This window comes from Musa acuminata, chromosome BXJ3-6 (assembly GCF_036884655.1).
Source record: "Musa acuminata AAA Group cultivar baxijiao chromosome BXJ3-6, Cavendish_Baxijiao_AAA, whole genome shotgun sequence".
In the NCBI taxonomy this organism is placed as follows: domain Eukaryota; kingdom Viridiplantae; phylum Streptophyta; class Magnoliopsida; order Zingiberales; family Musaceae; genus Musa; species Musa acuminata.
In genome coordinates this window covers 27,182,739-27,254,827 of record NC_088354.1, presented here as the reverse complement: position 1 = coordinate 27,254,827, position 72,089 = coordinate 27,182,739, and the positions used below count along the sequence as shown (strand labels likewise).

The following is a 72,089-nucleotide window of genomic DNA, read 5'->3' as shown; positions in this document are numbered from 1 at the left end:
AGAACCCCTAATTTATGATTATGGTATCTAAAATATGAAAACTTTGAATTAATTACTTATGCTGATGCAGATTTGTTGGTGTTAGGACTCTAGCTAGGAGAGTCCTAATTGAGAGGGGCATTCATGTAAAACCTACCTAAGCCGATCCCTATTAAAGAGGTGAAGAGACCGGCTAGGGTTTGGAGGTTATTTCTTAGAGAAGAATTAGGAGTTGTAAAGGAATAGGAGTCTTGAGTAGGAGTCCTATTATGAGTCTTGAGTAGGAGTCTTAATTGAGTAGGAGTCTTGAGTAGGAGTCCTATTATGAGTCTTGAGTAGGAGTCTTGAGTAGGAGTCCTATTAGGAGTTAGGGTTTAGAAACCCTATAAATAGTCATGTATTCATCCTCTTTTGATAAGCAATAGATGAATTTTTTCTGCAGCGTTTGAGCAGCAACTTGGAGGGAGGAACCCCAATAGAGTTTCAAGGAGGCCGATCCCCTAAAGAGATCAACCCAAAGTTTAGAATCTGCAAAGGTTCTAACACCTGATATCAAAGCAGCGTTCTTGGCATCTCACTGCCCTTCCATAGCCATCCATCAGTCCTCCACAGCCGCCTAAAGCAATTCCCACAATTGCTTAAAAGATCATCGCCAAATTCTGCCGTCATCTCCACCACCACGGATCATCCTTTGATCTCCTCGTAAATTATAATAGGTTCTAGTTTCCTACCTTACTGCTACTGCAATTTAGTTATCCTTATTTGAAAATAATAAAAAATTATTCCTATATTGCTGCATAAATTGTTCGTCACAAAGTTTCCATCTCTACGACAAAAGATACATTGCAGAATTTCAGCCACATAGCACAGTCTATTTGATCTTGCTACTGTATTTTTTCCATCCAAATTTCTATGAAATTTTTATGACAGTTTTAACACTTCCTAACAGCAGATTTCCCTTTGGTTTTGTTAAAATATTCTCAATATAAACCATTGATCTTTTACGTCTAATCTGTTATACTTGAAAATCTGCATTGTAAAATTTCAGCCGCATAGCACTATTTATTTGATCTTGATACTATGTTTTTTCTATCCAAATCTCTACAAAAGTTTTATGATAGCTTTGACACTTCCTAATAGTGGATTTCCCTTTAATTTCGTTGAAAAATTCTTAATATAAACTACTAATCTTTTACGTCCAATCTGCTACACTTGAAAATCTGTGCTATAGAAAATTTCAGCCGCATATTGTTGCCTTAACCCATCTATTTGTAATCTTTTTTGAATGAAATTTCTTATACACTTCATAGATCATCTTGGCTTCCATCTAAGATTGATCTATTAAGGAATTCGTATCTAAAAACGATTTTGTGTTGTTGCAAATTTTTGTCGTAAACCGCTAAAATTTTTCAATGAGAATTCTGCTATCACAACTTGCACCAATTTTCTTGCTATTACTGCCGAAATTTTCTTGATTAAATTAGAAATCCTTGCTGTCATATAAACTGAGATATTGCTATCAATTCCCTTCTCAAATCTCTCAAGTTTTTGATGAAAATTTCATCGAGAAATCGTTGTTTCTTTGACGACAATTCTGCTCTTACAAGACAACACAATTCTGCAGCAAACTTCCACTGATTTCTATCAAACCTTTGCTACCATCTACCATAGATCTAAAATTTTCATCCACATTCCTTAAACTTTACTAAACCACACCCTCAAACTACACCTAAAATAGCCACAAAACAAGCCTAAACCGTAGCCTACATCCACCAATCCACCAACCCATTCGACAATTAATTCTCTCAACCTATACATGCCTTTAACCCGACAACAAAAGAGAGATCTTAATATCATAGATTTGGAGGCATATACTATAGCATCTAAGGAGGCAATCAATGCTAAATTTGAAGCATTCAAGGCATGAATGTAAGATAAGATTTGGACTCTCTTTATCGAACTCAGTTTGGGTCGACCACCAAGCCTGAAGAAATCACATCAAGGGGAGAGCTCTAACCAATTGCACTAAGCCTGAAGAGATGACTTCCAAAAGAGAAGAGGTTTTATGATCGATCCCAACTATCCTCACATGAGGGTGGACTTCCCCAGATGGGAAGAAGGAGACCCGATTGGTTGGATCTCGCGCGCGGAGCAATATTTTCGGTACCACAAAACCGCGGACGCATCTATGGTGAAAATTATTGAATCTCGGATTTTGATGATGAAGTCAATTGTCATTTGTCATCTAATCCATATATTGAGATAAGTGTGTAGGATTAACTATGATGGAAGTAAGACATGTAGCAGGAGTTGTGCTAGAGTCAAGACCATGATCACGTTGGGGGTTCAAGAGTTCGGCGGAAGTCCGAACGGTCGTTGGAGGTTCTGTGAGAAAAAATCCGAGAAGTCCAAGAGCTTGACAAAGAAGCTCATCGGAACTCGCCAAGTGGATCGTTGCAAGTCCAGGAGTTTGATGGAAGTCCACCGAAGCATCACCGAGGGTTCGTCGGATGTTCGCCGAAAGCTCGCCGGAAGAAGCGATTGACGCACCAGAGCAAGTTGCAGTATTAATATATTAAATATTGTAGTTAGTATGTAGAGTAAGTTAGGAATAGGATGTGATCCCATTAACTTAATTTGGGGGCAATTGGGCCCTTGATAGACCCAAATTGGGCCGAATGGATTAGCCCATTCGGACCCAGAATTCCTGGCTGGCGATGGCACCGCTTGGGCCGGTGGTGGCACCGCCTAGGAGCTCAGTCTCCCAGGAATGTTGGGTGGTGGTACCGCCCCTGTCTGGCGGTGGTACCACCTGAGCCCGGTCTCCGAGCAATGCTAGGCGGTAGTACAACCTAGTTATGGCGGTAGTACCACTAGGACTCCGGAAATCCGAGAGATGACATTTTTGAGCTCCAAATTCAAACCAATTGGGGCCTATATAAACCCCACCCTTTTCTACATGAAAGGGCACTGAAATCTTGATCTTATTTTGAAAATTTGAGAGCTCAAAAGTGTTGTAAAAGGCCAAAAGTTCTTCTCCCTCTTTTCATCTAAGTTTTGATCATTCAAGAGAGGAGTGAAAATCTGTAAGGGTTGTCTCCTAAGCCCGACAAAAGGAGTAAAGCTATAAAAGGGTGGTTGGCTTTCACCTATTGAAGGAAGGCCTCTAGTGGACATTGGTGATCTCATCGGAGTAGGAAACCAAAAGTGGATGTAGGTCAAGATTGACCGAACCACTCTAAATCTCAGTTTGCATTTACATTATGCTCTCTATCTTAACTGCAAACTACCTCCATTGCTTTAAATCATCTATACTTCCATTTGCTCTTAAGTTTAAGAACTTTTTGAAATGGTTTGTCATCGAAATTGTTTTTATCGTACGAACGTCGTTTTAAATCGTTAAAAGTTTTCCGCTGCACTAATTCACCCCCCCCTCTTAGTGCTCTTGATCCTAACAAAAATTGCGGCTATATATATTGAAGGGGATGCCATACAGTGGTTTGACTGGTTTGAGCACACTCATGGAATCCTCTCATAGTGACAATTCAAAGAAGGACTGCTGATACGCTTCAGACCAACCGATTACGAGAACATTGACAGACAACTAGCAAAGATCCAACAAACCTCCACCATTCAGGAGTACCAAACTAGGTTTGAAAGGTTGTCTAATCAAACTCGTGATTGGTCTCAAAAATAGCTATTGGGGACCTTCATTGAGGCCTTGAAGTCGGAGATCCGGGGAGAAGTTAAAGCGCGACAACCGTACACGCTTATGGCAGCCATCTCTTTCGCATGATTTCAAAAGGAGCAATTAAACCATGAAGCCTGGAGGACTAGGGTCGCTCCCTGACCAGCAATACTATTTCGCCCTTAGCCCCCCCACTATCAACCAAGTCCCTGCACCAAAAAGGTTGACAAGAGAAGAGCTTTGGGAGCGATCTGTGAAGGGGTTATATTGACATTGCGACGAGCCACGAGCATCACTGTAGAAAAGGGAGACTTCTTATGATTGAAACAGTAGAAAAAGAGGTCATTGAACATTTAGAAGAGAGCCTTGAACATAAAAAAGAAGATATGGAAGAAGAGCCACAACCGACTAACGTTACAGTACACGCACTAACGTTACAATACACGTACAACCGACTAACGTTACAGTACACGCACTAACCGGCTACTCAAACCTGCAAATGATGAAAGTTGGAGGCCTTTTTAAATAATAACCGATCACTGTTCTCATTGACACGGGCAGCACTAATAACTTCATAAATAGTAAGATTGCTATCTGGATGGCCTTACCTATCTAGAATTGCAGTAGGTTTGACATTAAGGACCTACGGACATATTTTGAAGTGTGATCGTAGGTGCCCGCAGGTGAAACTATTGCTGTAGGACCAAGAGATAATTACATATTTCTTCCTCCTCCCTCTTGATGATAATGAGGCCATGCTCAGAATTAAATGGTTGATGACATTAGGTGATGTTTCTTAAAATTTTATGAAACTAATTATGAAATTTTACAGTAAGGAGAAATAGGTGATATTGCACGGGAAACGTTGGGGCGACGTAATGACAATTTGCACACAACAAATAGAGAAGGTTATGCATAAAGCATACAATAGCTTTTTAGTACAACTTGAGCAGCAAACTAAGGAAGAGCCAATAGAATTTGAAGATCTAAATCTACTTCCCTTGCTTGCTAAATTTTCAGATATATTTGACGAACCACGCAACCTACCTCTTACCCGTCGGCATGATCATTGTATAATGATTCTTCCAAGAAAATCTTTAGCAAATACTTGGTCATATTAGTATCCACGTCTCCAGAAGGATGAAATAGAAAGGATTGTAAAAGAGATGCTTGAAACAGGAGTTATTTGGCCAAGTTGCAGCCCCTACTCTTCACCGGTGCTCCTCGTATGAAAGAAGGACGAAACATGACGATTGTGTGTTGATTACCGAGCTCTCGATGGCATAACCATCAAAGACAAATACTCTATTCCAATAGTAGATGAATTGCTAGATGAAAGGGAGCACAAATCTTCATAAAGCTGGACCTTTGATCTGGGTATCATCAAATACGAGTGTGCGAAGAAGATATACCGAAACCCACCTTTTGAACACACAACGACCACTATAAATTTTTACTTTCTTCAACAGAAGGTGAAATATTTTAAGCATATCATATTAGAGGAAGGTATGGTAGTGGACCCCTCTAAATTTGGAGCAATGCAAAACTGGCCGACCTCGAGGACATAAAATTGCTACGTGGCTTTCTTGGTTTAATAGGCTACTACCGCAAGTTTGTAAAAAATTATGGAAAGATCAGTGCACCACTTACTTCCTTACTGAAAAAAGATGCTTTCTAATGGTTGGACAAAGCCACCACCACCTTCGACAAACTTATGGCCACAATGATGATAACGCCCGTACTAGCGCTATCCGACTTCGACAAGACTTTTGTTATTGAAGTTGATGCCTCCGGAGTCAGAATTGGTATTGTACTAATGCAAGATGGCTGCCCCCTCGCTTATATTAGTAAAGTGTTATCTCCTTCCCATCTCAAGATGCTTGTTTACGACAAGGAGATGGTCGCGATTATGTATGCGGTGGCCAAGTGGAGACTGTACTTGATCTAGCGACGCTTTCAAATCAAGGCCAACAATAAAAGCCTAAAATATTTCTTGGAGCAGAAGATATCTTCCCTCGAGCAGCAAAAATAGATAACAAAGCTTCTTGGATATGATTATGAAAGAACTTACAAAAAGGCGAAAGAGAATGTTACTACAGATAAGCTTTCGCGGCTACCCGAGCAAGCTGAATTTTCGATCATTTCACTTCCGACCAGCGACGTCATTAAGAATATTAAGATGGAATGACTGCTAGTCATAGGTGCCCAACAAGCCAATCACATGAGTGATGACACGTATGACTTGATACAGAATCTCTTTGCTTATTATATTTTGGCATATATCACTTTATAACTATTGTATATATGCATATATATATATTGTGATGTCTTTGGATTTGTGCAATGGGAATCGGATCGTGATGAGATCACGGTAATGAGATCGATTAACCTTTAAACACATATCCTAAATAATCCCGGTCATAGGTTACTCGAGAGGGACATCGTGATAACCGGACAGATTGGTGTGCTATATACCCGTCCATATGATGGATGCAGCTGGTCTCATAGCTACTCGTGTAGGGACACTAGGGATACAGTACAGGTGCTCATTGGAGAATGAGTTCACTGATTGATCTGCTTATGGAATGTTGGATGGTTGATGATGCCTTATTGTCATACAGCGATTCCGTAGTCCTAGTGGTATATCTGGTCCTTAGACTTGAGACACCAAGGATGTCCTATATGCGTGCTCCACTCTTTGATACCAGACTTGTAGGTTTGGCTGTCCCAGATCTAGTACAGCTAGTCATTGGGAGTGGTAGTCGACCTTACGAGGGCTATTGAGTATCGATAGAGGATCATCCACTCTCGGCGTCATGAGAGGAATATCCCATGTGTTCTTGCTCAAAAAAATCCCTAGCCAGGGTCATTCGGGTTGAGAGAGAAAAGAGTTCTCCGGGAGAATCCGATTAGAGCGAGACTCGAGTAGAAACCGTATGGGTCTGACAGCACCATGCTCGATATACAGTCTCCGAGATATTAGATGGATGAGGGACTATAGGTACACGATAACTGAGGACAAACAAGTCCAATGGATTGGATTCCCTTGTATCATCTGGGGACTACGGCGTAGTGGCCTAGCACGTCCATAGTCAATGAGTCAAGTGAATTATTACAAAGATACTAATTCACTGAGTTAGAAGAAGTTCTAACAGGTATGACTCACGGCCAGCTCGATATTGGGCCTAGAGGGTCACACACATATGGTAGGCATTGCGATGAGTAGAGGTTCGGATATGAGATATCCGACGAAGCCCTTGTCTTATTGGATGCAGATCCAATACCCACTAGGGGAGGACCCATTAGGGTTTGATAGGGGACCCATCAGAGCCTCATAGGCCAAAGCCTTTGCTTGCCTCTCATATTCTCCTCCCGCTCTCCACCTCAGAGCAGGCCTGGAGTTTTGAGGAGTGTCGTTGTAGCCCTGCTGTGTGGATCACCGCTAGAGAGGAGGATGCTTGACCTCCTTCACCATCTTCTAAAGATCTGCAAGGAAACAAGGATATACGATCTCCCTAGGTAACACAATCTACTCTATACGCAGTTTTAAGTTTCGCGGATTTTGCGCACCAATCTTTGCACGACGATGAACATCTCTTTGGGAATCGGGGATTTTGTTTTCTTGTTCTTCCGCTGTGCATGTGATGTTGCCCCCAAGATTTCCCAACAGTGGTATAAGAGCCAGATTGTTCGTGCGAATGATTGGTTTTGAACTGCGTGTGTTGTGTTTAGGAAGAATTTTGACGTCAAAATCGTTGACACAAAAACAAGGAAGAGCAGCAATAGTTGCTGCCCTCGATCTACGTGCGTGCAAAGCAGCCGAAGGCAGGCAGCACAGGGGCTGCACCTACAGCAGTTGGCCGACAGCCTATTTGCAGTAGGCTTGCGGTCGATAGGGCTGGTAGCTCGTGAGTGCCCCACCCGCGGTCGTTGCCGCACGGCACCGGCAAGTAGGGCTACAGGCAAGGCGACCACCTACGTGCGGGCACTGTGCCCGCGCGCAAGGGCGACGCCTACGGGTGCTGGACCCGCGGGTAGAGGCACCGCGGGGCGAGGCACCTACGACCGCAGCGCCCGCGGGCTAAGGCGCCACAAGGCAATGACGCTTGCGACCGCTGCTCCTGAGGGCAAACCCCCCCGCAGGGGTGGCCGCCTGGCGGGGCACTGCACTCGCGGGCACAACGCTCGCAGGGGCGCCAACCCACGGTGGTGCCCACCTACAGGGGCGGCGCCCCCGCCCCGCCGCACAGGCCGCCGCCAGCAGGGTGGCAGCGGCGGCAGCAAAGGGGAGTAGGGCATTAGGGTTTTCTAGGCAAAAGACAATTTTACCCCTCGAAATTTGAGAAATTCCAGTTTCTGTATTTTGTCCAAATTTTGAAAATACCCCTATGAATTCAAAAATTCCCTATATGTCCCTGATTTCATAAAATACTAATTAATTAAAAGGTTTAGTTGATTATTATTTTTTATCATTATCTAGTAGTCCTACATGATGATTATTTATACATGTGATGTATGATGATTGGACGGATGATCATGGACCGTGTGATGTGTGTACTTGTGATTATTATTATTGAGGTATGTGAGCCTCTATTATATTTCTCGTTTATTGTCGGGCCTGCATGCCTATGTTTAAGTTGTAATCACATGAGGAGGCGCAGTGGGAGCATGGATACGATAGGGGGACCCACGAGACGGACGATCGCGATGCATGAAGATGCATCAAGATGTCGACAGAACAAATGAGGATGAGATGGATGATCACAGGGCATGGAGATGCACCGTTGCACACATAGATCTTGATGTGAGTGATTAGACCTACTGGCTCGGGCCTAATCACATTAGGTTGTGGTCCATGATCATCTGGTGTAATTGCTTATACACATACTAGATATGTATATATATTTGCATGCGATGTAGATATATATTAAATATGTATATATGTGACATGTCATATTAGGAGACCAAATCATAAAAACATCTCTCTCGATAATATTAAGTCGGTAAATGTGAGGCAATTAGATTGACCCACGTGGCCTTCCATCGTTATAAGTAGGAACCGATTCCCGGTGTAGGTTGAGTTGGTCGAGTCCCTCGAGACTCACCTATATCGCGATTCGCTATCTTGCTTATGACATAGAGATGTCACCGGTGACCTGAGGACATGGTAAGCTTGGTCGAGTCCCTCGAGGGTATATCATCAAATCAGACTCATCTTGTAACGAAGGTGTTGACTTAACCGAGCATCATGGTTGGTCGAGTCCCTCGAGGCCATGGTGATTCGGAGGCTGAACAGGACGGGAATCACAAGGAGTTGTGATCGGCAAGAGTTGCCTACCTTTTAGGCTTAGTGTAATTGGTTGAATCCCTCGAGGTTACACTAAGACACTGATTGGATCCTGATCCCCACTAGAAGTCTGCCGGAGACTTCCGTTTCATGTGCTAAGGGTGTCGCGTGACTCGTTAGTAAAATAGTGGGAGCATATTAAGATAGAAGTCCATATCTTGATAGTTTATTTCTTGCAAAATCTGCATGTTATTCATTTCTACTGCATCTTTATTTTTTGGAAAATGTCGCTTACAAATCCCTTACTTGGCATACTTGATGTCACCCGCCTCACTAGTCCAAATTATACGGATTGGCTCCGTAACTTGAGAATTGTTCTCACGGCGGAGAAAATCGTGTATGTCCTTGATACAGTGATGCCTACGCCCGAAGAAGGGGCAAGCGAGGATGAGATCGCTCGCTACGTGAAGTACATTGATGACTCCACTCTTGCTTAGTGCTATATGTTGGGCTCTATGACTCCTGAGTTACAGAGACAACATGAAAAGATGGATGCTAGATCCATTCTCCTACATGTCCGTAAATTGTTTGAGGAACAGGGAAGGACTCAGCAATATGAGATATCCAAGAGCCTCTTCCGTGCTAGGATGACTGAGGGGACACTGGTTCAGAACCATGTCCTAAAGATGATTGAGTGGATAGAGAAACTCACAGGTCTAGGAATGGTCCTAGAGGATAACTTGTGTGTGGACATTGTGCTTCAGTCCCTATCAGATTCCTTTTCATAGTTCATAATGAATTTTAATATGAACAAACTTGAGGTGACTCTCCCAGAGCTCCTCAATATGTTGAGGGAGGCAGAGAGTACTATTAAGAAAGAGAAGCCAGTTCTCTACACTGGTGAGACCAGAAAGAAAAGGAAAGCAAAAAGGTCCCTTAAGAAGGGAAAGGGCAAGGGCAGACCAGGTAAAGCAAAGGTTGCTAAGAAAGACCCAGCGAAGGACAAAGGCTAGTGCTTCCACTGTGGCAAAGATGGGCACTGGAAGAGGAACTGCAAAGAGTACCTTGCAGAGAGGGCAAAATAGAAGCTTGGAGAAGCTTCAGGTACATTCATGATCAATCTCCAATTGTCAGATTTTTATGATAGTGCATTAGTATTGGATACCATTATTGCTTATCACATCTACAATTTATTATAAATTCTAGCAAAGCCAAGGGGAGATTGGCGAAAGAATATTGTATAAAGGTTTGTTTATGCTAGACACTACTCCACATATCATGATTGTAAATGTGTCCAATAGGAAACGAGATGAGATGAACAGTGCATACCTGTGGTATTATAGGCTAGGTCACATCCATGAAATAAGGATTCAAAAGTTGCTAAATGATGGATATTTAGATCCATTCGACTATGTGTCATATGCAACTTGCGAGCCTTGCCTTCGTGGAAAACTAACCAGCTCTCTATTTAGTGGAACTGGAGAGAGAGCCACTAAGCTGTTGGAACTCATATATAGTGATGTATGTGGACCCATGTCAACTCATGCCATTGGTGGTTACTCCTACTTCATTACCTTTACTGATGATTTCTCAAGGTATGGATATGTGTACTTAATGAAGTATAAGTCCGAGGCTTTTGAGAAATTTAAAGAGTATAAGAATGAGGTGGAGAACCAGACTGGAAAGAGTATCAAAACTCTTCGATCAGATCGAGGAGGTGAGTACTTAAGTACATAATTTACTCAGTTCCTTAAGGACCATGGGATATTATCCCAATGGACACATCCTTATACAACTCAGCTCAATGGTGTCTCTGGAAGGACGAATCGTACGCTATTAGATATAGTATGGTCCATGATGAGTTTCACTGACCTACCCATCTTATTCTAGGGATATGCCCTAGAGACCGCAGCTTACCTTCTAAACATAGTTCCAACTAAGTCGGTAGTGTCTTGTTAGAACCCTTTTTCTGAGCTTTTGAATAATGTTTATTGAGTCTGTTTAGTCCAGTTGTTTATTGAGTCGGTTTGGTTCAGTTAGAGTCAAGTAGAGGTTTATTTAATATTTATTTATTATTATTATTTAATATGGACTCTGTGTGGAACTCTATAAATAGGGATGTAACTGCTTCTTTTCAGTAATCTATGAAAAATACTATTTTGTCTTTTGACAAACCCTAGGAGGTGGAGGACCGATCCCCTCGAAGCGATCAAGGAGGGCCGATCCCCTCGAAGCGATCAAGGAGGGCCGATCCCCTCGAAGAGATCAAGGAGGGCCGATCCCCTCGAAGCGATCAAGGAGGGCCGATCCCCTCGAAGAGATCAAGGAGGGCCGATCCCCTCGAAGCGATCAAGGAGGCCGATCCCCTCAAAGCGATCATTATCATCCTCATTTCTCCCATTTCTTCCACGATAAGATTTTAGGGTCTTATCATTTGGTATCAGAGCGGCGATCCTCGGCGTTCTCGCTGTAGTTTGTCATTAAAAAAAAAAAAAAAAATTGTGAGTGCGAAGTCAGCAGCCACGCACGCTGTTCCTCTCAACCAAGAGGGCTTCCCGGCGCCGACCTCCCCTGCTTCCCTTCTCCTCCACCGCCGCCGCTGCTCCCCGGTCAGCGCCCACCGCTGTCGCTGTGCCCCGGCCAGCAACCTTCTCACCTCGCCTCCTCGCTGCCCGCATCTCGCTCGAGCGAGAACGGCCGCGGCCGCCGATTCCCAGCCAGCGGACCACCCATCGCCGCTTATACCGTCGGCGACGCTGCCCTAGCCGCACCGCCATCGCTGGCTTCCCTTGGTTGCAGCTTCGGCCGTGCGATCTGTCGGTGTCGCTGTTTCTGTGGTGCGATAGAAACAGAGCAGCCGCCGGTCCCTCTGCTGCCGCAGGCGTCGGTCGCCTCTACAGCCGCCGACTCCTCCTTCTCCACCGCTGCTGCTGCTTCTCGGCCGCACGATCACCGCCGCACCGCCGTTGCCAGCATCGCCAGCGGCTCCGGCTGTGGTGCGATAGAAACAGAGCACCATGTTTCCCATCTCCAGCATCGCAACTTCCCGGCCAGCGACGACGCTCGCTGCCTTTTTCTCCACCGCCGCCGCTGCTTCTCGATCGCTCTATCGCCACCGTCCGCCTCCCAGCCGCAACCCTCGCCGTGCCCCCCCTTGGGTCGCAGCCGCAGCTTCCGGTTGCCGCAGCCCTCGTTGCAACAGTTGCAGAAACAGAGCTTCCTCTGTTGCTGCAGCCCCCGTCGATCCCGGCAGCGACCCTCGCTGCCTCCTTCTCCACCGCCAACGCTGCGCTCCGGCCAGCAACCACCGCTGCTGCCGGTCACCACAGCCTTCTCCTCTACTGCTCGTGATCCTTCCGGCCAACTCCTTCGGAGGTGCGACAAAAACAGAGTACGCAGCAACAAAAATAGTGGCACTCTCTACTGTTGCAGTCGCCGATTGTAACCACCGTCGTCGCTCCCGGCCACGACCAACCCCTCGTTCTGCAGCAGCCGCCCTCCAACAGTGAACGCAGCAACCGCAGCAAGTACGCTTTGCTCGGTGATCGCCCCTTGGGTCGCAACAACTGCAACCACATCAACGTAATCGTCTTCCAACCTCGGCACTCTCACCTCACGTAGCGATAGAAACAGGGCAGCTCCTCTTCCTCCAACGCAGCGATCGCAGCACTGCCCTTGGCGTCCACCTCCTTGGCAACTCCGCATCGACAGTATTGATGCCCTTGACCGACACCAAAAACAGGAGATTTGTAGTCTTACACAATGACCACTGATAACTCGGTGAAAGCACAAATGGAAGCATTGGAAATCAGAATTGAGAACCAACTGCAAGAAACACTAAATGATTTCAAAAAGAGCCTACTGGAGAGCCTCAGCAAATTTCAACAAAATGGGGACTCAAGTTCTACGTTGCAAAGATCTGAAAATACAGGAAAAGGACCCCAAGATTGTGACACAAATTACTCACACATGAAGATGGAATTTCCGAGATGGAAAGATGGAGATCCGACCAATTTGTCACGCCCCTCAAAATATCCATGATTTTTAAAACAATCATCACAAACCAATCCAGGATCCAAACTAACGTTTGAGGACACTGAAAAACATTCTATTCATATTCACATCCATACCACCTGTGCATTTTAAAATCATATATCACATCACTCGATAATTCACATTTATGGCAACCCAAGCCAACTTGACAAACATGAACAACATTTATAAATCCACAAGCTAAATAAATTATACAATCAGAACTCCAACTATTCACCACCAGTTCATATCGTCATAAATTAGACTTAACATTCCGAAATTCCAAATAAGAGAGATCTTCTAACACTTGGATACAGTATATCCATTTCGGTTCATCGACAACATTTCATTATATACAAGACATACTTATACAACAATATCGTAATAACCAACCAGACTTGCCCATTATTCTGAATAGCTATCCACTGCCTCAGCCCAAATCAAACATCTCGAAGAGTGACAAGCTGACCTGAAAGATATATAACAACGGAGTGAGCCAAAAACGGCTCAGCAAGTGACAAAGCATATTCAGAACAAAAAGAACGATTTCAAACATATTTGATCCATACCGAATGGAACGTAGAGTAATTGGAACATATCAATGGCAGATAGGACATTTCAGAACATATCAGTTCATAGCAAATGGAGCACAGAGTAATTGGAGCATATCAGTAACAAAGGAAACATATCGGAGCTTATCAATGGCAGATAGGACATTTTAGAACATATCAGTTCATAGCAAATAGAGCACAGAGTAATTGGAGCATATCAGTAACAAAGGAAACATATCGGAGCTTATCAATGGCAGATAGGACATTTTAGAACATATCAGTTCATAGCAAATGGAGCACAGAGTAATTGGAGCATATCAGTAACAAAGGAAACATATCGGAGCTTATCAATGGCAGATAGGACATTTTAGAACATATCAGTTCATAGCAAATGGAGCACAGAGTAATTGGAGCATATCAATGGCATATGAAATGTTCCGGAGCATATCAACGGCATATGGAACATTACGAAGCAAACTCAACAGTGAAGGAAGCATTTCAGAGCATATCAAACTCATATGTCGTACAGAAGCTCAAACGTCGTCTTTGACGTTGCAAACATATCAATCTTATCCAAAGCATGTACAGAAACACATAACCAAAGCTCTGGATATCATATCAAACATACAGAAGGTGTAGTGGGATCTCAGTCAGAATGTGATTCATCCATTTCTGAATGACCACCTGACAAAAGTCTCCCACGTCTGGGAGCTCCATCCACCCACGTCTAGGTGAAGTCAGAGGGGGCCGGCAGAGCATCGCAGGCTCTATGCATAACTCCCTTTACCATTTCTGGCAAAGGTTCACAACTCCCTTTACCATTTCTGGCAAAGGTTCACAACTCCCTTTACCATTTCTGGCAAAGGTTCACAACTCCCTTTACCATTTCTGGCAAAGGTTCACAATATCCCACACACCAGAGTACAAGAAGGCAGTTTCAACAATAAGCAGCATATAACGGAAGCACACGCGGAACAACCAAACGTACATGTGCCTTTTCAAAACAATGATGCAAGGAACAAATCTCTCACAAAAGTATTCATTTTAGGAAAGAATTGAAAGCAAGAGTGTACAGGGATTCCAAGCAATCATAATCAGCTCAATTCCAATAAGAAGGTTAGACAAATTCAGATATCCAAAGGAATGGAACTGGAATAGGCACATATCAAAAGCAAATGCGGAACAATAGGATATACATGTGCCTATATGAGTCAATACGATATAGCATAAACGTTACACAACAGTTTTCAAGAATGCAATAATTTTAAGGACAAGAGCATACAAGAATTCAAAGCAGTAATATAAAGCTCAATTGAATGAGAAAGCTAAAGGATATCAATTTCCAAAGGAATGAAACCAGAGTATGAGAAATCGACCAAAGCTCGATTTCTGGCAGAATACAGAAGGCACATTGAACAAATGATTTCAAACTATCAATCGTGCTCCAATTTACTCAGAAATAATCATTGGATAATACTTTCAGATAAGATAGGCTTCATATGAATTGAACTGTCCAACAGAGAGAGTTACAAATAATTTGGTAAGCAAGTGTCGTATAACAAAATCTCTGTTGGCAGAATTCATAATGTCAGATTCAACAGATAACTGGACAGGTGTTTGGATTCCAAATCTTTCAATCCATATATCAAGGAAAGGTCTACGAGTCTAGTTTCCAATGAAATCAGTTTTGAACAAATCAGAGTTTCCACAAAGACTTATAGGCAGCTCGGTATCAAAAGGTCAGAATCTCAGAAGTTGCACAGATTCGAATCGTTACGTCTAAACAGGAGATATAACAAATGCAAGGCTAGAATGATTCAAAGTTCCTCATATTCAAAGCAAATGTAGAGATAAAAATGGCAGTGAGGAACAAATCAGGATACTTGCAAGAGAAAAGATTAGAAAGCTTGCAATAGAAAAGGTTAGAACACTTGCAATAAGACATATCAGAGTAATTATAGGAGAAACGATCAGGGAACTTGCAATAGAAAGGATCGAAACAAGCGGGAAACTTGCCTTTCAAATATTTTGATCTGAATATCCAAGGAAGGTGCCAATCCAATCTTTCTACTTTTCCTCCGTGTCCTCTCTCTGTTTCGTTTTGTGCTCCCGTTTTCTTCCTTTCTTCGCAACTACACCACGTGTCGAACATCGAGGCACAGTCACCTGCTCTCTCTTACTCTCATTCCTTCTTTTTCTTTCCCAAACACAGCTGCCACAGCCGCCGTCGCTGCCGCTGCCACAATCGCAGCCACGACCGCAACTGCGGTCACAACCGCAGCCCCCTTCCACTGCACTATTTCCTTCTTCCCTTCTCTCGTTCCTACTCTTTCTCTTTCCCAAAAGCAGCTACTGCAGCTACTGCAGCCACCACCGCTGCCGCAGCTACCGCAGCCAACGTCGCAGCCGCCGCCGGAGTCGCAGCCACGGCCGCAGCCACCACACTCGCAGCCTCTTCTTCCTCCCCTGCTCATCTTCCTCTCCTTCTTCTCTTCCAACTGCAGCTGCCATCGCCGCAGCCGTAGCCCCTTCTCTTCTTCCTCTCCTTCCCTTCTTCCTTTCTCTTCTTCTTCCTTTCCTTCTCTTCTTTCCCAGCTGCATGCTGCAGTCGCAGCCTCAGCCACGGCCACAGCCCTTTCTTCCTCCCCTGCTCATCTTCCTCTCCTTCTTCTCTTCCAACTGCAGCTGCCATCGCCGCAGCCGTAGCCCCTTCTCTTCTTCCTCTCCTTCCCTTCTTCCTTTCTCTTCTTCTTTCCCTGCCACAGCTGCAGCTGCCACAACCGCAGCCGCAGCTACTTTCTTCCCTTCTCCTCTTCCTTTTCCTTCCTTTCTTCTTCTTCTCTTCTTCTCCTTCCTCCCCTTCTTCTCCCCGACGTCACCCACACCCTCTCCTCTGTTTCGTCTGCAGGAAACAGAGGTGTCACAACCTCTTCCCCTGCTTCCTCTTCCTCTTCTCTTCCTCTTCTTCTTCTTCTCCTCTTCGAACGCCCCACACCTCTCCTCTGTTTCCACCTGCAGGAAACAGAGGTGCTGCAGCCCTAGCTGCTGCCACCTCTCGCTCCTCTCCCTCTTCCCTCTCTTTTCCCTCTTCTTCTCCTCTTCCCTTTTCCTCCCCAACCCCACACACCTCCTCGCTGCAGCCTTGCCGCAGCTATCCTCTTCTCTTCTTCTTCTTCTTCTTCTTCTCTTCTCCCTCTTCTTCCTCTCTTCTTCTCCCCACGCCCCACAGCTTCTCGCTGCAGCCCTCGCTGCAGCCACCTCCTCTTCTTCTACCACTCTCCTTCTTGTCCTCACGCCCCACCGCTCTCTCTGTTTCTGGAAGAAACAGAGTGCGTGGGAGGCGGTGGGATAATACCGAATTTTCGGTTTTCCCTTTTTTTTTCTTTTTTTGCAACTTAGCAGTTTAGTCCTTGTAATTTCTATATTTACATATAGGTCCTCCAATTTACATATAAATCTTTATTAATAATTTTTAAAAGCGAGGGATATTACACTCTCCCCCCCTTAAAAGAAAATTTAGTCCTCTAAATTGATCATAGCTCAATCGATGAAAAGATGAGGATTATGATATCTCTATTTCCTCCTCCTACTCTCAAATAATTTCATCAATACAATACAATTACATAGTTATCCACGAGTGACCGAAATATTCTCCTCCTTGATCCTCAATAGACGGTAACCCGACCTTCAATAAGTTTCTAAAAATACTTGCGCACCCTACAGTTAATCAAGCAAGTCGTTACTTCAGGAAATACACATTTTTTTATGGTCACCTAATTCAATTGTCTATAATCATTACAAAGCCTCAATGTTCCATACATCTTTTTAACTAACACCGGAGCACCCCATGATGAAATATTAAGCCAAATAAAATCCTCATTTAATAATCCTTGTAGTTGCTTTTCCAATTCCACTTACTCAAATGATATCTTTCTGTAGAGAGGCTTAGATATTAGGATTGTCCAAAGGACCAAATCAAAAGCAAGATCACATTTGGAGATAATCCAAGCAAGTCATCCTGGGATACATTAGGCAAAGAGATAAATCATGTCCCAATACTCTCAAAATAAAAGATCGGCTGATCAAATATACAAAAAGTGATCATTGGTTATATACCAATCCATACTGGTATGATAAGAAGATAGCCAATCCATACCAAGTATAATATCATAACTCCAAATCTCTAGGAGAACTAAATCAGCAAAAGTTCAAGTTCTCCAATAAAAATCAGACAAGAGGACCAGATTCAAGTTCGTTATCAAAGAATCTCTAATGATTGTACTTACATATACCACATAATACAGTGGTCTAGGTTGAATACCCAAGTGATAAGCAAAATATTACGAATCAAATCGTAGATTGGACCCATGGTCGAACAAATATTTGCATTCTTTCATAAACATGCATAATACCTTCGACCACTAATTCAGAAGTCTTAGAATCATATTCAGTGATAGTATACACTCTGACATGGGCTGATGATTTATGAGGCAGTGACTCTTTCTTATTGTTCAAAGGGCAGTCTTTTATTTTATGATCCAACTTTCTACAAGCAAAATAGACTCCAATCACCCGAAACACAAATTTGTTTCATAATTTAACTTATAATTCACACGTGATTGAGTCTTTTGTGATGACTTCCCATTTCAAATCCAAATATCTTGACCCTCTTGTTATCACTTTCTGATTCATTTCCAATCATATTTTTATTGCTAAACTTATCCTTATCATTCTTGCCACATATCTCCAAAAATTCTTTTCATTGTTGCCAATAATAATCAGCCTCTACTTCCAATATAAGGTAGCAAAAGAAATCTTTTGATCATCAGAACAATTTTGTACATAGAATATCTTCTCTATTTGCATCATCCATTTTTCTACCACCAATGAAATTAGGTTCATCATGCTTCTGCTGCGCCACTCTGATTCAATATCCCCAATCAATCCTTTCATTCCTCTTAATTAATCAGAAACAAATGAAATAGGAGGACCAAATGTCCTCGTCATCCCAGATTCCTAAAATGCATCAAAGAAAATTTCCACCGATCACTATAGTTCATTAGACCTCAATATATTTTGCACGTCAACATATCAAATATTTCAGTAATCCTCAAACAATGCTCTGATACCACCTCTGTCACGCCCCTCAAAATATCCATGATTTTTAAAACAATCATCACAAACCAATCCAGGATCCAAACTAACGTTTGAGGACACTGAAAAACATTCTATTCATATTCACATCCATACCACCTGTGCATTTTAAAATCATATATCACATCACTCGATAATTCACATTTATGGCAACCCAAGCCAACTTGACAAACATGAACAACATTTATAAATCCACAAGCTAAATAAATTATACAATCAGAACTCCAACTATTCACCACCAGTTCATATCGTCATAAATTAGACTTAACATTCCGAAATTCCAAATAAGAGAGATCTTCTAACACTTGGATACAGTATATCCATTTCGGTTCATCGACAACATTTCATTATATACAAGACATACTTATACAACAATATCGTAATAACCAACCAGACTTGCCCATTATTCTGAATAGCTATCCACTGCCTCAGCCCAAATCAAACATCTCGAAGAGTGACAAGCTGACCTGAAAGATATATAACAACGGAGTGAGCCAAAAACGGCTCAGCAAGTGACAAAGCATATTCAGAACAAAAAGAACGATTTCAAACATATTTGATCCATACCGAATGGAACGTAGAGTAATTGGAACATATCAATGGCAGATAGGACATTTCAGAACATATCAGTTCATAGCAAATGGAGCACAGAGTAATTGGAGCATATCAGTAACAAAGGAAACATATCGGAGCTTATCAATGGCAGATAGGACATTTTAGAACATATCAGTTCATAGCAAATAGAGCACAGAGTAATTGGAGCATATCAGTAACAAAGGAAACATATCGGAGCTTATCAATGGCAGATAGGACATTTTAGAACATATCAGTTCATAGCAAATGGAGCACAGAGTAATTGGAGCATATCAGTAACAAAGGAAACATATCGGAGCTTATCAATGGCAGATAGGACATTTTAGAACATATCAGTTCATAGCAAATGGAGCACAGAGTAATTGGAGCATATCAATGGCATATGAAATGTTCCGGAGCATATCAACGGCATATGGAACATTACGAAGCAAACTCAACAGTGAAGGAAGCATTTCAGAGCATATCAAACTCATATGTCGTACAGAAGCTCAAACGTCGTCTTTGACGTTGCAAACATATCAATCTTATCCAAAGCATGTACAGAAACACATAACCAAAGCTCTGGATATCATATCAAACATACAGAAGGTGTAGTGGGATCTCAGTCAGAATGTGATTCATCCATTTCTGAATGACCACCTGACAAAAGTCTCCCACGTCTGGGAGCTCCATCCACCCACGTCTAGGTGAAGTCAGAGGGGGCCGGCAGAGCATCGCAGGCTCTATGCATAACTCCCTTTACCATTTCTGGCAAAGGTTCACAACTCCCTTTACCATTTCTGGCAAAGGTTCACAACTCCCTTTACCATTTCTGGCAAAGGTTCACAACTCCCTTTACCATTTCTGGCAAAGGTTCACAATATCCCACACACCAGAGTACAAGAAGGCAGTTTCAACAATAAGCAGCATATAACGGAAGCACACGCGGAACAACCAAACGTACATGTGCCTTTTCAAAACAATGATGCAAGGAACAAATCTCTCACAAAAGTATTCATTTTAGGAAAGAATTGAAAGCAAGAGTGTACAGGGATTCCAAGCAATCATAATCAGCTCAATTCCAATAAGAAGGTTAGACAAATTCAGATATCCAAAGGAATGGAACTGGAATAGGCACATATCAAAAGCAAATGCGGAACAATAGGATATACATGTGCCTATATGAGTCAATACGATATAGCATAAACGTTACACAACAGTTTTCAAGAATGCAATAATTTTAAGGACAAGAGCATACAAGAATTCAAAGCAGTAATATAAAGCTCAATTGAATGAGAAAGCTAAAGGATATCAATTTCCAAAGGAATGAAACCAGAGTATGAGAAATCGACCAAAGCTCGATTTCTGGCAGAATACAGAAGGCACATTGAACAAATGATTTCAAACTATCAATCGTGCTCCAATTTACTCAGAAATAATCATTGGATAATACTTTCAGATAAGATAGGCTTCATATGAATTGAACTGTCCAACAGAGAGAGTTACAAATAATTTGGTAAGCAAGTGTCGTATAACAAAATCTCTGTTGGCAGAATTCATAATGTCAGATTCAACAGATAACTGGACAGGTGTTTGGATTCCAAATCTTTCAATCCATATATCAAGGAAAGGTCTACGAGTCTAGTTTCCAATGAAATCAGTTTTGAACAAATCAGAGTTTCCACAAAGACTTATAGGCAGCTCGGTATCAAAAGGTCAGAATCTCAGAAGTTGCACAGATTCGAATCGTTACGTCTAAACAGGAGATATAACAAATGCAAGGCTAGAATGATTCAAAGTTCCTCATATTCAAAGCAAATGTAGAGATAAAAATGGCAGTGAGTAACAAATCAGGATACTTGCAAGAGAAAAGATTAGAAAGCTTGCAATAGAAAAGGTTAGAACACTTGCAATAAGACATATCAGAGTAATTATAGGAGAAACGATCAGGGAACTTGCAATAGAAAGGATCGAAACAAGCGGGAAACTTGCCTTTCAAATATTTTGATCTGAATATCCAAGGAAGGTGCCAATCCAATCTTTCTACTTTTCCTCCGTGTCCTCTCTCTGTTTCGTTTTGTGCTCCCGTTTTCTTCCTTTCTTCGCAACTACACCACGTGTCGAACATCGAGGCACAGTCACCTGCTCTCTCTTACTCTCATTCCTTCTTTTTCTTTCCCAAACACAGCTGCCACAGCCGCCGTCGCTGCCGCTGCCACAATCGCAGCCACGACCGCAACTGCGGTCACAACCGCAGCCCCCTTCCACTGCACTATTTCCTTCTTCCCTTCTCTCGTTCCTACTCTTTCTCTTTCCCAAAAGCAGCTACTGCAGCTACTGCAGCCACCACCGCTGCCGCAGCTACCGCAGCCAACGTCGCAGCCGCCGCCGGAGTCGCAGCCACGGCCGCAGCCACCACACTCGCAGCCTCTTCTTCCTCCCCTGCTCATCTTCCTCTCCTTCTTCTCTTCCAACTGCAGCTGCCATCGCCGCAGCCGTAGCCCCTTCTCTTCTTCCTCTCCTTCCCTTCTTCCTTTCTCTTCTTCTTCCTTTCCTTCTCTTCTTTCCCAGCTGCATGCTGCAGTCGCAGCCTCAGCCACGGCCACAGCCCTTTCTTCCTCCCCTGCTCATCTTCCTCTCCTTCTTCTCTTCCAACTGCAGCTGCCATCGCCGCAGCCGTAGCCCCTTCTCTTCTTCCTCTCCTTCCCTTCTTCCTTTCTCTTCTTCTTTCCCTGCCACAGCTGCAGCTGCCACAACCGCAGCCGCAGCTACTTTCTTCCCTTCTCCTCTTCCTTTTCCTTCCTTTCTTCTTCTTCTCTTCTTCTCCTTCCTCCCCTTCTTCTCCCCGACGTCACCCACACCCTCTCCTCTGTTTCGTCTGCAGGAAACAGAGGTGTCACAACCTCTTCCCCTGCTTCCTCTTCCTCTTCTCTTCCTCTTCTTCTTCTTCTCCTCTTCGAACGCCCCACACCTCTCCTCTGTTTCCACCTGCAGGAAACAGAGGTGCTGCAGCCCTAGCTGCTGCCACCTCTCGCTCCTCTCCCTCTTCCCTCTCTTTTCCCTCTTCTTCTCCTCTTCCCTTTTCCTCCCCAACCCCACACACCTCCTCGCTGCAGCCTTGCCGCAGCTATCCTCTTCTCTTCTTCTTCTTCTTCTTCTTCTCTTCTCCCTCTTCTTCCTCTCTTCTTCTCCCCACGCCCCACAGCTTCTCGCTGCAGCCCTCGCTGCAGCCACCTCCTCTTCTTCTACCACTCTCCTTCTTGTCCTCACGCCCCACCGCTCTCTCTGTTTCTGGAAGAAACAGAGTGCGTGGGAGGCGGTGGGATAATACCGAATTTTCGGTTTTCCCTTTTTTTTTCTTTTTTTGCAACTTAGCAGTTTAGTCCTTGTAATTTCTATATTTACATATAGGTCCTCCAATTTACATATAAATCTTTATTAATAATTTTTAAAAGCGAGGGATATTACACAATTGGATCTCTAAGGCAGAAATTTTTTTCCATTTTCACAGAACCCCAGAAGAATCTAAGATAGAAGTGGCCTTAATCCAGCTCGAGGGAGATGCACTCCAGTGGTACGATTGGTATGAAACTTTCCACGGAGTTCCTTCATGGGAGCAGTTCAAAAGAGGGCTTCTTGTTCGCTTTGGCCCATTCGAATATGAGAATGTTGATTGTCAGCTCGCCAAAATTCATCAAACTTCTACAGTGTTAGAATATCAGAGTAGGTTTCAAACATTATCAAATCAAGCTAGAGATTGGTCGAACCGACAACTTCTGGATACATTTATTGAAGGGCTTATTCCAGAGATCCGTTATGAAGTTAAGGCTCGTCAACCCCGTACTATGATAGCTGCGATCTCATTTGCAAATCTACATGAGAAAAAAATTAGCAAGGAAAGATCAGTAAGGGGTTTGTATTATGATGAAAAATGGAGTATGGAGCACCGATGTAAACAAGGGCAACTTTTGATGATTGAACCAATTGGAGAGGAACCGAAAGCTAAGAATATGGACTCTGATAATGAAGGTATAAATTCTAATAATGATGTTGGACCTACCATATATACAATGCATGCATTAGCTGACTACTCTAACCCGCAAACTATGGAAGTTGGCGAAACTCTGGAACATCAGCCTGTTATAGTTTTGATTGATACTGGTAGCACTAACAATTCTATGGATAGTGAGACTGTTGACCGATTGGCCCACCATATTGAAGACTATGACAGATTCGAAGTAAAGATCATTGATGGACAGATTTTCATTGGTGATAGCAAAGGTTCAAAGATAAAATTGATTATACAGGGCCAGAAGTTTCATGCAACGATTACTACACTGAAAGATCGACCTGTTGCTTACACTCTCAAAAAGTGGAGACCATACTTACTTGATCAACGGGTTGTGATGTGTTGCAGATAGTCTATGGCTAAAGTGTTGAAAGAGAAGCTCCCCGAGATTGAAGCTGCTCAGCCTTGAGGACAAGGCTGATTTGAAGAGGGAGGAACTGTTAGAACCCTTTTTCTGAGCTTTTGAATAATGTTTATTGAGTCTGTTTAGTCCAGTTGTTTATTGAGTCGGTTTGGTTCAGTTAGAGTCAAGTAGAGGTTTATTTAATATTTATTTATTATTAGAGTTCAAGTCCTGATGGACTATGTGTGGAACTCTATAAATAGGGATGTAACTGCTTCTTTTCAGTAATCTATGAAAAATACTATTTTGTCTTTTGACAAACCCTAGGAGGTAGAGGGTCGATCCCCTCGAAGCGATCAAGGAGGGCCGATCCCCTCGAAGAGATCAAGGAGGGTCGATCCCCTCGAAGCGATCAAGGAGGCCGATCCCCTCAAAGCGATCATTATCATCCTCATTTCTCCCCTTTCTTCCACGATAAGATTTTAGGGTCTTATCATGTCTACACCACATGAGATATGGAAAGGAAAAAAGCCTGATCTTAAGATTGTTAAGATTTGGGGCTGCCCTGCCCACATTAAAAGACACAACCCCAAAAAGTTAGAATCGAGGACAGAGCGATGTAAATTTGTGGGATACCCCAAGGAAACTTGTGGGTATTATTTCTATCATCTTGAGGACCAAAAGGTCTTTGTAGCTAAGAGAGCAGTGTTCCTTAAGAAGGAACACATTCTTGGCGGAGATAGTGGGAGAATGATAGAGTTGAGCGGGTTGGAGAACCAAGCTCATGCACCACTCTATAGCCCGAGTTTGTTCAGATACCTAATACATAAGTTTTAACTTTACGTAGGTCTGATAGAGTATCCCATCCTCCTGAGAGATATGTGGGACATATTAAAGGAGAGGATGTTGAGGATATTGATCCTCAGACCTACGAGGAGGCTATTATGAGTATAGACTCCAGGAAGTGGCAAGAAGCCATGAATTCTGAGATGGATCCTATGCACTCCAATAAGGTTTGGAACCTAGTTGATACGCCCGAAGGTATTGTACCCATCGATTGCAAGTGGATTTTTAAGAAAAAGATCGGAGTAGATGGAAAGGTAGAGACCTATAAAGCAAGGCTAGTGGCTAAGGGGTATCATCAAAGGCAAGGTGTTGACTACGACAAAACCTTCTCACCCGTAGCAATGTTAAAATCCATCAGAATTCTATTGGCTATTGCAGCACACTATGATTATGAGATATGGCAGATGGATGTGAAAATCACATTCCTCAATGGGAACCTCGAGGAGGAGGTGTATATGATGCAACCTAAGGGATTCGTGTCTAAGAACTGCCCAGATAAGGTGTGTAGGTTGCTTAAATCCATTTATGGACTAAAGCAAGCTTCCCGAAGTTGGAACATAAGATTTGATGAGGCAATCAGATCTTATGACTTCGTTAAGAACGAAGATGAGCCTTGTGTATACAGGAAGGTAAGTGGGAGCACTATCACCTTTTTGGTGTTATATGTGGATGATATCCTAATTATTGGGAATGATGTAGGAATGCTATCCACAGTAAAAGCTTGGTCATCTAGACACTTTTCCATGAAGGACTTAGGGGAAGCATTCTATATCTTGGGGATTAGAATCTATAGAGATAGATCCAAAAGGATGCTTGGCTTGTCCCAGTCCAGGTACATAGAAACCATTGTCAAAAGGTTTGACATGAAAAATTCCAAGAGAGGTCTCATACCGATGAGACATGGGATATCACTTTCTACGAGTATGTCCCCAAAGACTCCATAAGAAAGGGCGAACATGGATATGATACCTTATGCCTCAGCAATAGAGTTTATCATATATGTCATGCTATGTACTAGGCCTGATATAGCACATGCTCTGAGTGTCACGAGCAGGTATCAGGCGGATCCAGGCTTGGAGCACTGGAAAGCAGTAAAGTGTATCCTTAAGTACTTGAGAAGGACTAAGGATCTTTTACCAGTATATGGAAGTAGTAGTCTTAAGGTTGAAGGCTATACAGACTCAAGTTTTCAGTCTGATGTCGATGATAGCAAGTCAAATTCGAGGAACGTGTACACCTTGAATGGAGGAGCGGTGTCCTGGAAAAGTTCCAAGCAAGATACTACTATTGACTCGATCACAGAGGTGGAGTACATTGCTGCATCAGATACAGCAAATAAGGGAGTCTGAGTGAAGAAGTTCATCACAGATTTGGGAGTCGTGCCGGGTAGCAAGGAGCCGATCTCCTTATATTGCGACAACTATGGGGCGATTACTCAAATAAGGGAACCCAGGTCTCATTAGAAGTGTTTTGAGGAGGTTCCAGCTTATCAAAGAGATCGTAAACCGAGGAGATGTAGTAGTGGAAAGTGTTCCATCCGAAGATAATATTGCAGATCCACTGACAAAGCCGTTGTCTCAGATTATCTTTGAGCGTCACAAGGGTCTGATTGTAGGTCAAGTGGGAGATTGCTAGTCATAGGTGCCCAACAAGCCAATCACGTGAGTGATGGCACGTGTGACTTGGTACATAATCTTTTTGCTTATTATATTTTGGTATATATCACTTTATAACTATTGCATATATGCATATATATATTGTGATGTCCTTGGATTTGTGCAATGGGAATCGAATCGTGATGAGATCACGATAATGAGATCGATTCACCTTTAAACACGTATCCTAAATAATCCCGGTCATAGGTTACTCGAGAGGGACATCGTGATAACCGGACAGACTGGTGTGCTGTATACCCGTCCATATGATGGATGCAACTAGTCTCATAGCTGCTCGTGTAGGGACACTAGGGATATAGTACATGTGCTCATTGGAGAATGAGTTCACTGATTAATCCGCTTACGGAATGCTAGATGGTTGATGATGCCTTATTGTCAGACAACGATTCCAGAGTCCTAGTGGTGTATCTAGTCCTTAGACTTGAGACACCAAGGATGTCTTGTATGAGTGCTCCACTCTTTGATACCAGACTTATAGGTTTAGTTGTCCCAGATCTAGTACAGTTTGTCATTGGGAGTGGTAGTCGACCTTACGAGGGCTATTGAGTATCGATAGAGGATCATCCACTCTCGACGTCATGATAGGAATATCCCATGTGTTCTTGCTCAGAAAAATCCCTAGCCAGGGTCATTCAGGTTGAGAGAGAAAAGAGTTCTCCGGGAGAATCCGATTAGAGCGAGACTCGAGTAGAAACCTGTTAGAACCCTTGCATATTCTAAACTTGGGGTTGATCTCTGTAATATCCCTCACTAAGGATTTATATGTAACTTGAAGGACCTATATGTAAATATAAAAATTTCAAGGACTAAACTGTTAAGTTGTAAAAAGAAAAAAAATAAAGAAAACCAAAAATTTCGGTTTTATCCCACCGCCTCCCACATTCTCTGTTCCCGAAACAGAGAGAGAAGCTGTGGGGCGTGGGGAGAAGAAGAAGAGAAGTAGAGGGAGAAGAGAAGAAAAGAAGAAGAAGAGGGAAAAGAAGAGAGGAAGAAGAGGGAGAAGAGAAGAAAAGAAGAAGAAGAAGAGAGGGAAGAGGGAGAGGGAAGAGAGATAGCTGCAGCGGCTAGGGCTGCAGCACCTCTGTTTCCTGCAGGTGGAAACAGAGGAGAGGTGTGGGGCGTTCGAAGAGGAGAAGAAGAAAAAGAGGAAGAGAAGAAGAAGAGGTTGTGATACCTCTGTTTCCTGCAGAGGAAACAGAGGAGAGGGTGTGTGTGATGCCGGGGAGGAGGAGGGAAGAAGAAGAGGAGAAGAAGAGAAGGGAAAGGAGGAGCTGCGGCTGCGGCGGTGGCAGCTGCAGCTGGAAGAGAAGGAGAGGAAGAGAAGGTGAGGAAAAAGAGAAGAAGAAGAAAGGAAGAAGGAGAAGAAGAGGGAAAAGAGAGGGAAGAGGGAGAGGAGCGAGAGGTGGCAGCAGCTAGGGCTGCAGCACCTCTGTTTCCGCAGGTGGAAACAGAGGAGAGGTGTGGGCCGTTCGAAGAGGAGAAGAAGAAGAAGAGGAAGAGAAGAAGAAGAGGAAGCAGGAGAAGAGGTTTTGATACCTCTGTTTCCTGCAGAGGAAACAGAGGAGAGGGTGTGTGTGACGCCGGGGAGGAGGAGGGAAGAAGAAGAGAAGAAAAAGAGAAGGGGAAGAAGGGGCTGCGGCTGCGGCGATGGCAGCTGCAGTTGGAAGAGAAGAAGGAGAGGAAGATGAGTAGGGGAGGAAGAAGAGGCTGTGGCCGTGGCTGAGGCTGCGACTGCAGCAGTGCAGTTGGGAAAGAAGAGAAGGAAAGGAAGAAGAAGAGAAAGGAAAAGGGAAGAAGAGAGGAAGAGGAGAAGGGGAGGCAGCTGCGGTAGTGGCAGCTACAGCTGGAAGAGAAGGAGAGGAAGGTGAGCAGGGGAGGAAGAAGAGGCTGCTGCCATGGCTGAGGCTGCGACTACAGCAGTGCAGCTGGTGTAACATCCCCCATTTTTGAAAATTTAGTAAAAGATTTGTTTGAAAAAAATAAGAATTATTTAATAATTATTTTATATTAAATGATTAAATATTTATGGCTAGGGACCTAAGAGTAAATATTAGAAGTTTGATATAATTTATTTAAGATTCAGATGTAAGTTAAAAAAAAAAAATTAGTGGACATGTGTCACTAGTTAACCTAATGGTGCCACCTAAATTTGCTCTAAGGATGACACCTAGCATTTTTCATGCATGCTTGTCACCTTGAAACTTTGTAACTCTTGTGTTAACCAAAAGTAATTAAATAAGAGATTAAAGGAGAAACTAAATGTAACCTTCAGATGCTGCATCCAACGTGAGTTTAAGAAGAGAAGAGAAGGGAAGAAGAAAAAGAAGAGGAATTGAAGAAGAAGATTTGATTGAGGTTTTGCATCAACTCCCCTCATTTGGGAATCAAATTTGTTTAAGGTAATTGTTCTAACCTCTTCCTACAGAATTCCTAATCTATATTTTCCTTTTAATTCTTCATAATTCAAAAGATTTCAGCTTAGTACCAAACCGTTCTTTCCTTTTGATACAAAGCCATGAATCTGAAATTTTTCGGTAATCTGACTTCTATACATTGTTTTGGATCTAACTTTTGGCACTAAACTCTGATTTATGCAAAACCTAATCCATTTGAAATTAGACTCAAATATCTTTATTTTGACACTAAGATTGAATGATTTGGAGTTTAAATGCCTACTAAGACTTCTGTTTCAATTAACCCTACAGATTTTGCAAAATAGGGACTGAAATATGACCTTCTGTTACTAAATTGCTCATAACTCTGTAGAGAAAATTCTGAATTATACAAAGTTTGGTTCTTTTGAAACTACATTCGCATATCTTTCTTTTGACATATAATTTAGTAATTTTGAAGTACGTTTTCCTTCTGAAACATCTGTTTAAATTGACTCTATCAATTCTGCAAAACAGAGATGATCAATTCTGACCTTCCTTTACTCTATTTATTGTAACTTCCTGTTAAGAACTCAAATAATTATAAATCTGAGTTCATCCGAAAATAGATTGATACAGCTTTCCAATGACATCTATTTTTAGTGATTTGGAGCATGCTTGGTCACTCAAACAATTCAGGAAATGTACCATTCAAATTCTATCAGAATTGAAAACTTTGTTGGGTTTTGCCTATTCAATTTTCATCCTATTGGAAATATGATTTTTGTTAAATTCTTCTTCAATTGAGCTTTATATTAGTCCTTTGAAGTTCTTGTATTGTTCATCTTGAAATTATTTTATATCTGAAATTTATTATGTAATGTTTTGTTTGCATTTCCTTGTTTGATAAAGGCACATGCATATCTTCGTTGTTCCGCATGTGCTTCTGATATGTGTCAATGTTATTGTTCATACTACCCTTTTTGTACTCTGGTGTCTTGTGGGATATTGTGAACCTTTGCCAGAAATGGTAAAGGGAGTTATGCTTAGAGCCCGCGATTGCTCTACCGGCCCCATTGACTTCACTCAGACGTGGGTGGATGGAGCTCCCAGACGTGGGAGACTTATGCTTGGTGGTCATCCAGAAATGGATGGACCATATTATGTTATGATCCCACTTCACCTTCTATCTGTTTGATATAAAATTCAGAGCCGACCTAGCACTTGGGCAGGGTGAGAGGGCTCGAGTAGGAAAGGGCTACCCGTGGATGGAGTCGAGAACTCATCACGGCGTGGAGCCACCACTGAGTTAATCCTCACACGCACTATGCTAGAGTACGACGTTTGAGCTTCTATTTCATATTTGTTCTTTGATATGTTCTGAAATACTTTTTATGCTTCCGAAATATTTCCATATGCCATTGATACGTTCTGAAGCATTTCATTCACCATTGATATGTTCCGAACTGTTTCATATGCCATAGATATCCAAAATGCTCCTTACGTCTTTGTTATGCCTTGAAATTATCATATGTCATCGATATGCTCCTTATGCCAATGATATGCTCTAATTTCCTTTCTCCTATTGTTATGTCTAATGCCTGTTTTTGAATGAGGTAAACCTTTGTGATTTTATATCAAATGAGATGACTTCAAATGAACACTTGTATTTCTGCTTTTGTTATCTTGATACTAAGCCTGCTTGAACTTCTCCTATCGCCATGGATATGTTAGTCGCTTGCTGAGCTCTTTATGCTCACCCCGTTGCTATATAAATTTTTCAGGGTAGCTTGTTATACACTGAAAAGCTAGAATTGGGTTGAGGTAGTGGAAAGCTAGAATGTTTTGGGGCAAATCTTTCGTAATTAATAAGTTGATATTGTATAAGTTCTTTTGTGTGTATGAACGACAAATCTAGATTGATGTATCTTGTAAATATTTGGAAAGTACCTCTTGCGTTGGGATTTTGGGAACGTTAAAGTTTAAACTTGTTAGGATCGGAGCGGCACTAAGAGGGGGGGGTGAATTAGTGCAGTGGATTAAAACTTCGATTTTAACAAAATCTTTCGTACGATAAGAACGGAACTTGAAAAGTTTAACTTGAAAGCGTATTCTTATAATTGCGCAGCAAGGGTAATAAGGAACTAAAGCAGTAAGAAGATTTGCAGTAATGTAAATGACAATAATAAAATGCAAACCAGAGATTACGCCGATTTTTAGAGTGGTTCGGTCAAATGACCTACTCCACTTGCGATGCCCCTCTTCGATGAGGCTCCCACCTTCCACTAGCAAATCTCTTGAAATGGAAGAGTAAACACCCCTCTTACAACCTTTTACAAGCAGCTCAACCTCTTACAAATTTTCAATAAGAAAGAAGGAGGAGAACTCTCTAGCAAATTGAAAACAAGACTTGCTAAGACTTTCTAAGACTTTTCTCTCAATCAAAATGCTTCTCAAAAGTTGTAACCTCAGCTGAGATTTGAGGGGTATTTATAGGCCTCAAGAAGATTCAAATTTTGGGCTCCAAAATTTGAATTCTCTTAAGGTTCCCGGTGCTGGAGGTGCCACCGCCCAGCGCTCGGGTGCTGGACGGTGCAACCGCCCAGCCAAGGAGGTGTCACCGCCCAGCTCTCGGGTGCTGGGCGGTGCCACCGCCCAGCCAGGCGGTGCCACCGCCTGGCACTCCGATTTCACTGGTTGGCTTAATTTAAGCCCAAACCATATCTGACTTTGGGCCCAGTTGGCCCCTAACCAGGATATAGGATTATCTCTTAATCCTAATCCTAATTACAAGTGAACTACATAACAAAAACACATCCTAAGCAAGCTTTCAACCGCGAACGTCGAGTCTTGTTTCGGCGAGCTTTCCGACGAGCTTCTTCCGACGGACTCCCATCAAGCTCCCGATCTTGTGATGACTTTAATGAGTAGCCGAGCCTTCTCGGTGATCTCCGTGAACCTCCGACGATCTCTTCGGCGAACTTCCGAAAATTCCGATAGGTTCCCGATTTCTTCTCGGTTGGTTCCGGCAGCATCTCCGACGATTCTTCGGACTCTTAAACGTCCATCGATCTTGACTCCGGTTCTCTTGCGTTGTGTTTTCTGGTTATCGTAGTTAATCCTGCACACTTAACTCAATAATATGGATTAGATCAATTAACCCATCAATTGATTTCATCATCAAAATCCGAGATTCAACAATCTCCCCCTTTTTGATGATGACAATCAATTGATGACGGAGTTAAACATAACTCCCCCTATCTATATGCCATATTATGAGAAGATAAAAAACACTTGAATTCCATCCCATTGGATTCAAGCATAACCCGATAAGTTCTAATCGTAGAACTTATCGTTATCCTCATTAAACAATAGTAAGTACGAAACTTCGATGAAAATCATAAGTTAAATGATAAGGGACGAATTTTGCTACGATAGGAGATAAAGATTTTCAACATGAATTTCATGATATCAATGTAAGGCATGCTTTCAATATGATCAATCAATCTTGTGATATTCTCAAGGATTTTGCAAGGCATATAAGACATTCATATCACACAAGCTTTTGCAATTCATATAAGTCATGCTATTAAAATGATACAAGTCATCACTTTTCTCCCCCTTTGTCATCAACAAAAAGAGAATGAGACTTGAAGCACATAATTTATCATACAAAGATTTTATCATTCAAAATTAAATGTGCTAAAATATTTACGCAGAGTTCATCTTAAAGGAAAATTCAGCATTCATCCATATTATCAAATCTCTTCTTTTTATAAATAACAAAAATTGTAGATGTACAAAGAAGAGATTGGGATAAGAAAAAAAATTTTAAGTAGTAACTCCAATAAGTCAAGATCATAATTCGAATACAAATCCATTCAAATTCAATTCGTCAACTTGAAACTCATAATCAAGCCATCAAAATCAATTTCGAGATTCAAAATATCATAAAATCATTAATCTTGATCAGATGGAAGCGGTGTTTGACTCAAGATAGGATAAGATAATTTAACAAGTCACCGAGGAACGGAGAGAGAGAATGAAAAACTTTACGGAAAATCCATTCAAACAATTTTATTCTTAGGGACAATTTAACATACCTAATTCCCTTCTAATGAATTCAAATTGGTCTTCATTCAAAGCTTTTGTAAATATATATGCTAATTGATGCTTTGTGTCAATGAATTCTAGAACAACATCATTGTTAAGGACATGATCGCATATGAAATGATGCCTAACGTCGATGTGCTTAGTTCTAGAGTGTTGAATTGGATTTTTAGTAAGACATATGGCACTAGTATTATCACATTTTATGGGAATGTTTTTAAAGTGAATTCTATAGTCTTCTAATGTATTTTTCATCCAAATGACTTATGCACAATATGCACTTGCAGCAATGTATTCGGCTTCCGCCGTAGATAGTGCAACTGAATTTTGTTTCTTGGAAGTCCAAGAAACAAGTGCATGTCCTAAAAATTGGCATGTTCCGGATGTACTTTTTCTATCTATCCTGCATCCGCCAAAATCGGCATCTGCATAAGCTATTAGATCGAATTTTTCAGATTTTGGATACCACAATCCTAAATTTAGAGTTCCTTTAAGATACCTAAATATTCTTTTAACACTCTTTAGATGAGATAATTTAGGATTAGATTGAAACCTAGCGCAAAGTCCTACACTAAACATAATATCTGGTCTAGTCGCGGTGAGGTAGAGTAGACTACCTATCATTCCCCTATATGTTTTTTGATCGAAATTTTCACTATTTTCATCCATATCTAACTTAGTCGCAGTACTCATAGGGGTGTTTATTGCTTTTGAATTATCCATGTTAAATCGTTTTAACAATTCTAATGTGTATTTGGATTGGTTAAGAAATATACCATCACTAAGTTGTTTGATTTGTAATCCTAAAAAGAAAGTTAATTCACCCATTAAACTCATTTCAAATTCATGACTCATACATTTGGCAAATGATTCACATAGTGATTCATCCGAAGAGCCAAAAATAATATCGTCAACATAAATTTGCACAATAAGAAAATTATTTTCAAAATGTTTAATAAACAATGTAGTATCAACCTTGCCTTTGGTAAAATTATTTAAAATAAGAAAGGAACTAAGCCTTTCATACCAAGCTCTAGGAGCTTGTTTCAAGCCATAGAGAGCTTTAGTCAATTTGAATACATGATTAGGAAGAAGAGAATTTTCAAATCCGGGAGGTTGTTCGACATATACTTCTTCGGAAATAAAACCATTCAAGAAAGCACTTTTAACATCCATTTGAAATAGTTTAAAATTATTACTACTAGCATAGGCAAGGAGCATCCTTATGGCTTCTAATCGAGCCACGGGAGCGAAGGTTTCTTCGTAATCGATACCTTCTTCTTGGTTGAAACCTTTGGCCACTAATCTAGCCTTGTTTCTAACCACGATACCATTTTCGTCTTGCTTGTTTCTAAAGACCCACTTAGTACCTATGACTAAGTGGTCACTTGGTCTAGGAACAAGCTTCCATACCTCATTCCTCTCAAATTGGTTCAATTCTTCTTGCATTGCAATGATCCAAAAATCATCTTTTAAGGCTTCGTCAATGCATTTAGGTTCAATTTGAGAAAGGAAAGCTGCGTTAGCACAAAAATTCTTGAAAGAAGAACGAGTTTGAACCCCTTTTGTTGTATCTCCTATAATTAGCTCCTTTGGATGAGCATCTACATACTTCCATTCTTTGGGTAAAGAAATTTCGGAAGAAGATGCATTCAAATGGCTATTTTGAGGAGGGGGTTCGTTTAAATTCAAATTATCAAAATCAAGATCATCATCAAAATCATTTTTCTTTAAATCAGAAATTTCATTAAAAACTACATGAATAGACTCTTCTATTACTAAGGTCCTTTTGTTAAAGACACGAAAGGCCTTAGAAACGGAGGAGTAACCAAGAAAAATGCCTTCATCGGATTTAGCATCAAATTTACCTAGGGCATCCTTTTCATTTAAAATGAAGAATTTACAACCAAAAACTTTAAAATAAGAAATATTTGGTTTTTTGTTATTCCATAATTCATAGGGAGTTTTTGATAGAGAAGGTCTTATTAGGACCCTATTCATGATGTAACAAGCCGTATTTACGGCTTCGACCCAAAAATATTTGGGTAAACTATGTTCATTTAACATAGTTCTTGCTATTTCTTGTAGGTTTCTATTTTTCCTTTCAACTACTCCATTTTGTTGAGGATTTCTTGGAGTTGAGAAGTTATGATTGTACCCATTAACTTCGTAAAAATTTTGAAAGTCACGATTTTGGAATTCACCACCGTGATCACTCCGAATTGATGAAATCATGAAGCCTTTTTTGTTTTGAGTGAGTTTACAAAACTTAGAGAAACACTTGAAGCAATCACTTTTGTGAGCTAAGAAATAGGTCCAAGTGTATCTTGAGTAGTCATCCACAATCACAAAAGCATATTTGCTTCCACCTAGACTTGTTGTATCAATTGGTCCAAATAAGTCCAAATGGATCAATTGTAATGGTCTAGTGGTGCTAATTTGATTTTTTGGTTTGAAGCTTGTTTTTATTTGTTTGCCTAGTTGACATGCATCGCATACCTTATCCTTAATAAACTTCATATTCGGAATCCCTCGTACTAATTCTTGAGATGAGATTTTAGATATTGTTTTCATGCTTGCGTGACCTAATCTCCTATGCCAAAGCCAAGCATCATTATTTATGGCGGAGAAACACATTTCATTACTTAGTTCATCAAGATTGATGGTATAGACATTATTTTGCTTTAAAGCAATCATAGTCATGTTATGATTTGGTTTTTCAATAATGCACATATTTGATTCAAATCTAACGATATAACCTTTATCGCATAGTTGACTAATACTCAAGAGATTATGTTTCAATCCATCAACTAGTAAAACATCATCAATGGAAAAACTAAATTTGTTACCAATAGTTCCCTTGCCAATGATTTTGCCTTTGTTGTTGTCTCCGAAGGTGACGTACCCTTCTTCTTTGCTAGTGAGCATAGAGAAATGAGATGGATCTCCAGTCATATGTCTTAAGCATCCACTATCGAGATACCATCTCTTGCTCCTAGCTTGTGGGTTTGTCTACAAAAGAGGATGATTTTTAGGTACCCATTTGATTTTGGGTGCCTCAAAAATTGACCCATTAACCTTGTTATTTATTTTTGAATCCTTTATAGTTCCTTTAGGAACCCATATTAATTTTTGTGAACTAATTTTCCTAAATGGATATTTGTAGGTAATATGTCCAGATTTGCAACAGAAGTTGCATTTCATATAAGAGGAAACATGTAATGTAGGTCCTTTTATGAAAGTGGTTGGATTTTGATGTAATCCTTTTACAAATCCAATTCCATTTCTATTTGCGATGTGACCCTTGTGTGCAAGGATCATATCTAATCCTTTGCTACCAACCTTAAACTTGTTTAAGGTTTCCTTATGAAGCAAATTTTCATTTTTTATTGCTTCTAAATGCTCACACTTAGAGCATGGAGGAGTTTGAAGACTATTAAACTTATCTTGTAGCAAAGCATGCTCTTTCTTTAAGATACTTAACTTCTTGCTAACAGTTCTACATTCATCAAATAATTCATGAAAAGCGATAGAGAGTTCTTCAAAAGATAAATCTTCATTAAATAAATCACATACCTCTTCTCCTAAAGCCATTAGCGCGTAATGAGCAACTTGCTCGGTGTTGGACTCCTCTTCTTCGGACGCGCTTGAATCATCCCACGTTGCCTTGAGCGCCTTCTTCTTTGACGTTCTCTTTTTGGCTTGAGGACAATCGTTCTTGTAGTGTCCCGGTTTTTTGCATTCATAGCAGATCACTTGGTCCTTCTTTTGTTCAAATTTGTTTTTAAATTTGTTCTTTCTTAAGTATTTCTTAAATTTTTGAGTCAAAAGTGCAATGTCATTGTCACTGTCCTCATCACTTGATGTTCCTTTCAAGTGGTCTTCTTGTGATTTGAGTGCCATATCCTTCTTGTTCTTTGGAAGGGGGTTCTCGAGCTCGTCATGAGCTTGACATGTCATTTCGTAGGTCATTAGAGACCCAATGAGTTCTTCAAGAGGGAATGCTTTAAGGTCTTTGGCCTCTTGGATGGCCGTAACTTTTGGATCCCAACTTTTAGGGAGGGATCTTAAGATTTTAGTTACTAGTTCAAAGTTAGTAAAATCTTTACCAAGAGCTTTGAGTCCATTGATGACATCCGTAAATCGGGTGTACATGTCTCCGATGGACTCACTTGGTTTCATTCGGAAAAGTTCGTAAGAGTGCACAAGGATGTTGATTTTGGACTCTTTCACTCGGCTAGTGCCTTCATGAGTGACCTCAAGAGTTCTCCAAATATCAAAAGTCGAATCACACATTGAAACACGATTAAATTCGTTTTTGTCTAATGCACAAAACAAGGCATTCATAGCCTTTGCATTTAAAGCAAAAACCTTCTTCTCCGATTCATTCCATTCACTCATCGGAAGAGAAGATTTTTGAAATCCGTTTTCAACAATAGACCAAAGCTCAAAGTCCATAGAAATGAGGAATATCCTCATGCGAGTCTTCCAATATGTGTAATCCGACCCATTAAACAAAGGTGGTCGTGCAATAGAGTGGCCCTCTTGCATGCCGGAGTAAGCCATCTCTCTTGGGTATTAAACCAAATATGAGAGATAACCTCGCTCTGATTCCACTTGTTAGGATCGGAGCGGCACTAAGAGGGGGGGGTGAATTAGTGCAGCGGATTAAAACTTCGATTTTAACAAAATCTTTCGTACGATAAGAACGGAACTTGAAAAGTTTCACTTGAAAGCGTATTCTTAAAATTGCGCAGCAAGGGTAATAAGGAACTAAAGCAGTAAGAAGATTTGTAGTAATGTAAATGACAATAATAAAATGCAAACCAGAGATTACGCCGATTTTTAGAGTGGTTCGGTCAAATGACCTACTCCACTTGCGATGCCCCTCTTCGATGAGGCTCCCACCTTCCACTAGCAAATCTCTTGAAATGGAAGAGTAAACACCCCTCTTACAACCTTTTACAAGCAGCTCAACCTCTTATAAATTTTCAATAAGAAAGAAGGAGGAGAACTCTCTAGCAAATTGAAAACAAGACTTGCTAAGACTTTCTAAGACTTTTCTCTCAATCAAAATGCTTCTCAAAAGTTGTAACCTCAGCTGAGATTTGAGGGGTATTTATAGGCCTCAAGAGGATTCAAATTTTGGGCTCCAAAATTTGAATTCTCTTAGGGTTCCCGGTGCTGGAGGTGCCACCGCCCAGCTAGGCGGTGCCACCGCCCAGCGCTCGGGTGCTGGAAGGTGCAACCGCACAGCCAAGGAGGTGTCACCGCCCAGCCAGGCGGTGCCACCGCCTGGCACTCCGATTTCGCTGGTTTGGCTTAATTTAAGCCCAAACCATATCTGACTTTGGGCCCAGTTGGCCCCTAACCAGGATATAGGATTATCTCTTAATCCTAATCCTAATTACAAGTGAACTACATAACAAAAACACATCCTAAGCAAGCTTTCAACCGCGAACGTCGAGTCTTGTTTCGGCGAGCTTTCCGACGAGCTTCTTCCGACGGACTCCCATCAAGCTCCCGATCTTGTGATGACTTTAACGAGTAGCCAAGCCTTCTCGGTGATCTCCGTGAACCTCCGACTATCTCTTCGGCGAACTTCCGAAAATTCCGATAGGTTCCCGATTTCTTCTCGGTTGGTTCCGGTAGTATCTCCGACGATTCTTCGGACTCTTAAACGTCCATCGATCTTGACTCCGGTTCTCTTGCTTTGTGTTTTCTGGTTATCGTAGTTAATCCTGCACACTTAACTCAATAATATGGATTAGATCAATTAACCCATCAATTGATTTTATCATCAAAATCTGAGATTCAACAAAACTGTGTAATGATATAAACATGTAATACATGTTGGTTTTGTGATTGTATAGATTGCTATGCTTATGGATTTATGATGTTGTTATGGTTTAGTTGAGTTGGTTTTGGATTTTGTGAATCATTAAGTGATATTATAGTATGATTATAAACTGCACAGGTTTTATGAATTGGAAAATTATAGATATGAATGACCTGAATGTTTTCTCAGTATCCTCAAATGTGTGAACGGATCCTGGAATGAATTGTTGTTGAATCTTTGAGTGAAGTGGATTATGATTTATGTAACGTACAGGTTTATGAATAGTGAATGTTGATTTTGAATGATTCTTAGTATCCTCAAATTGTTAGATTGGATCCTGGATTGAATTGATGATGAAATTATAATATTATTGATTTTAGACAGGGTCACACCTCCTGAATGTGATAATTCGTGGGGGGGGGGGCGTGACAGATATGGTATCAGAGCATGGTTTAAGGATCACTGAAATATTTGATATGTTGATGTGCAAAATATATTGAGGTCTGGTGAACTATAGTGATTGGTGAAAATTTTCTTTGATGTATTTTAGGAATCTAGGATGACGAGGACATTTAGTCCTCCTACTTCATCTACTTTTGATTAATTAAGTGTGATAAAAGAGTTGATCGGGGATATTAAATCAGAGTGGCTCAGTAGAAGCATGGTGAACCTAATACATTGGTAGCAAAAAAAAAAAAAAAAAAAATAGAAATGAATCAGAATGTGATAATAAGAGGGTCAAGACATAATCAATTTGAAAAGGGAAGTCACCAAAAAATATTTATTGGACCTTTTGAGATTCTTGAGAGGGTTGGTTCTGTCGCTTACAGGATTGCCTTGCCACCATCATTGTGCCATATCCATGATATATTTCATGTTTCAATGATCAGAAAGTATATACCTGATCCCTCTCATATCATTAAGTATAAGTCGATGGTGATTGATAAAGACTTGTTTTATGTGGAAAAGCCCACTCAGATTGTTGATAAAAAAAAAAAAAGATCTTGCGGAATCGGGTTATCCCTCTAGTTAAAGTGATCTGGAGATATCATTCTAGAGAGGAAATGACTTGGGAGCTTGAGGAAGAAATGATGAAAGCTTATCCTCATCTTTTTGTTTTCGTTGAATGAGGTATGATAAATTTAGAGGATTAAAATTTTCTTTCAGGAGGGGAGAGTGTAACATCCCCCATTTTTAAAAATTTAGTAAAAGATTTGTTTGTAAAATATAAGGATTATTTAATAATTATTCTATATTAAATGATTAAATATTTATGGCTAGGGACCTAAGAGTAAATATTAGAAGTTTGATATAATTTATTTAAGATTCAGATTTAAGTTAAAAAAAAAAAATTAGTGGACATGTGTCACTAGCTAACCTAATGGTGCCACCTAAATTTGCTCTAAGGATGACACCTAGCATTTTTCATGCATGCTTGCCACCTTGAAACTTTGCAACTCTTGTGTTAACCAAAAGTAATTAAATAAGAGATTAAAGGAGAAACTAAATGTAACCTTCAGATGCTGCATCCATCGTGAGTTTAAGAAGAGAAGAGAAGGGAAGAAGAAGAAGAAGAGGAATTGAAGAAGAAGATTTGATTGAGGTTTTGCATCAACTCCCCCCATTTGGGAATCAAATTTGTTTAAGGGAATTGTTCTAACCTCTTCCTACAGAATTCCTAATCTCTGTTTTCCTTTTAATTCTTCATAATTCAAAAGATTTCAGCTTAGTACCAAACCGTTCTTTCCTTTTGATACAAAGCCATGAATCTGAAATTTTTCGGTAATCTGACTTCTATACATTGTTTTGGATCTAACTTTTAGCACTAAACGCTGATTTATGCAAAACAAAATCAATTTGAAAGTAGACTCAAATATCTTTATTTTGACACTAAGATTGAATGATTTGGAGTTTAAATGCCTACTAAGACTTCTGTTTCAATTAACCCTACAGATTCTGCAAAATAGGGACTGAAATATCTGACCTTCTGTTGCTAAATTGCTCATAACTCTCTAGAGAAAATTCTAAATTATACAAAGCTTGGTTCTTTTGAAACTACATTCGCATATCTTTCTTTTGACATGTAATTTAGTAATTTTGAAGTACGTTTTCCTTCTGAAACATCTGTTTAAATTGACTCTATCAATTCTGCAAAACAGAGATGATCAATTCTGACCTTCCTTTACTCTATTTGTTGTAACTTCCTGTTAAGAACTCAAAAAATTATAAATCTGAGTTCATCCGAAAATATATTGATACAGATTTCCAATGACATCTATTTTTAGTGATTTGGAGTATGCTTGGTCACTCAAACAATTCAGGAAATGTACCATTCAAATTCTATCAGAATTGAAAACTTTGTTGGGTTTTGCCTATTCAATTTTCATCCTATTGGAAATATGATTTTTGTTAAATTCTTCTTCAATTGAGCTTTATATTAGTCCTTTGAAGTTCTTGTATTGTTCATCTTGAAATTATTTTATATCTGAAATTTATTATGTAATGCTTTGTTTGCATTTCCTTGTTTGATAAAGGCACATGCATATCTTCGTTGTTCCGCATGTGCTTCTGATATGTGTCAATGTTATTGTTCATACTACCCTTTTTGTACTCTGGTGTCTTGTGGGATATTGTTACCCTTTGCCAGAAATGGTAAAGGGAGTTATGCTTAGAGCCCGCGATTGCTCTGCCGGCCCCATTGACTTCACTCAGACGTGGGTGGATGGAGCTCCCAAACGTGGGAGACTTATGCTTGGTGGTCATCCAGAAATGGATGGACCATATTATGTTATGATCCCACTTCACCTTCTATCTGTTTGATATAAAATTCAGAGCCGACCTAGCACTTGGGCAGGGTGAGAGGGCTCGAGTAGGAAAGGGCTACCCGTGGATGGAGTCGAGAACTCATCACGGCGTGGAGCCACCACTGAGTTAATCCTCACATGCACTATGCTAGAGTACGACGTTTGAGCTTCTATTTCATATTTGTTCTTTGATATGTTCTGAAATGCTTTTTATGCTTCCGAAATATTTCCATATGCCATGGATACGTTCTGAAGCATTTCATTCACCATTGATATGTTCCGAACTGTTTCATATGCCATAGATATCCAAAATGCTCCTTACGTCTTTGTTATGCCTTGAAATTATCATATGTCATCGATATGCTCCTTATGCCAATGATATGCTCCAATTTCCTTTCTCCTATTGTTATGTCTAATGCCTGTTTTTGAACGAGGTAAACCTTTGTGATTTTATATCAAATGAGATGACTTCAAATGAACACTTGTATTTCTGCTTTTGTTATCTTGATACTAAGCCTGCTTGAACTTCTCCTATCGCCATGGATATGTTAGTCGCTTGCTAAGCTCTTTATGCTCACCCCGTTGCTATATAAATTTTTCAGGGTAGCTTGTTATACACTGAAAAGCTAGAATTGGGTTGAGGTAGTGGAAAGCTAGAAGGTTTTGGGGCAAATCTTTCGTAATTAATAAGTTGATATTGTATAAGTTCTTTTGTGTGTATCAACGACAAATCTAGATTGATGTATCTTGTAAATATTTGGAAAGTACCTCTTGCGTTGGGATTTTGGGAATGTTAAAGTTTAAACTGTGTAATGATATAAACATGTAATACATGTTGGTTTTGTGATTGTATAGATTGCTACGCTTATGGATTTATGATGTTGTTATGGTTTAGTTGAGTTGACTTTGGATTTTGTGAATCATTTAGTGATATTATAGTATGATTATAAACTGCACAGGTTTTATGAATTGGAAAATTATAGATATGAATGACCTGAATGTTTTCTCAGTATCCTCAAATGTGTGAACGGATCCTGGAATGAATTGTTGTTGAATCTTTGAGTGAAGTGGATTATGATTTATGTAACGTACAGGTTTATGAATTGTGAATGTTGATTTTGAATGATTCTTAGTATCCTCAAATTGTTAGATTGGATCCTGGATTGAATTGATGATGAAATTATAATATTATTGATTTTAGACAGGGTCACACCTCCTGAATGTGATAATTCGGGGGGGGGGGGGGGCGTGACATATATGGTATCAGAGCATGGTTTGAGGATCACTGAAATATTTGATATGTTGACGTGCAAAATATATTGAGGTCTGTGAACTATAGTGATTGGTGAAAATTTTCTTTGATGTATTTTAGGAATCTAGGATGACGAGGACATTTAGTCCTCCTACTTCATCTACTTTTGATTAATTAAGTGCGATAAAAGTGTTGATCGGGGATATTAAATCAGAGTGGCTCAGTAGAAGCATGGTGAACCTAATACATTGGTAGCAAAAAAAAAAAAAAAAAAGAAAGAAATGAATCAGAATGTGATAATAAGAGGGTCAAGACATAATCGATTTGAAAAGGGAAGTCACCACAAAAGATTTATTGGACCTTTTGAGATTCTTGAGAGGGTTGGTTCTGTCGCTTACAGGATTGCCTTGCCACCATCATTGTGCCATATCCATGATATATTTCATGTTTCAATGATCAGAAAGTATATACCTGATCTCTCTCATATCATTAAGTATAAGCCGATGGTGATTGATAAAGACTTGTTTTATGTGGAAAAGCCCACTCAGATTGTTGATAAAAAAAAAAAAAAAGATCTTGCGGAATCGGGTTATCCCTCTAGTTAAAGTGATCTGGAGATATCATTCTGGAGAGGAAATGACTTGGGAGCTTGAGGAAGAAATGATGAAAGCTTATCCTCATATTTTTGTTTTCGTTGAATGAGGTATGATAAATTTAGAGGACTAAATTTTTCTTTAAGGAGGGGAGAGTGTAACATCCCCCATTTTTGAAAATTTAGTAAAAGATTTATTTGTAAAATATAAGGATTATTTAAGAATTATTCTATATTAAATGATTAAATATTTATGGCTAGGGACCTAAGAGTAAATATTAGAAGTTTGATATAATTTATTTAAGATTCAGATTTAAGTTAAAAAAAAAAAAAATAGTGGACATGTGTCACTAGCTAACCTAATGGTGCCACCTAAATTTGCTCTAAAGATGACACCTAGCATTTTTCATGCATGCTTGCCACCTTGAAACTTTACAACTCTTGTGTTAACCAAAAGTAATTAAATAAGAGATTAAAGGAGAAACTAAATGTAACCTTCAGATGCTGCATCCAATGTGAGTTTAAGAAGAGAAGAGAAGGGAAGAAGAAGAAGAAGAGGAATTGATGAAGATGATTTGATTGAGGTTTTGCATCAACTCCCCCCTTTTGGGAATCAAATTTGTTTAAGGCAATTGTTCTAACCTCTTCCTATAGAATTCCTAATCTCTGTTTTCCTTTTAATTCTTCATAATTCAAAAGATTTCAGCTTAGTACCAAACCGTTCTTTCCTTTTGATACAAAGCCATGAATCTGAAATTTTTCGGTAATCTGACTTCTATACATTGTTTTGGATCTAACTTTTGTTACTAAACTCTGATTTATGCAAAACCTAATCCATTTGAAAGTAGACTCAAATATCTTTATTTTGACACTAAGATTGAATGATTTGGAGTTTAAATGCCTACTAAGACTTCTGTTTCAATTAACCCTACAGATTCTGCAAAATAGGGACTGAAATATCTGACCTTCTGTTACTAAATTGCTCATAACTCTCTAGAGAAAATTCTAAATTATACAAAGCTTGGTTCTTTTGAAACTACATTCGCATATCTTTCTTTTGACATATAATTTAGTAATTTTGAAGTACGTTTGCCTTCTGAAACATCTGTTTAAATTGACTCTATCAATTCTGCAAAACAGAGATGATCAATTCTGACCTTCCTTTACTCTATTTGTTGTAACTTCCTGTTAAGAACTCAAAAAATTATAAATCTGAGTTCATCCGAAAATATATTGATACAGCTTTCCAATGACATCTATGTTTAGTGATTTGGAGCATGCTTGGTCACTCAAACAATTCAGGAAATGTACCATTCAAATTTTATCAGAATTGAAAACTTTGTTGGGTTTTGCCTATTCAATTTTCATCCTATTGGAAATATGATTTTTGTTAAATTCTTCTTCAATTGAGCTTTATATTAGTCCTTTGAAGTTCTTGTATTGTTCATCTTGAAATTATTTTATATCTGAAATTTATTATGTAATGCTTTGTTTGCATTTCCTTGTTTGATAAAGGCACATGCATATCTTCGTTGTTCCGCATGTGCTTCTGATATGTGTCAATGTTATTGTTCATACTACCCTTTTTGTACTCTGGTGTCTTGTGGGATATTGTGACCCTTTGCCAGAAATGGTAAAGGGAGTTATGCTTAGAGCCCGCGATTGCTCTGCCGGCCCCATTGACTTCACTCAGACGTGGGTGGATGGAGCTCCCAGACGTGGGAGACTTATGCTTGGTGGTCATCCAGAAATGGATGGACCATATTATGTTATGATCCCACTTCACCTTCTATCTGTTTGATATAAAATTCAGAGCCGACCTAGCACTTGGGCAGGGTGAGAGGGCTCGAGTAGGAAAGGGCTACCCGTGGATGGAGTCGAGAACTCATCACGGCGTGGAGCCACCACTGAGTTAATCCTCACATGCACTATGCTAGAGTACGACGTTTGAGCTTCTATTTCATATTTGTTCTTTGATATGTTCTGAAATGCTTTTTATGCTTCCGAAATATTTCCATATGCCATTGATACGTTCTGAAGCATTTCATTCACCATTGATATGTTTCGAACTGTTTCATATGCCATAGATATCCAAAATGCTCCTTACGTCTTTGTTATACCTTGAAATTATCATATGTTATCGATATGCTCCTTATGCCAATGATATGCTCCAATTTCCTTTCTCCTATTGTTATGTCTAATGCCTGTTTTTGAACGAGGTAAACCTTTGTGATTTTATATCAAATGAGATGACTTCAAATGAACACTTGTATTTCTGCTTTTGTTATCTTGATACTAATCCTGCTTGAACTTCTCATATCGCCATGGATATGTTAGTCGCTTGCTGAGCTCTTTATGCTCACCCCGTTGCTATATAAATTTTTCAGGGTAGCTTGTTATGCACTGAAAAGCTAGAATTGGGTTGAGGCAGTGGAAAGCTAGAAGGTTTTGGGGCAAATCTTTCATAATTAATAAGTTGATATTGTATAAGTTCTTTTGTGTGTATCAACGACAAATCTAGATTGATGTATCTTGTAAATATTTGGAAAGTACCTCTTGCGTTGGGATTTTGGGAATGTTAAAGTTTAAACTGTGTAATGATATAAACATGTAATACATGTTGGTTTTGTGATTGTATAGATTGCTACGCTTATGGATTTATGATGTGGTTATGGTTTAGTTGAGTTGGCTTTGGATTTTGTGAATCATTAAGTGATATTATAGTATGATTATAAACTGCACAGGTTTTATGAATTGGAAAATTATAGATATGAATGACCTGAATGTTTTCTCAGTATCCTCAAATGTGTGAACGGATCCTGGAATGAATTGTTGTTGAATCTTTGAGTGAAGTGGATTATGATTTATGTAACGTACAAGTTTATGAATTGTGAATGTTGATTTTGAATGATTCTTAGTATCCTCAAATTGTTAGATTGGATCCTGGATTGAATTGATGATGAAATTATAATATTATTGATTTTAGACAGGGTCACACCTCTTGAATGTGATAATTCGGGGGGGGGGCGTGACAGCTAGGAAAGAAGAGAAGGAAAGGAAGAAGAAGAGAAAGGAAAAGGGAAGAAGAGATGAAGAGGAGAAGGGGAGGCAGCTGCGGCAGTGGCAGCTGCAGCTGGAAGAGAAGGAGAGGAAATAGAGCAGGGGAAGAAGAAGAGGCTGCGGCTGTGGTGGCTGCGGCCATGGCTGCGACTACGGCAGTTGCAGTTGGGAAAGAGAAGAAAGGAAAGGGGGAAAATGGGGCTGCAGACGGGATTGCAGTCGCAGCGACAGCGACTGCGTATGCAGCAGTTATGTCTGCAAAAGAAGGGAGAAAGGAAGGTAGCGCGGTGGAAGGGGCTGCGATTGTGGCAGTGGCAACGGCGATGGCTGCGACAACTGTGTTTGAAAAAGAAAATGAAGGAATGAAAGTAAGAGAGAGCAGGTGGCTAAGCCTCTATGTTCTGCATGAGCTGCAATTATGGAGGAAAAAGAAAAGACATGTAGAAAATGAAACAAAGAGAGAGGACACGGAGGAAAAGTTGAAGGATTTGGGCTGGCACACTCTTTGGATCTTCGTATCGAAATCTTTGAAAGGCAAGTTCCCGATCATTCCTCCTGTAATTGTTCTAATTTTTCTTATTGCCAGTATTATGATCTTCCTCGTGCAAGTGTTTCGATCCTTTCTATGGTAAATGTTTCGATCCTTTCTATTGCAAGTTTCCTGATCGTTTCTCCTGTAATTGTTCTAATCTTTCCTATTGCAAGTATCTTGATCTTTACTCACTGCAATTTTATCTCTACATTTGCTTTGAATATGAGGAACTTTGAATTGTTCTAGCCTTGCACTTGATATATCTCCTGTTTAGACGTAACGATTCGAATCTGTGCAACTTCCAAGATTCTGACCCTTCTACCTTATTATGATTGTAACTTCATGTATTGACATCTAATTTGGACAAAACTTATTTGATCAGAATATAGACTCATAAACCTTTGTTTTGATAGCTTATTTTAAGAATTTGGAGTAAGTTTGTCTACCCAAACTTCTATTTCAAATGAGCCTACAGATTCTGCAAAACAGGGATCATAATTTCTAACCTTTTGATACTGAACTGCTTATAAGTCCCTGTTGCAAACATTGATTTATTCAAAGCTTATTTCATTGGAAACTAGACTCATAGATCTTTCTTTTGATATATGGATTGAAAGATTTGGAATCCAAACACCTGCCCAGTTATCTGTTGAATCTGACATTATGAATTCTGCCAAACAGAGATTTTGTTCTACGACCCTTGTTTACCAAATTATTTGTAACTCTCTCTATTGGATAGTTCAATTCATATGAAGCTTGTCTTATCTGAAAGTATAATCCAATGATATATTTCTGAGTAAATTGGAGCACGATTGATAGTTTGAATCATTTGTTCAATGTGCCTCTTGTATTCTGCCAGAAATCGAGCTTTGGTCGATTTCTAATATTCTGGTTTCATTCCTTTGGAAATTGATATCCTTTAGCTTTCTTATTCAATTGAGCTTTATATTACTGCTTTGAATTCTTGTATGCTCTTGTCCTTAAACTTATTTGTATTCTTGAAAACTGTTGTGTAACGTTTATGCTATATCGTATTGACTCATTTAGGCACATGTGTATCCCATTGTTCCGCATTTGCTTTCGATATGTACCTATTCCATTTCCTTTCAAAATCCGAATACCATTGTGAAAGATTAATGATTACTTCGTATTGACTCGTAAAGGCACATGTACGTTTTGTTGTTCCACGTGTGCTTCCGATATGTGCTACTTATTATTAAAACTGTCCTCTTGTACTCTGGTGTTTGTGGGATTGTCTGGACCTTTGCCAGAAATGGTAAAGGGTATGTGTTTAGAGCCTGCGATGCTCTGCCGTCCCCCTCTGGCTTCACCTAGACGTGGGTGGATGGAGCTCCCAGACGTGGGAGACTTATGTCTGGTGGTCATTCAGAAATGGATGAATCACACTCTGTTTGAGATCCCACTACACCTTCTGTATGTTTGATATGATATCCAGAGCTTTGGTTATGTGTTTCGGTACATGCTTTGGATAAGAATGATATGATTGCAACGTCAAAGACGATGTTTGAGCTTCTGTACGGTATTTGTTATTGATATGCTCTGAAAAGTTTCATTCACTGTTGATATGCTTCAAAATGTTTCATATGCCTTTGATATGCTCCGGAACATTTCATACGCCATTGATAAGCTCCGAAACATTTCATTTGTTATTGATATGCTTCGAAATGCTCCATACGCCATTGATATGCTCCGGAACAATTCATATGCCATTGATAAGCTTCGATATGTTTCATTTGTTATTGATATGCTTCGAAATGTACCATTTGCCATTGATATGCTCCGGAACATCTCGTACGCTATTGATATGCTCCAATTACTCTGTGCTCCATTTGTTATGAAACAAATATGTTTTGAATGACATGATACATATGATTTTGTATCTAATGAGATGGTATCCTTGAGAATTCTTGTATTCTGCCTTGCATTATGATACCTTTTTGTTTGAAACCATTCCTTTTGTTCTGAATATGCTTTGTCACTTGCTGAGCTATTTTTAGCTCACTTCGTTGTTATATAAATCTTTCACGTCAGCTTGTCACCCTTTGAGATGTTTGATTTGGGCTGTGGCAGTGGATAGCTATACAGAATTATGGGCAAGTCTTGTTGGTTGTTATGTTATTGTTGTATAAGCATATTTTGTCTGAAATGAAATGTTGTCGATGAATCGAAATGGATATACTGTGTAAAAGTGTTAGAAGATCTCTCTTATTTGGAATTTCAGAATGTTAAGTCTAATTTATGATGATATGAACTTGTGGTGAATAGTTGGAGTTCTGATTGTATAATTTATTTAGCTTGTGGATTTATAAATGTTGTTCATGTTTGTCAAGTTGGCTTGGGTTGCCATAAATGTGAATTATCGAGTGTTGTGATATATGATTATAAATTGCACAGGTTTTATAGATGTGAATTTGATAGAATGTTTTTCAGTGTCCTCAAATGTGTGTTTGGATCCTGGATTGGTTTGTGTTGAAAATTTTAATATCATCGATATTATTTGAGGGGCGTGACAGAGTTGGTATCAGAGCATTGTTTGAGGATTACTGAAATATTTGATATGTTGACGTACAAAATATATATTGAGGTCTAATGAACTATAGTGATTGGTGAAAATTTTCTTTAATGCATTTTAGGAATCTGGGATGATGAGGACATTTGGTCCTCCTATTTCATTTGTTTCTGATTAATTAAGGGGAATGAAAGGATTGATAGGGGATATTGAATCAGAGTGGCGCAGCAGAAGCATGATGAACTTAATTTCATTGGTGGTAGAAAAATGGATGATGCAAATGGAGAAGATATTTGATATACAAAATTGTTCTAATGATCAAATGATTTCTTTTGCTACCTTATATTGGAAGTAGAGGCTGATTATTATTGGCAACAATGAAAAGAATTTTTGGAGATATGTGGCAAGAATGATAAGGATAAGTTTAGCAATAAAAATATGATTAGAAATGAATCAGAAAGTAATAACAGGAGGGTCAAGACCTTTGGATTTGAAATGTGAAGTCACCACAAAAGACTCAATCATGTGTGAATTATAAGTTAAATTATGAAACAAATTTGTGTTTCAGGTGACTGGAGTCTATTGTGCTTGTAGAAAGTTGGATAATGAAATAAAAGACTACCCTTTGAACAAGAAGAAAGAGTCACTGCCTCATAAACCATCAACCCAAGTCAGAGTGTATTCTATTACTGAATATGATTCTAAAACTTTTGAATTAGTGATCGAAGGTATTATGCATGTTTATGAAAGAATGTAAATATTTGTTTGACCATGGGTCCTATCTACGATTTGATTCGTAATATTTTGCTTATCACTTGGGTATTCAACCTAGACCATTGTATTATTTGATATATGTAAATACAATCATTGGAGATTCTTTGATAACGAACTTGAATATGGTCCTCTTGTCTGATTTTTATTGGAGAACTTGAACTTTTGCTGATTTAGTTCTCCTAGAGATTTGGAGTTTTGATATTATACTTGGTATGGATTGGCTATCTTCCTATCATACCAGTATGGATTGGTATATACCTAATGATCACTTTTTGCATATTTGATCAACCGATCTTTTATTTTGAGGGTATTGGATATGATTTATCTCCTTGCCTAATGTATCCCAAAATGATTTGCCTGAATTACCTCCAAAACGTGATTTTGCTTTTGATTTGGTCTTTGGGACAATCCCAATATCTAAGCCTCTTTACAGAATGACATCATTTGAGTAAGTGGAATTGAAAAAGCAACTACAAGGATTATTAAATAAGGATTTTATTTGGCTTAATAATTCATCATGGGGTGCTCCGGTATTAGTTAAAAAGATAGAGGGAACATTGAGGCTTTGTATTGATTATGGACAGTTGAATTAGGTGACCATCAAAAAATGAGTATTCTCTAAAGTAACGACTTGTTTGATTAACTGAAGGATGCATAGGTATTTTCAAAGATTGTTTGAAGGTCGGGTTACCATCTATTGAGGATCAAGGAGGAGAATATTTCGGTCACTCTTGGATAATTGTGTAATTGTGTTGTATTGATGAAACTATTTGAGAGCAGAGGAGGAAATAAAGAAATCATAATCCTCATCTTTTCATCGATTGAGTTATGATCAATTTAGAGGACTAAATTTTCTTTTAAGGGGGGAGAGTGTAATATCCCTCACTTTTGAAAATTTATTAATAAGGATTTATATGTACCTTGAAGGACCTATATGTAAATATAGAAATTTTAAGGACTAAACTGTTAAGTTACAAAAAGAAAAAAAAATAAATAAAATCGAAAATTTCGGTTTTATCCCACCGCCTCCCACATTCTCTGTTCCCGAAACAGAGAGAGAAGCTGTGGGGCGTGGGGAGAAGAAGAAGAGAAGTAGAGGGAGAAGAGAAGAAAAGAAGAAGAAGAGGGAAAAGAAGAGAGGAAGAAGAGGGAGAAGAGAAGAAAAGAAGAAGAAGAAGAGAGGGAAGAGGGAGAGGGAAGAGAGATAGCTGCAGCGGCTAGGGCTGCAGCACCTCTGTTTCCTGCAGGTGGAAACAGAGGAGAGGTGTGGGGCGTTCGAAGAGGGGAAGAAGAAAAAGAGGAAGAGAAGAAGAAGAGGTTGTGATACCTCTGTTTCCTGCAGAGGAAACATAGGAGAGGGTGTGTGTGATGCCGGGGAGGAGGAGGGAAGAAGAAGAGGAGAAGAAGAGAAGGGAAAGGAGGAGCTGCGGCTGCGGCGGTGGCAGCTGCAGCTGGAAGAGAAGGAGAGGAAGAGAAGGTGAGGAAAAAGAGAAGAAGAAGAAAGGAAGAAGGAGAATAAGAGGGAAAAGAGAGGGAAGAGGGAGAGGAGCGAGAGGTGGCAGCAGCTAGGGCTGCAGCACCTCTGTTTCCGCAGGTGGAAACAGAGGAGAGGTGTGGGCCGTTCGAAGAGGAGAAGAAGAAGAAGAGGAAGAGAAAAAGAAGAGGAAGCAGGAGAAGAGGTTTTGATACCTCTGTTTCCTGCAGAGGAAACAGAGGAGAGGGTGTGTGTGACGCCGGGGAGGAGGAGGGAAGAAGAAGAGAAGAAAAAGAGAAGGGGAAGAAGGGGCTGCGGCTGCGGCGATGGCAGCTGCAGTTGGAAGAGAAGAAGGAGAGGAAGATGAGTAGGGGAGGAAGAAGAGGCTGTGGCCGTGGCTGAGGCTGCGACTGCAGCAGTGCAGTTGGGAAAGAAGAGAAGGAAAGGAAGAAGAAGAGAAAGGAAAAGGGAAGAAGAGAGGAAGAGGAGAAGGGGAGGCAGCTGCGGCAGTGGCAGCTGCAGCTGGAAGAGAAGGAGAGGAAGGTGAGCAGGGGAGGAAGAAGAGGCTGCAGCCGTGGCTGAGGCTGCGACTGCAGCAGTGCAGCTGGGAAAGAAGAGAAGGAAAGGAAGAAGAAGAGAAAGGAAAAGGGAAGAAGAGAGGAAGAGGAGAAGGGGAGGCAGCTGCGGCAGTGGCAGCTGCAGCTGGAAGAGAAGGAGAGGAAATAGAGCAGGGGAAGAAGAAGAGGCTGCGGCTGTGGTGGCTGCGGCCATGGCTGCGACTACGGCAGTTGCAGTTGGGAAAGAAAAGAAAGGAAAGGGGGAAAAAGGGGCTGCAGACGGGATTGCGGCCGCAGCGGCAACGACTGCGTATGCAGCAGTTGTCTGCAAAAGAAGGGAGAAAGGAAGGTAGTGCGGTGGAAGGGGCTACGATTGTGGTAGTGGCAGCGGCGATGGTTGCGACAACTGTGTTTGAAAAAGAAAACGAAGGAATGAGAGTAAGAGAGAGCAGGTGGCTATGCCTCTATGTTCTGCATGAGCTGCAATTGTGGAGGAAAAAGAAAAGACATGTAGAAAACGAAACAGAGAGAGAGGACACGGAGGAAAAGTAGAAGGATTTGGGCTGGCACACTCTTTGGATCTTCGTATCGAAATCTTTGAAAGGCAAGTTCCCGATCATTCCTCCTGTAATTGTTCTAATTTTTCTTATTGCCAGTATTATGATCTTCCTCGTGCAAGTGTTTCGATCCTTTCTATGGCAAATGTTTCGATCCTTTCTATTGCAAGTTTCCTGATCGTTTCTCCTGTAATTGTTCTAATCTTTCCTATTGCAAGTATCCTGATCTTTCCTCGCTGCAATTTTATCTCTACATTTGCTTTGAATATGAGGAACTTTGAATTGTTAAGCCTTGCACTTGATATATCTCCTATTTAGACGTAACGATTCGAATCTGTGCAACTTCCAAGATTCTGACCTTTCTACCTTGTTATGATTATAACTTCATGTATTGACATCTGATTTGGACAAAACTTATTTGATCAGAATATAGACTCATAAACCTTTGTTTTGATAGCTTATTTTAAGAATTTGGAGTAAGTTTGTCTGCCCAAACTTCTATTTCAAATGAGCCTACAGATTCTGCAAAACAGGGATCATAATTTCTAACCTTTTGATACTGAACTGCTTATAAGTCCCTGTTGCAAACATTGATTTATTCAAAGCTTATTTCATTGGAAACTAGACTCATAGATCTTTCTTTTGATATATGGATTGAAAGATTTGGAATCCAAACACCTGCCCAGTTATCTGTTGAATCTGACATTATGAATTCTGCCAAACAGAGATTTTGTTCTACGACCCTTGTTTACCAAATTATTTGTAACTCTCTCTATTGGATAGTTTAATTTATATGAAGCCTGTCTTATCTGAAAGTATAATCCAATGATATATTTCTGAGTAAATTGGAGCACGATTGATAGTTTGAATCATTTGTTCAATGTGCCTCTTGTATTCTGCCAGAAATCGAGCTTTGGTCGATTTCTAATATTCTGGTTTCATTCCTTTGGAAATTGATATCCTTTAGCTTTCTTATTCAATTGAGCTTTATATTACTGCTTTGAATTCTTGTATGCTCTTGTCCTTAAAGTTATTTGCATTCTTGAAAACTGTTGTGTAACGTTTATGCTATATCGTATTTCCTCATTTAGGCACATGTGTATCCCATTGTTCCGCATTTGCTTTCGATATGTGCCTATTCCATTTCCTTTCAAAATCCGAATACCATTGTGAAAGATTATTGCTTACTTTATATTGACTCGTAAAGGCACATGTACGTTTTGTTGTTCCGCGTGTGCTTCCGATATGTGCTACTTATTGTTAAAACTGTCCTCTTGTACTCTGGTGTTTGTGGGATTGTCTGGACCTTTGCCAGAAATGGTAAAGGGTATGTGTTTAGAGCCTGCGATGCTCTGCCGGCCCCCTCTGGCTTCACCTAGACGTGGGTGGATGGAGCTCCCAAACGTGGGAGACTTCTGTCTGGTGGTCATTCAGAAATGGATGAATCACACTCTGTTTGAGATCCCACTACACCTTCTGTATGTTTGATATGATATCCAGAGCTTTGGTTATGTGTTTCCGTACATGCTTTGGATATGAATGATATGATTGCAACGTCAAAGACGACGTTTGAGCTTCTGTACGGTATTTGTTATTGATATGCTCTGAAAAGTTTCATTCACTGTTGATATGCTTCGAAATGTTCCATATGCAGTTGATATGCTCCGGAACATTTCATACGCCATTGATAAGCTCCGAAACATTTCATTTGTTATTGATATGCTTCGAAATGTTCCATACGCCATTGATATGCTCCGGAACAATTCATATGCCATTGATAAGCTCCGATATGTTTCATTTGTTATTGATATGCTTCGAAATGTACCATTTGCCATTGATATGCTCCGGAACATCTCGTACGCTATTGATATGCTCCAATTACTCTGTGCTCCATTTGTTATGAATCAAATATGTTTTGAATGACATGATACATATGATTTTGTATCTAATGAGATGGTATCCTTGAGAATTCTTGTATTCTGCCTTGCATTATGATACCTTACTTGTTTGAAACCATTCCTTTTGTTCTGAATATGTTTTGTCACTTGCTGAGCTATTTTTAGCTCACTTCGTTGTTATATAAATCTTTCAGGTCAGCTTGTCACCCTTTGAGATGTTTGATTTGGGCTGCGGCAGTGGATAGCTATACAGAATTATGGGCAAGTCTTGTTGGTTGTTATGTTATTGTTGTATAAGCATATTTTGTATGAAATGAAATGTTGTCGATGAATCGAAATGGATATACTGTGTAAAAGTGTTAGAAGATCTCTCTTATTTGAAATTTCAGAATGTTAAATCTAATTTATGATGATATGAACTTGTGGTGAATAGTTGGAGTTCTGATTGTATAATTTATTTAGCTTGTGGATTTATAAATGTTGTTCATATTTGTCAAATTGGCTTGGGTTGCCATAAATGTGAATTATCGAGTGATGTGATATATGATTATAAATTGCACAGGTTTTATAGATGTGAATTTGATAGAATGTTTTTCAGTGTTCTCAAATGTGTGTTTGGATCCTGGATTGGTTTGTGTTGAAAATTTTAATATCATCGATATTATTTGAGGGTCGTGACAATCTCTTTAGGGGATCGGCCTCCTTGGAACTCTATAGGGGTTCCTCCCTCCAAGTTGCTGCTCAAAGGCTGCAGAAAAGATTCATCTATTGCTTAAGAAAAGAGGTGGAATACATGACTATTTATAGGGCTTCTAAACCTTAACTCCTAATAGGACTCCTACTCAAGACTCCTACTTCTAACCAACTCATAATATGACTCATACTCAAGACTCCTATTCCTTTACAACTCCTTATTTTTCTCTAAAAAACAACCTCCTACATGAATGTCCCTCTCAATTAGGACTCTCCTAGCTAGAGTCCTAACAGAATGTCCCTCTCAATTAGGACTCTCGCAGCTAGAGTCCTAACAGACCCGCCCTCTTCAAATAAACCTTGTCCTCAAGGCTGAGATTCCATGAACTCAGGGAACCGGGTCTTCAGCTCCTCATATGGTTCCCATGTGGCGTCTTCAAGTGGTAGATTATTCCAATTCACTAGTACTTCGGTAGATGGATGTCGGTGACGCATCACGATCCTGCGATCGAGGATGGCTTGTGGTTGGGCTTTAATAACTCCAGCCTCAGTTGTGTTGGGCAGTTGGATCTGGGGTGACTCGTGTTCTCCCAACTTGGGCTTTAGGCATGATACGTGGAAGACAGGGTGAATTTTGGCATCTTCAGGTAATTTAAGTCTGTACGCCACGGCTCCAATACGCTCTGTGATCTGATAGGGCCCATAAAAACGTGGGGATAGCTTCATGGAGGCTCGAGTGTTGATAGAAAGTTGCTTGTATGGTTGTAGGCGAAGATAAACCCAATCTCCCACTGAAAATTCTCTTTCACTTCGTCGTGTGTTGGCTTGCTGCTTCATTCTGGCTTGAGTGGTAGAGAGATTATCTTTTAACAGTTGTAAGAGTTTGTCCCTATCAATCAATTCTTGGTCAACCTGATCTACCTTGGCCGAGCCTATTACATACTTTGGAATCACAGGGGCTGGTCGACCATACAATGCTTCATAAGGGGCACATTTTGTAGATGAATGATATATAGTATTATACCACCATTCGGCCCAGAGAAGCCATTTCGCCCACTCTTTTGGTCGGTCGCTAGCGAAACACCGGAGGTACGTCTCTAAGCACCTATTTACCACCACTGTTTGGCCGTTAGTTTATGGATGATACGCTGTGCTCATCTTGAGTTTGGTGCCTTGTAACTGAAATAACTCAGTCCAAAATTTACTAGTGAAGATCCTGTCACGATCACTTACAATGGACCTTGGCATCCCATGCAGTTTAACAATATTTTCTATGAAAATCTGGGCAATACTAGCAGCAGTGTAGGGATTTCTCACAGCATAAAAATGAGCATATTTCGTAAGTCGATCAACCACCACGAGAATCGTGCTTTTACCTTTGGAAGATGGTAGCCCTTCAATGAAGTCCATGGAGATGTCAGTCCACACTGAGTCTGGTATGGGTAGTGGTTGTAGCTTCCCTGGATTTGCCACAGTTTCACCCTTGTGCTGTTGACATACATCACATTGTGCCACATATTCAGCAATAATTTTTTTCATCTCTCTCCAATAAAAATTTTGCTTCACTCTTTTGTAGGTTCTTAGGAATCCAGAGTACCATGCTGAAGGTATGGAGTGCATTTCATGCAAGATGATTGTGATGCAAGGGGAGTCAAGTATAAGCACAATGCGACCTTTGTAGCGTAGATCCCTCGAATCCCAAGTGTAGTGGGCTATTGCACTTGGATCCTCGTCCAATTTTTTTATGATGTTGCTGATCTCTGGATCCTTCTTCCATTCTTCCCTAATGTCCTCAAGGAGACCGGTGGTAGGAAGGGAGATGGCTGAAACCTTAGCTTGTTCAGGTAGCCGTGAGAGTGCATCTGCAACAACGTTTTCTTTCCCCTTTTTGTAAATAATTTCATAATCAAATCCAAGAAGTTTGGTTACCCATTTTTGCTGCTCAGGGGATGATATCTTTTGCTCCAAAAAGTACTTGAGGCTTTTATGGTCAGTTTTAATTTGAAATCGTCGGCCGATCAAGTAGGGTCTCCACCTCGTTACTGCGTGTACAATAGCAAGCATCTCCTTATCATATACTGACATGCTTTGATAGGAGGGAGATAATGCCTTGCTAGTGTATATGAGTGGACGACCATTTTGCATGAGAACAGCTCCAATTCCGACTCCAGATGCGTCGGCCTCAATGATGAAGGGTCTTTTGAAATCTGGTAGTGCAAGCACCGGCGTCGTTATCATGGCTGCTTTAAGTTTGTCGAAGGCAGGCTTTGTCCGACCATTGGAAAGCATCTTTTTTCAGTAAAGAAGTGAGTGGTGCACTGATCTTCCCATAGTCCTTAACAAATTTTCGGTAGTAGCCCGTTAGTCCAAGGAACCCCCGTAGTAATTTTACGTTTGTAGGTTTCAGCCAGCCTTGCATTGCCTCAATTTTTGTTGGGTCTACCGCCACTCCTTCTTCTGATATTATATGCCCAAGGTACTCTACTTTTTGCTGGAGAAAGCTGCACTTTGGTAGCTTAACAAAAAGAGTATTCTCCCGAAGGATCGTCAAAACAATCCGTAAATGCTGAAAGTGAGTCTCAAGAGAAGGGCTGTAAACGAGAATATCATCGAAAAATACCAGCACAAATTTACGAAGAAAGCTCCGAAATATATCATTCATGAGACTTTGAAATGTTGAAGGAGCATTAGTGAGTCCAAAAGGCATTACCAAGAATTCATAATGGCCATCATGTGTGCGAAATGCAGTTTTTGGAATGTCATTGTCACATACCCGAATTTGGTGGTAACCGGATCGGAGGTCCAACTTCATGAAGACTCGAGCTCCTTTCAATTCATCAAGAAGTTCATCCACCACTGGTATTGGGTATTTATCCTTGACGGTGATGCCATTTAAAGCTCGGTAGTCGATGCACATCCGCCAAGTTCTGTCCTTCTTACGTACAAGTAGCACCGGTGAGGAATAGGGGCTGCAACTTGGCCGAATAACCCCTATTTCAAGCATCTCCTTTACGATCTTTTCAATTTCATCTTTCTGGAGGTGAGGATATTGGTACGGTCGAGTGTTCGCTGGTGGCTTGCCCGGAAGGATTAGAATTCGATGGTCATGTTGCCGAGAAGGAGGAAGACCGCGCGGTTCAGCAAATATGTCGACAAATTCAGTAAGCAATTGGGCAAGATTTTGATCTTCAATTTCTATTTTCTTCCCCTCTGGTTGCTGCTGGAGGTGCATCAAAAAGCCACCCTTTACCTTTTGTAAAACTTTCTCCATTCGTTGGGTCAAAACAGTGGTAACGTTGCTTCCGCGCTTCCCGCGTAGGATGATCTGTTTGCCCTTACAGTAGAATTTCATAATTAATTTAGAAAAGTTCCAAGAGACATCACCTAGTGTAGTCAGCCATTCTATACCAAGCACTGCCTCATAGTCATCGATTGGTAGGAGGAAGAAATCAGTGATAATTTCTTGGTCTTGCAGTAATAGTTTCACTTGCGGGCATCTTTGGTCGCACTTTAGGATTCTGCCGTCGGCAACCTTTACATCGAACTTGCTGCAACCTTCAATATGCAGTGCCATCCGAGCAGCAACCTTACTATTCAGGAAGTTATTAGTGCTACCCATGTCGATAAGAACAATGATTGGCTGTTGTTTAAGAAGGCCTCCAACTTTCATTGTTTGCAGATTTGAGTAGCCGGCTAGTGCGTGTACCGTAATGTCGGTCGATTGTGGCTCTTCTTTCATATCTTCTTCTTCATGTTCAAGACTCTCTTCTAGATGTTCAATGACCTCTTCTTCTACTGGTTCAATCATAAGAAGTCTACCTTTTTTACAGCGATGCTCGCGGCTCCATGGCTCGTCGCAATGCCAACATAATCCCTTCACAGATCGCTCCCGAAGTTCTTCTCTTGTTAACCTTTTCATTGCAGGGACTCGGTTGATAGTAGGGGGGGTTGAGGGCTTTAGTATTGTAGGTCGTGGAGTGATCTTAGTCCTCCAGGCTTCATGGTTCAATCGCTCCTCTTGAAGTCATGCGAAAGAGATGGCTGCCATAAGCGTGTAAGGTTGTCGTGCCTTAACTTCTCCCCAGATCTCCGGCTTTAAGCCCTCAATAAAGGTCCCCAATAACTGTTTTTCAGACCAATCATGAGTTTGATTAGATAACCTTTCAAACTTGGTCTGGTACTCCTAAATGGTGTAGGTTTGTCGGATTTTTGCTAGTTGTCCGTCAATGTTCTCGTAATAAGTTGGTCCGAAGCATATCAGTAGTCCTTCTTTGAATTGTCGCCATGAAAGGACTCCATAAGTGTGTTCAAACTAGTCAAACCATTGTATGGCATCCCCTTCAAGATGTATAGCTGCAATTTCCACCATGGATGCATCCGCAGTTTTATGGTATCGAAAATATCGCTCCGCGCGCGAGATCCAACCAATTGAGTCTCCTTCTTCCCATCTAGGGAAGTCCACTCTCATGCGCGAATAGTTGGTGTCAGTCATAGAGCCTCCCCTCTCTTGGAAGTTATCTCTTTGGGCATGATGTGATTGGTTAGAGCTTTCTCCTTGATGTGATTTCTTCGGGCTTGGTGGTCGGCCCAAACTGAATTCGGTAAGGAGAGTCCGAATCTTATCCTCCATTCGTGCCTCAAAGGCTTCAAATTTAGCATTGATTGCCTCCTCAGATGCCATAGTATATGACTCCAAATCTGTGATGTTAAGATCTCTCTTTTGTTGACGGGTTAAAGGCATGTATAGGTTTGATAGAAATCAGTGAAAGTTTGCTGCAGAATTGTGTTGTCTTGTAAGAGCAGAATTATCGTCGAAGAAACATCGGTTTCTCCATGAAATCTCCACAAAAAAATTGAAAGATTTAAGGAGGGAATTGACAGCAATATCTCAGTTTATATGACAACAAGGATGTCCAATTTAATCAAGAAAATTTCGGCAGTAACAGCAAGAAAATTGGTTTAAGTTGCGATAACAGAATTCTCGTCGAAAAATTTCAGCAACTTACGATGAAAATTTGCAGCAATATAGGAACGAAATATTTTTTTTTTTTTTGGATTTTCGAATAGGGATAACTAAATTGCAGCAGCAGTAAGGTAGGAAACCAGAACCTGTTGCAATTCACGGGGAGATCAAAGGATGATCTGTGGTGGTGGAGATGCGGTGGAATTTGGCGACGATCTTTTAAACAATTGTGGGAATTGCTTTGGGCGATTGTGGAGGGTTGATGGATGGCTGTAGAAGGGCAGCGAGATGCCAAGAATGCTGCTCTGATACCAGGTGTTAGAACCCTTGCAGATTCTAAACTTGGGGTTGATCTCTTTAGGGGATCGGCCTCCTTGGAACTCTATAGGGGTTCCTCCCTCCAAGTTGCTGCTCAAAGGCTGCAGAAAAGATTCATCTATTGCTTAAGAAAAGAGGTGAAATACATGACTATTTATAGGGCTTCTAAACCCTAACTCCTAATAGGACTCCTACTCAAGACTCCTACTTCTAACCAACTCATAATATGACTCATACTCAAGACTCCTATTCCTTTACAACACCTTATTTTTCTCTAAAAAATAACCTCCTACATGAATGTCCCTCTCAATTAGGACTCTCCTAGCTAGAGTCCTAATAGAATGTCCCTCTCAATTAGGACTCTCCCAGCTAGAGTCCTAACAAACCGTATGCGTCTGACAGCACCATGCTCGATATACAGTCTCTGGGTTATTAGATGGATGAGGGACTATAGGTACACGGTAATTGAGGACAGACAGGTCCAATGGATTGGATTCCCTTGTATCGTCCGGGGACTACGGCGTAGTGGCTTAGTACGTCCGTAGTCGATGAGTCAAGTGAATTATTACAGAGATAATAATTCACTGAGTTAGAAGGAGTTCTGACAGGTATGACTCACGGCCAGCTCGATATTGGGCCTAGAGGGTCACACACATATGGTAGGTATTGCGATGAGTAGAGGTTCGAATATGAGATATCCGACGGAGCCCTTGTCTTATTGGATGCAGATCCAATACCCACTAGGGGAGGACCCATTAGGGTTTGACAGGAGACCTCTATAAATAAGAGGGATTCAGAGCCTCATAGGCCAAAGCCTTTGCTTGCCTCTCCTATTCTCCTCCCCCTCTCCACCTCATAGCAAGCCTAGAGTTTTGAGGAGCGTCGTCATAGCCCTACTGTGTGGATTATCGCTAGAGAGGAGGATGCTTGACCTGTTGGGAAATCATGGGGGTGACATCACATGCGCAGCGGAAGAACAAGAAAACAAAATCCCTGATTCCCAAAAAGATGTTCATCGTCGTGCAAAGATTGGTGCGCAAAAATCCGCGAAACATGAAACTGCGTATAGAGTAGATTGTGTTACCTAGGGAGATCGTATATACCTGTTTCCTTGTAGATCCTTAGGAGAGGGTAAAGGAGGTCAAGCATCCTCCTCTCTAGCGGTGATCCACACAGCAGGGTTGCGACGACGCTCCTCAAAAACTCCAGGCCTGATCTGAGGTGGAGAGGAAGAGGAGAATAGGAAAGGCAAGCAAAAACTCTAGCCTATGAGGCTCTGAATCCCTCTTATTTATAGAGGTCCCCTGTCAAACCCTAATGGGTCCTCCCCTAGTGGGTATTGGATCTGCATCCATTTAGACAAGAGCTCCGTCGGATATCTCATATCCGAACATCTACTCATCGCAATACCTACCATATGTGTGTGACCCTCTAGGCCCAATATCGAGCTGGCCATGAGTCATACCCATTAGAACTCCTTCTAACTCAATGAATTATTATCTCTGTAATAATTCACTTGACTCATCGACTACGGAAGTACTAGGCCACTACGTCGTAGTCCTCAGACGATACAGGGGAATCCAATCCATTGGACCTGTCTGTCCTCAGTTACCGTGTACCTATAATCCCTCATCCATCTAATATCCCAGAGACCGTATATTGAGCATGGTGTTGTCAGACCCATACGGTTTCTACTCGAGTCTCGCTCTAATCGGATTCTCCCGGAGAACTCTTTCTCTCTCAACCCGAATGACCCTGGCCAGGGATTTGTCTGAGCAAGAACACATGAGATATTCCTCTCATGATGCCGAGAGTGGATGATCCTCTATCGACACTCAATAGCCCTCGTAAGGTCGACTACCACTCCCAATGACCAGCTGTACTAGATCTGGGACAGCCAAACCTATAAGTCTGGTATCAAAGAGTGGAGCACTCATACAGGACATCCTTGGTGTCTCAAGTCTAAGGACCAGATACACCACTAGGACTACGGAATCGCTGTCTGACAATAAGGCATCATCAACCATCCAGCATTCCGTAAGCGGATCAATCAGTGAACTCATTCTCCAATGAGCACCTGTACTATATCCCTAGTGTCCCTACACGAGCATCTATGAGACTAGCTGCATCCATCATATGGACGGGTATACAGCACACCAGTCTATCCGGTTATCACGATGTCCCTCTCGAGTAACCTATGACCGGGATTATTTAGGATATGTGTTTAAAGGTGAATCGATCTCATTCTCGTGATCTCATCACGATCCGATTCCCATTGCACAAATCCAAGGACATCACAATATATGTATGCATTTATGCAATAGTTATAAAGTGATATACGCCAAAATAGAATAAGCAAAAAGATTCTGTATCAAGTCACACGTGCCATCACTCACGTGATTGGCTTGCTGGGCACCTATGACTAGCAATCTCCCACTTGACCTAAAGCCAATCACCTATGTGTTTGATCCCCATCAGACCCCTGTGACGCTCAAAGACAAAATGAGACAACGACTTTGTCAGTGGATCTGCAATGTTATCTTCGGATGGAACTCTTTCCACTGCTACATATCCTCGGGTTACGATCTCTCTGATAAGGTGGAACCTCCTCAGAACACTTCTGATGAGACCCGGGTTCCCTTATTTGAGTAATCGCCCCGTTATTATCGCAATATAAGGAGATCGGCTCCTCGCTACCCAGCACGACTCCCAAATCTGTGATGAACTTCTTCACCCAGACTCCCTCCTTTGCTACATCTAATGCAGCAATGTACTCCGCCTCTGTGGTCGAGTCAGTAGTGGTATCTTGCTTGGAACTCTTCCAGCACACTACTCCTCCATTCAAGGTGTACACATACCCTGAATTCGACTTGCTATCATCGACATCAGACTGAAAAATTGAGTCAGTGTAGCCTTCAACCTTAAGGCTATTACCTCTATATACTAGCAAAAGATCCTTAGTCCTTCTCAAGTACATAAGGATACACTTTACTGCTTTCCAGTGCTCCAAGCCTGGATCCGCCCGATACCTGCTCGTGACACTCAGAGCATGCGCTATATCAGGACTAGTACATAGCATGGCATACATGATAGACCATATTGCTGAGGCATAAGGTATCATATCCATGTTCGCCCTTTCTTAGAATTTTCAATGCCAAACATTTTGACAATGGTTTCTATGTACCTGGACTGGGACAAGCCAAGCATCCTCTTGGATCTATCTCTATAGATTCTAATCCCCAAGATATAGGATGCTTCTCCTAAGTCCTTCATGTTAGGATCGAGAGCACTAAGAGGGGGGGGGGGGTGAATTAGTGCAGCGGATATTTTTCAGCGATTAAAACCAAAAGCTGCGTTCGTTCGATAAAGACTATTTTGATGCAAAAGCCGATTCTAAGATTACTTATGATTAAGTGCAGTTTACGTTTAAACACAGTTAGCGTCTAAACGTGGTTTGCGTCTAAATGTAGATTGCGTCTAAGCACAGTTTGCGTCTTAGTGCAGATTGCGTCTAAGCGCAGATTGCGTCTAAACGCAGATTGTGTCTAAGCGCAGATTGCGTCTAAACACAGTTTGCGTCTAGGAGCAGTTTAAGCAGAAGTATAAAGACAATGTGCTGCTGTTGTACAGCTCAAAAAGTAATATGCAAAAAACAGATTTACGTCTAAACGCAGATTTACGTCTAGACGCAGATTTACGTCTAAACGCAGATTTACGTCTTAAACGCAGATTTGCGTCTGAACTTTGAAACTCGTTTGTATACTCGCAAAAGGCAGTATGCAGTTGAAATCAAGACGTAAACGTGAACTGAGATCTGATGATTGTGCGAGGAAAGCCGATTTACGTCTAAATGCAGTTTTACATCTAAATGTTGAAACTCGTTCGTAAAATTACAGAGGACAGTTTGCAGTTATCACTAGGATCAAAATGTAAGTGTAAACTGCAAAGAAACTCGTTCGTAAAAGCACGGAAGACAGTTCTGCAGAATCAAACGTAAACGTAAACTGTAATGTACGAAAATACGAATTTACCTCTGAATGCAGATTCGGAAGAACAGCACTTAGAACTTGTTCGTGAAAGCACAGAGAGTAGTAGTAATGAAGGAGGTTTGCAGTAATGATAAAGTGCTCAAAAATAAACGCAAACCAGAGATTTAGAGTGGTTCGGTCAGCCTTGACCTACTCCACTTTTGGCTTCCTCCACCGACGAGGTCGCCGACGTCAACTAGGGGCCTTCCTTCAATAGGCGAAGGCCAAACTTCCCTTTTATAGTTTCTCTCCTTTTGACAGGCTCAGGAGACAACCTTTACAGACCTTTCTCTCCTCACTTTACAACTGAAAACTTGAAGAACAGAAGGAGGAGACTTAAAGGCTTTACAACACTTTTGAGCTCTTAGAATCACAGAAAAGATCAAGATTTCGGTGTAGGTCTGTATCTTTTCAGTGCTGAATGGGTGGGGAATTTATAGGCCCCAACCCAATTCAAATTTGGAGCTCAAAACAATCAAATCCCGGAATTCTAGGATCAGGCGGTTGCACCTCTTGACTGGAGAGGTTGCACCGCCTGGCAGAGCTCGAAGACCGAGCTCAGGCGGTGCCACCTCTCTGCCAGGGAGGTTGCACCGCCCAGTCTTGCTCGAAGACTGAGCTCAGGCGGTGCCACCTCCCGGCTGGGGAGGTTGCACCGCCCAGTCTCGCTGGAAGGCCTAGCCTAGGCGGTGCCACCTCCTGGCCTGGGCGGTTGCACCTCCTGGTGCAATCAGGGTCCGAATGGTTCATTCCATTCGACCCAATTTTAGTCTTTCAGGGGCCCAATTGCCCCAAGATTAAGCCAATGGGATCACCTCCCATTTTCCAACTTAATCAACGTGCTAACTATGATTAAATCTAAGACAACTTCTGCAGCTTTGCTTCGGTGCGTCAATCGCTCCTTCCGGCGAACTTCCGTCGATCATCCGATGAACCCTCGGTGATGCTCCTGCGGACTTCCGGCAAACTCCTGGACTTTGCGACGATCCATTTGGCAAGTTCCGACGAGCTTCGCTTGGCAAGCTTCTGGACTTCTCGGATCTGTTCTCGTAGAACCTCCGACGACCGTCCGAACTTCCGTCGAACTCTCGAACTCCCAACGTGATCATGAACTTGACTCCGGCGCAACTCCTGCTGCTTGTCTATCTTTCATCGTAGTTAATCCTGCACACTTATCTCAACACATAGATTAGACAACAAATGACAATTGACTTCATCATCAAAATCCGAGATTCAACAATCTCCCCCTTTTTGATGATGACAATCAATTGATAATGGAGTTATCCTTAACTCCCCCTGTCTATATGCCATAGTTGAGATAAGTCAACCATGAATTCAAGACCTAAGAATTCAAGTGACGTATTGATAAGTTAGATCAGTTAAACTTATCAATACTCCCATCATGATACTCATCATGATGTATCTCTTCAAAGATGATGTCAGGGCTTGACATACATCATCAAGTTTGTATGATTGTGTTTGTAACTATTCATCATGTAGTTTGAACATTATCATATAAAGCTGTGAAACTTATTACATGATGCACACATTTGAAATATTCTAGCAAGTTTTGCATTTGCTTCACATGATAAGATATCAACTCAGGGCATAATGCAAACTTTAGCACATGTTCATATTTCTCTTGGTGATGCAAGGATGACATAATCATAGCAGTGTTTATAGCATCATTCATAGTATTTCTAATCATGGCAGTGTTTATCAATTTATATATATCTCCCCCTTTGTCATCAACAAAAAGCATAGTAACTATGATACCAGAAAATAATAATAACAAGCTTATAGAGGTATTTTACATAGATTGCTTTAAATACTTCTTCCCCTTTGTGTTATAATCCATTGTAAAGATTTTGCAGGATGGAATACATACACATGAATCACTTCATCAAATCTATTTCAGAAACTCAATTTTCATGAAGGTGTACGAGAAAATCTGTTTCATAAATAAGATGTATTCGGACAAGATTTTGTTACAGATTTTCACATATAATCATGGAAATCAAGTGATTTGATCATACAATATAGTCCGAAAGAAAATTATTTTAACAAATTTATCTGTTCGGACACATCAACATTCCTAATTCTCTTCTAATGAAATCAAATTGTTCTTCACTTAGAGGTTTTGTAAAAATGTCAGCTAGTTGATGTTTAGTATCAATGAACTCTATGGTTACGTCATGATTGGTGACATGATCTCGTATAAAGTGATGTCTAATATCAATATGTTTTGTTCTTGAGTGTTGTATAGGATTCTTGGTTAAGCATATTGCACTTGTGTTATCACATTTAATTGGAATATTTTTGAGATGAACTTTATAATCTTCTAAGGTATTTTTCATCCATACAACTTGTGCACAGCATGCACTTGCTGCAATATATTCAGCTTCGGTTGTTGATAGTGCAACCGAGTTTTGTTTCTTTGATGACCAGGAAACAAGGGCATGTCCTAAAAATTGACATGATCCTGATGTGCTTTTTCTATCTAATCTACAACCAGCAAAGTCAGCATCAGCATAAGCAATTAACTCAAAATTCTCTGATTTTGGGTACCATAATCCTAGATTTGTGGTACCATTAATGTTGAATCTCGTATTTTGATGATGAAACTACTTGATATATGTTTATGATTTAATATGCGTTTTGAGTGACGCAGGATACTTTGATCAGGATGAGACAATTAAAGCAGGAACATCATGTTGTGCCGGAGGAACATGTTAGAAGATTGGACGTCGGGCCGGTAGATCGGTCGACGTATCGACAGAAGGCTTCGGGCAGTGGACTCGGGCATCGGGCCAAGAAGAGCGGTTATTGTGCCAAGGATATCGGAGTTGCGGAGTCAACTGGCCGATTGGGCAATAGGCCGCTGGAGAGGACGATGCGCCGAAGAATCAGACGAAGCGTCGAGGGACCAATGACATGCCGGACAACTTGGTTAATTGCTTAGGATTAATTGTCTCGATCGAAGTTTTGTTTTAATTGTGCAGGATTAACTATGATAACGATGAAGACATAAAGCGAAACAAAGTGTCAGAGTCAAGCGCGAAGGATTTGTTGCGAGTTCGAGAGTTCGACGGGAGTCCGAAGGTTCGTCGGGAATGCTACCGGAACTAGCCGAGAATGAGTTGGGAGCTTGCCGAAGGGTTTTTCGGAAGCTCGCCGGAAGGTTCGTTGGAAGTTCGCGGAGCTCGCCGAGAAAGATCGGAGCTTGCCGAAGAAGCTCGTTGGAACTCGCTAAGATCAAATCGTGAAGTCTAGGAGCTTGCCGGGAGTCCGCAGAATGGTTTCCGAGAGTTCATCGGAAGACCGCCGGAAGTTTGCCGGAAGCTCGCCAGAAGAAGTCTTGACTTGCGGACTTTGTAATAGCTTAGAAAATGTCTTTAAAATCATAGTTAGCACATTAATTAGGGTTAGGATTAGGTGTTAATCCTATAACCCAAGTAGGGGTCAATTAGGCCCAAGTTCGGACTGGTTTGGGCCAAGTTTGGAGCCAAACCAAGTGAGCTGAAATAGTGAAAGAGGTGGCACCGCCCCAGCCAAGAGGTAGCACCGCCCAGGCTATGTCTCCCAGCGAGACTGGGAGGTGCAACCGCCCCAGCCAGGAGGTGGCACCGCCTGGGGCTCAGTCTTCGAGCAAGATTGGGCGGTGCAACCTCCCTGACAGAGAGGTGGCACCGCCTGAGCTCGGTCTTCGAGCTCTGCCAGGCGGTGCAACCTCTCCAGTCAAGAGGTGCAACCGCCTGATCCCGGAATTCCGAGATTTGATCGTTTTGAGCTCCAAATTTGAATTGGGTTGGGGCCTATAAATACCCCACCCATTCAGCACTGAGATAGCAAGAACTCAAGCCGAAATCTTGATCTTTTCAGTGGTTCTTAGAGCTCAAAACTGCTAGTTTTCCTCCTCCTTCTGTTCTTCAAGTTTGAGTTGTAAAGAGAGGAGAGAAAACATTTGTAAGGGTTGTCTCCTGAGCCCGTCAAAAGGAGTGAATCTGTAAGAGGGTAGTTGGCCTTCGCCTATTGAAGGAAGGCTCCTAGTTGACGTCGGTGACCTCGCCGGTGGAGGAAGCCAAAAGTGGAGTAGGTCAAGACTGACCGAACCACTCTAAATCTCTGGTTTGCATTTATTTTGAGCACTTTATCATTACTGCAAACCTCCTACATAGCTACTGCTCTCTGCGCTTTTACGAACGAGTTCTGTGCAGTTTACGTTCACATCTTAATTCCATTTACAAACTGCAAACTGCTCTCTGTGCTTTTACGAACGAATTCTGTGCAGTTTACGTTTACGTCTTGATTCCATCTACAAACTGCAAACTGTCTCTCTGCGCTTTTACGAATGAGTTCTGTGCAGTTTACGTTTACGTCTTGATTTCACTTACAACTGCAAACTATCTTCTGCGCCTTTTTACGGACAAGGTTCTGTGCAGTTTACGTTCACGTCTTGATTTCATTTACAACTGCAAACTGTCTTCTGCGCTTTTACGAACAAGGTTCTGTGCAGTTTACGTTTACGTCTTGATTTCATTTAGAACTGCAAACTATCATCTGCGTTTAGACGCAAACTGCGTTTAGACACAAACTGCGTTTAGACGCAAACTGCGTTTAGACGTAAACTGCGCTTAGACGCAAACTGCGTTTAGATGCAAACTGCATTTAGACGTAAGCTGCGTTTAGACGTAAACTGCGCTTAGACGCAAACTGTGTTTAGACGCAAACTGCGCTTAGACGCAAACTACGTTTAGACGTAAATCTGCGTTTAGACGTAAATCTGCGTTTAGACGTAAATCTGCGTTTTAGACGTAAAACTGTGTTTAGACGTAAACTACGTTTAAACGTAAAACTACGTTTTAGACGTAAACTGAGTTTGGACGTAAATCTGCGTTTAGACGTAAATCTGCGTTTAGACGTAAATCTGCGTTTAGATGTAAAACTGCGTTTAGACGCAATCTGCATTTAAACGTAAATTGTGTTTAGACGTAAACTACGTTTAGACGTAAACTGCACTTAGTCATAAGTTATCTTTGAGTCGGCTTTTGCTTCAAAACTGATTTTTATCGAACGAACGCAGCTTTTGTTTTTAATCGCTAAAAGATATCCGCTGCACTAATTCACCCCCCCCCTCTTAGTGCTCTCGATCCTAACAATTGGTATCAGAGCGGGGTATTTCTCATTTCGGATTTACACCCGAGAGAAATGACTCTTCAAGAGGGCTTTTCGGTCTTTCGTCCACCGTTCTTTAACGGATTGGACTACACTTATTGGAAAACTCGAATGAGAGTTTTCTTGATTTCTCTAAATCTGGATTTATGGAATATCGTTGAAAACGGTTTTCAACTTCCCTCTAAACTGATGAACGAATGGTCGGATTTAGAGAAGAAGTATTTTTCTTTAAACGCAAAGGCTATGAATGCCTTATTTTACGCTTTGGACAAAAATGAGTTCAATCGGGTTTCTTTGTGCGAAACTGCTTTCGATATTTGGCGCACTCTTGAAATCACGCACGAAGGAACTAGTAGAGTCAAAGACTCGAAAGTTAATATTTTACTGCATGATTTCGAGCTTTTTCAAATGAAGCCAAGCGAAACCATTGTTGACATGTACACCCGTTTTACGGATGTCGTCAATGGTTTAAGAGCTCTTGGCAAATGTTTTTTTAATTCTGAACTTGTGAACAAGATTTTGCGTTCTCTTTCTAAGAAGTGGGATTCAAAAGTAACTGCAATACAAGAAGCTAAAAACCTAAACAACTTACCACTTGAAGAACTAATTGGTTCGTTAATGACATATGAAATGGTGCACAATGCACATGATGAACATGTTGAATACAATCACCTTCCAAAGAACAGGAAGGATTTGGAACTCTGGACAAATGAATGCCACTTGAGCGATGACTCAAGTGATGAGGACAATGATGAACAAAACAACCTTCCAAAGAACAGGAAGGATTTGGGACATAGAACATTTGAAGACCACTCGAGCATAAGCTCAAGTGATGGTGAACTTAAACTACAAATGAAACGAAAATTAAAAAGCAAAAATGGAACTACTTACTTTAAACGCAAGAAGAAGAACAAAAATTGGGATGAATCGAGCTCCTCCGAAGACGAAGAAAAAATCAACAAAAGCGAGGCGACAAACAATGTTGAAATTACTTGATGCTTTCATGATGTAGTTTTCTTTTTTAGTTTAGAATTAATTTTCTTGAAAATTACATGTTAAAAAAAAAAAAAATTTATTACAAAATTATGATCATGCTAGTAATTTCGAAAATGATAATATTGCATATTTTATGATAAACAAACAAAATTTGATTGAAAATATGAAATCATGGTTAAGAAGTAATAATGTGTATCATGTTTGATTAACATTGTTGAATGAAATCACGTTTGATTTAAAGTAATGCATAATAATATTAAATGGTTATGATACAATGATTAACAATTTTATGCATGAGATTTTAAGTTATTCATGATCATGAGCTTGTTTGATCTTCATGATTTAAATTCAAAATCTATAGCAAAAATCATGTCTGAATATATGAAAGTGTTAATTTCATTTTCGGATTCACTTAACAAGTGGTATCCTAACTATCGGATTTACTCATACACTTATGAAAAATAATTTTCTAAAATAGATTTGATGAAATGATTCCTGCTTATAAATTCCATCTTGAAATATGAATGATAGTATTTTTGCTTGCAAAGATTTGTTTCACATACATATCTCCTATGATTCATGTGCAGAAAAAGAATTTATAAATCATAATACAATGAGATTTCTTATGCAAAAATAAAGTGCTTTTGTGATTCATTGCTAAAGAGAATAATTATTAAAATCATGATCTTGATAATTATAACATGAAGCTCTTTATAAATCAAGATCGTTCATTATGCTCCCTACATTTATCAAAAAGGAGTTCTTCAAATGAAATGCAATTTGTCTTTTGATTTTATGATATTTTATGAATTTCGAAATTAATTTTAATGACTTGATTATGAGTTTCAAGTTGACGATTTGATTTGAATAAGTTATATCTAAATCATAATCATGATCTTGCAAAATTGAAATCACAAATAATATCTTTTGGTATTCATGAATTGATACTATAAGTGCCATATTCATCATGTTAAGATATCAAGAACTTGCATCGTAATTCTACTTGATGATATCTTACCATATGATGAAATGCTACAATTGATGAACACTTGAAATGTAATCCTCTATCTTATTGATTTTTTAATAAATCTATGCTTGTCATACATGAATTTATTGAATAAAATTTTGAGGATTATTTCAGATTTGACAAATGCTTGATTCGTATTTACGACATAAGATACACTTTAAATATGAATCATGCATCAATCATGTTAAATGCTTCAATCATTTTCTATCTCTAGAGTTCTCGATTTTGATAAAATACAAGTGATAAATTCATCTTGTAAATCACTTGAATTATGAATGAGTTTTTTATGATGTGTTAAAAGAATCACTTAAAAAGAAAATGCTTTTCCCATCTTATCGAG

General features: G+C 40.5%; 1 long non-coding RNA gene across 1 annotated transcript; it reads right to left on the bottom strand.

Moving 5' to 3' along the window:
• Nucleotides 1-14,061: 14,061 nt before the first annotated feature.
• On the bottom strand, nt 14,062-22,745 carry LOC135639886 (uncharacterized). The gene is made up of 2 exons (XR_010497067.1): nt 21,257-22,745; nt 14,062-19,158 (listed from the first exon to the last, which is right to left on the bottom strand). It is a non-coding gene; the product is annotated as an uncharacterized LOC135639886 (long non-coding RNA).
• Between the last annotated feature and the right edge of the window lie 49,344 nt (nt 22,746-72,089).